Source organism: Tachypleus tridentatus, chromosome 6 (assembly GCF_004210375.1).
Source record: "Tachypleus tridentatus isolate NWPU-2018 chromosome 6, ASM421037v1, whole genome shotgun sequence".
Classification (NCBI taxonomy): Eukaryota; Metazoa; Arthropoda; class Merostomata; order Xiphosura; family Limulidae; genus Tachypleus; species Tachypleus tridentatus.
In genome coordinates, this window is record NC_134830.1 from 106041524 (window position 1) to 106107040 (window position 65517).

Consider the following 65517-nt stretch of genomic DNA (forward strand, 5'->3'; position numbering starts at 1 on the left):
AGTACCAGAGCAAAGTGAAGAGAATGTTTTTCACAGGCAAATGACCCAAAATCTGTTGGTAATGAACACATACACTCCAGCCCTGAATTAATGCATCTGTGAATAAATATAACACTGACTGAAAAGGAAGAAGTGTAATACCAGCCAACATATGGGTCCTGTTCAACCACCAATTGAGATCATTCAGTGAATAGATCCTGTACAAGTTTTCACTAGTCATAAAAGGCCCATTGAAGCAGGCGCATATAAACCTTGTCTAGGGATATGATAGGCGGCAGAAACAACCCCTTCCTCAGAAGCAATAGAACCTTGCCAGTGGTAAAAGAATATAAGGTTATCCAAATAACCAGTTCCATAAAATGTAGCCAAAAAGAAGGAAGCCCCAATGTGATCAACCATACCATTCCACTCACACAGCCTCAAGAAGCTGAAAAATGAAACTGGCCTACTCCTGTTTGGAATGGACAAAAAGCCAGATGCCCATAGAAGCCAGGCCAAAAGGCCAGGCACTAGCTAGCAATAGTAAAACCCACACAACCTGTGTTGAGCAGGTACACTAACCTGTTGAGTAAAGAAGTCAAGTACTGTCTCAACCAGATACTGGTGTGACCAGAGTAAGGAAATGGACAGAGGAAACAAGAGGTAAGACAAAGCCCTCCAAAAGAATACCAGTGTTCAACTGAAGGAAAAAGTGTTGCTCTAATGAGTGAAATTCGTCAAACGTGCTACCACCAGTTCTGAACACATCAAGCAGTCACCAGTCACTGCCTGCATACCGTATCTTGTTAGAAAAACAGCAAATTGTTGTCCAGCAGGAACCTCGAATAGGCTGTGAAGGGTAAAGATGTAATCCATCCAACCATACAGATAAAACTGAACCCACAACTGGTAGTCCAGAATTTTGGGCCTGCCCTAAAAGTCACAAGTATGGACCAACCCAACACCTGTGGTGGACTGAGCATACCAATGCTATACTATAATGGCATATGGAAATTCAGGTAAAAATATGCAAAATATGTAAAATTAAGACCCACCAGGAAGACGAGCATTAAGTTCAAACTTCCTGTCAGTCACCTGAAGTTGGCCTTTCCAGTCCTAGGTTCAGGTCAAAGTAAAAATTAAAATGTGTAAAAGAAATCATGCTAAAACAGTATAGTCCAATAAAAATCTTATATTAAGTTAAAAAGACCAATGGCTCTTAAAAATGTAAAAACATGAGTGAGGCAGCTAGTATCACCTATGACAATGGCTAATGTCAAGGGCAAACCGACCTTAAAGATATTTAAAATGACGTCGTCGTTCTTGGTTGTAATGATGACATGATAATGAAATATGTATGATTGTGACCTAAGTGCCACACAGACCACACATTGGTGCATCAGTACCAGATAAAAGGAAGTGGTGAGTTAAAAAACTGTGACCAATGCATAGCCTAACCAAAACAACTTCCTGACTTTGATCTTTACAGAAACAAGATGGCCAAAAAGCTAAAGGCTTGATTTGAAAAAGCTTATTATTTTGTTGCTCACTCCAGGTCGACTGCAAACCAGTGTAAGTCGGGTTTTGATAACTGGACCATAGTCCATGTATGGAACAGGTACAGTGGTGATAGAGCCAGAGCAGATGAACTTTGCCACTCTGTCAGCTAGCTCATTCTCACGAACACCAACATGACCTGCTATCCAAAAAATTAGACAGAAATAGAGAGAGAGATATGGGCCAGTTTATTTTGGATATTAATAACAATAGGATGGTAATTAACACGGAATGATGTCAGGGGCACTAGACAGCTAAGTGAATCAGGATAAATCGTACAATTGTATATTGCTTAGTTTCAATATGATTCAGGGCAAGAGAAAGGGCATACAATTCAGCAGTGAACACAGAAACTGTAGAGGTGATTCGAAAACCAAAGGGAAAACAAGAGGTAGAAACAATAAAGAAATGAAAGTAAAAATAAATATAGCAAAGGATAAAACATTACAAACCTGAGTTACAATCTCCGAGAAAACCTAACAGAATTCTCAAGGTGCAAGATGGAACAGCGAAATCCGAGATCATGTACCATATATTGCTCATCTCTCCACGAAGACAGGCCGAGAAATTCTCCAACGGGTCGCCCGCGCCTGTGACATAAAGTGCAGTAACAGGTGAATGATATGCACCCAATGAGACAATGGCGACTTCAAAATTCAGGTTAGATACCAAACTAGAGAAAACGCACAGCACACATTGGTAAATCAAATGCTCTCAAATAAAAATGAAGTTCAACTAAGATAATTAAGTTAAGCCATGTCTATGGCAAGTAGTGGTTTAAAGACAGACGTCTGCACCAGAGTACTGCCAAACGTTAAAGTGATAGTTCGATGGCATTGCATAGATTGCCCTCCTGTTGATGGAGATGTGACACATGATGACTTGCATGAGACATCTTAGAACTTTGAATTCCAACAGACGGATGATAATGGATTATGGCGTGCATTAAAAGAAGTTAGTAAATAAATGGCAGCAAAAATAAAAGCTAATTTTTCTAGAGAATGGAGAGTATCGTATTGGAATACGTATTAATAGTTTTTACTCAGTGATTTTTCTATCTTGTATAAGTGTTCTTCTTTCAATAACCACCTGTCAAATATGCACTAGTATTTTTACCTCACACACAGTCTTCTGTTATTACCTAATGCAACCGTTCTTTCAATAACCATATATCAAATATGCAAGTTTTGTCTCCCATACAGTGTGACAAAAAATTGTGCGTTGTGTATTTTGTTGAACTACTAATATTTAATAGTATGGATAAAAATATATTTGCCTACCCGCCTCTTGTTCTTTTTATTTCAAAAGTGGCACAAATCACGACGCTAAGAAGATGAATGAGCTAAAACCTGATTCACGTAGTACCAGTGGTTGTTTGTAGAACAATTTGCACGCTGTATAAAAAAATTGTCGGGATTTTGCAGTCAAAGATAAAAAACCTTCACTCTGTAATAGAATTACACCAGTTATTTAACATATATTTTTCTTCCCCCATTAAGGACCAGTTATTTGAAATTATCGTACCATACACAGAACTTTACTCCTAACAAAAGTCATTTAATACAAAAATAAACAAATGGAATTGATAAATAAAGGAAGTGCCATTAACTCACAGACTGTCGACTCCAAAATTTGTACGAGAAACAAAGAAAAACTCAGAGCCGAGGCTCCACAACATTGTAGAATAGTGCTGACTTCATTAAACAACCCAAGCAGTTAAGCAATAATCAAAGTGGAAAGTTAAAGGCCCAGTGTGTCCTTCTAGGTCTCATGACCAAAATTACAACTAGTGATGGACATGGTTGATTATTTAATCAAACATTTTATAGTTTCAGTCTTGTCCAAAACAGAACTAATGTACAAAATGTTTTTGTGTGATTGACACCTTGTTACTGTTGTAACGTCTTGCATATTATTGTGATTTTTAATATATTCATCGCCAGATAAAAAGAAGCAAAAGATTAATGTCAAATATTTTAAAACAAGACAGATTTTCTTCCATCTTCTATACTTCCCTGGTCATACCTAAAAAATATTGTCGTGGTTTTCCAATAATACTATTAATATCAATTCGTGCGCAGACTCGAAAACTGAATTCCCTCAGAGTACGTTCAAAGAACACCTAAACCCAAAACAAATAGCAATATGTATATAGCTGCCACATAAATCAGCTACATTTACAAACGTGCCATCGTTCACTTGTTTAACTTTGCTATAAATAGGGATCAAAAACAAGATAAGTCAATCTAACAAAGTTTTAATAACTGTGTGTACACTGACTGGAAAAAGAATAGGGTGTGGGAGCTGCGGCCCTTCTGCATTACATGTTACCGTGTACGCCTGCTTTCTTTATACACCTGTACCACCTGACAATTTGTTGTTGTTTCAAACGAAGCACAAAGCTATACAGTGGGTTATCTGTGCTCTGCTCACCACAGGTATCAAAACCCGTTTTTCAGCGTTGTAAGTCTGCAGACACACCACTATGCATTGAGGGGTAGGTCAATTAGCAAAACTATGAATGGTTTTTCCCACCACATGGTATACTTGCCACTACAGAACATTCAAACCCATTTTCAATGGCCTTTACTCACATTTTTAGTTTTACTCTTCAACTTTTCAAGAAAACCTGTTTAAAACCCTGCTGTACAAAGATTTAAAATATTGGAAATCAAAACCTTTTTGAAGCAGACATTAAAAAAATTTTAAAAAATGTTTCAAAGAATTTGTTTTACAATGTTATTAAATACAATTAGCCACAGACAAATTAAATACAGCATTTATTGTTGTGTTAGGACACTGGAAGAAGAAAATTACCAAATGGATATAACAAGATTGGTTAAAATGTATCTTTAAAATAGTCTAGATTATAAGAGCTCTTCAATTCTAAAAATGAACATTCAGTTAATGCTTTGTTAAAGGCAAAGTTCACAAGCCCAAGGTGCAACCAGATATACATTGAACCAACTTATAGAAGGTTCTGCATTCCAATAAAAGAACACTGCAATAGCAAAGCCTATAATACCAACACTATTACCAACTACTGTTTAAATTAATGTGATGTTATCCCTACCTCCAAATCTCTTCAGCATCATATTTTGCCATTAAGATAGGGAAAAAACCAACTCTTAACCAGAAATTTTGTTACTGAAATGTTACATGTTCATCAATTAAATAATCTAACTCTTGTACATAAATTTTAAGAAATATGTGATAATACGTGCTCACATTAGTTTTATCTCAAGAGAAAAATATCTTTATACAGGGTTATACTCAAATGAAAAATTCTCTAATCCCACAGAACAATATAAAAGTTATTTAATCGTGTTACTTCCAACTTAATGTTTAACAATGTAAATCAGTGCTTACAAGTTTTTATCCAATACCATGGCTAATCAGATCAGCTGGAATTCCACAAACATAATAGAATTATTTATAAATTGCATGAAAAATTGTAATAGTTTGAAACAGATTAAGTGATTAAATTTATGAAGTGCAATTGTTTTGATTCTTATGCAAATCATTTAAATATCAATATAAGGGTAAGGATTTTAAAAAAATATTTTAACACTGAATTATTATTATAATTTATTCTTATTTCTACCTTGATCTTAGCAAATGTTAAGATACTGATAACTTCAAGTAAGGCACCAAATAGTTTAATAAAAAATTATAAATTTCAATGCTAATTTGTAAATTTCATCTTATTTCATTCATTCCCTACTAGTGCAGTTCACATATGCAGTTTGTATATTATATTTTTGTTCTCTAATAACACTCTCCAGTAAAATACTAGCTAAAAAACTGAGTGTAAAAACTTAGAAAATTTTCTGACCCCCCCCCCAAAAAAAAAAAATTGTGTGCATAAATAGTTTAGAAAAAGGTATTATAAAACCAGTAAAATCCACACAGACCCAATCAGTAAATCTAGTTAAAATATTTGTTTTCAATCCAACATAAGGCTTTAATCTAATTCAGCATCCAAGCTTTCTGTCATTGTTTTTTGAAGTATATCTCAAGTTTAACCTCATTTTCAAAATAACCCTATACTCAATAACAAATGTAATTATTTGAATTTTTCCAAAAGATATGTTAGTGTTACAATTTTTAAGTTTTTTCAATAAAAACTATTTTCTTACAATGTTAATATGTATCTTCTTAGATACCAGATATCACAGATTCCAATGTGAAAACTTTTGAAGAATAATATAAAAATAGCTTAATAATCTGGTATTTATGATACAACAGTGCAGAAAAATACAAATATTTTAACTGTTCCCTGATGGTTTTAGTTTTTAAAAATTCAAAACTTCTATAAAACTAATTTTCCAACAATGTTATTTTTTCTTAAATTAGCAAATTTCATTCTTCATCATGTATAGAATATTTTTCTTCCAAAACTGATATTCTACATTCTTGTAAATGTTAAAAATCATTAGTGCTTCAGTTAGTGCTAAAGTGTATATATTCAAAGTATAAAAAGCTAACTTCCATATCTTACATCAATCAGCATTCACCTAATTATCTTAAAATAAGACACAAAAACATAACAAATTTTAATTTTTTTTATTTATCTTCATAGATACTACAAATTCAGTTGTCACTCACATCCACATTTTCTGTCTGAAGACCTAAATGAAAAAAATATACAATAAAAGTTACTTTACCCTGTATTAGAGTTTAAAAACTTTCAAGTGTTATTACCTCAAAGATTTGTTAACCTCAACTAATAAATGTAAAATGTATAGAAAAATAACTTAATAATGCCAAAGACCCTACATCACCAAGATAGTACAGTCTGAAAAAGTGCAACTGGACTAATCACAACTCTCCATGTATCAGGTCTAACAGAGAGCAGCTCATATTAGGTGCTTCTGCATACACACACACACACATAAATTAATAAACTTGTTAATTATATTAACAAAATCTGACAAAGCATGCGACACCATTCTTAACAGTTTTTTTGGTGTTTTTTACTGCAATAAGAATTTTGTTCCTTCCTAATATTTATTACACCTCTCTGACTTTCTGTAAGCAGGTCACCATACAACAAAACATTTTCATCAAGAAATAGAATTATAATTCCATTTAGACACTGTTAAATGAGTTATCAAAAGATAGTGATTTTTTTTTCTTTTCCCATTATTCTGCTACATTCACAACTAAGATATAAACACTTCAACATGACACTGTATTTTTTAATATGAAAAGCTAACAAGCCAGCCACCAGATGGCACAGTACATATTTAATTACCCTTATAAAAAATAGCAACTTACCAATACATGGTCTTTTTTTTTGTTCTTCAAGACTTAAACAATACATCTTCATAAAAAAACAACAACCTATATATCTAAGCCGAAGTTTTTTCAGCACAAGATCCACATAACATTTCACATTACTGATGCTTTACAACTATCATGCATTTGCTATGGCTTACCCTAACACTTTACTGTGGCCTCCATATATACTTACAGAAAACTAATTTTTGCTATAGAAAGTTGTGTATAATTGAATATTATTTTACCTTCACTACTATGTTAAGATTATTTCACCACCATGTAAGAATGTATCTCTTCCCCTCAAACGTCCCAAAATTTATCAGTTTCAAGTTTCAAATAATTACAGAAAATTAAAATGTGTCTCTTATATTGTGCATTGAAAAACAAACCTTACATAAGAGTTACTTATCCACAAAAGACAGTGAGAGTAAACAGAAGAGAATGCAACAGATATTATAGGTAATGAACCCTCAAATGTAAGGTAAGGATAAAAATAATTCAGTTTTTACTTACAAATTTAATACTTATTGAAAAAAGAAAAAACATTTCAGACTGTTACCTAAACACTGTATTGTCCACTCAATTTATCCCATAACATGACATCTTTTTAGAACTATTTTATTTGCTATTACAGTTGAGGGTTATATTATCTATATATGTACACACACAAAGAATTCATCTATCAAATTTGACTTCAACTTATAGTAATACCTTTAAATGTAGTAACAGCAACATGTGTTACAAGAGTATACAGTTTATGTGGGGAATCTTCATCCTCATTCCTTTTACGAGACAGACGTACACGAACACGATAAGGAACATTTCTGTATTTGAAATAAAAATATACACTTATTAAAATCTTCACAAACTTACATCATTAAAAATGTTTAATACCTCAAAATCCAGCCAAAACTTCTTAACATCTTTCTGAAACTATCAGCAGGCACAAAATGTAATTTCATTTAAATAATCACCTAAACTCCATAACATTTTAAACAATTCACTGATCATGATTTAAAAGAAAAAATCAAATTCTCAATGTCAGTTATTAAACCTTTATCACCTCCATCCACCATAATTTCAGGCATGCCAATGACATTTATGAAACAAAAAGGAAAAGGTATATAGCCTGGTGCCGGAGGTGCCACAGCGTGGCGCAGCCTCGCCTGACTAGGGGCGTCCGTGGGGCATGACTCCCCGGGAAATTTTAAAAAAATGGATGCTATTTGGTGTGATTTGGTGCAATCTGGGACATAATTTCTTTATGTTTTTTGACATTGCAATGTCGGAAAAGTACACAATATATATCATATAAAATAACAAAAGGAAATTAAAAGACTAAATCAAACTAATAAAAACTATAACTTTCATTTACAGTTTTTAGCGGATTGATTTATTCTTTTAATTTGCATTCATTTTTTAGAAGATATATCAAAATATCTAAAATTAACAAATAAAATAAAAAGTAAATAAATGAAATTTAAGATTGTTTATTTGCTATTTATTCAGTTTAATTTTTTTTTCTAAATCAAAATATATTAGTAATATGAGTTGATAAAGCCAAAATAACTCGGTAAATATTTCAAATACAAATCATTTCATTATTATCCTTTTTTGTCATCAATAACATCATCATCATCAACTACTGGTATGCTGCCAATTAAATGTTTTACAGTCATTGCCAATAACTAATTCTCTGCTGCATATATTCCATACAATTTTCAAATCACATAAAATTACTCTTTAGACTAATCATGACTACCTACAGTTCACATTGTTCATCTATGCAATCTTGTCATTATACTACTGGTACCTTAATGTCAGTGAATTTTCCATTCTTTCACAAATTGACAATACAAACTAAAACAGCATATGAAGGAAAGCTATGACATTGCTTAAAATTTCAACTACTGATATGGTTCAATATTAAACTACTGATATCAGTGATATGCCTCAGAAATTAAATTTTGTACAGTTACTGACATCAACAACTACTGCTCTGCTGCATGTATTCAATTAAAATTTCAAATTACTTAAAATTACTCTACATGACTACCTACAGTAAAACTTGTTCATCTATACAATCTTGTCAGTAAATTACTGGTACCTCAATATCAGTATATTTTTCATTCTTTCACAATACAAACTGAAACAGCAAATCAAGGAAAGCTTTGACATTGCTTCAAAATAAAATTAATGATATGCTTTAAAATAAACCACTGGCACTGTATGCTGCAGATAATAATAAAATGTTTTTCAGTGACTGATATCAACTTCTGCTCTGCTGCATAAATTACAGTCAAATCTTAAATCACTTAATTTCCTTTAATCAATCTTGGCTACTTTCCTCTTTTTCGAGACAAGGGTTTCCAGTGCTCTCTTCCGAGCTTTTTTTCTCTCCTTCTCTGAATGGGCAGCTCTCTGTGCCTCTGCGGCTTTCTGGACTTTTTCTTTAGCCAAGGTGGCTGGGCCAGATTTCACAGAACCATAGGCCTCAAGCCTTTCTGCCCTTTTCTTCTGATTCTCCCTCAGCTTTGAGGTATACTTTGAAGCTGCTGATCTAATGTCCTTACACATTCTCTTGTATACAGGATCAAAATAAACATCTTTCCTTTTAAACATTTCAATCACTGTTGTTTCTTTGGAGCGTAGAGAATATTTTATCGTCTGGTATGCACACGATACCAGACCACGAGACTTGCAACGAGACTGCCTCCAAGATGGCGGTCAGATTTTTTTTTTCTGCAATAAACATTGAAAAAATACAATTTCTCCTCAAAAACCACCTACCCGGCCCCCAAATCGCTCATATTTTCTCCTCAAATTTACACGAATCTCGTGGGTGATTGTTGGCCGTTTGAAAACCGAGGAAATCCGCGTTTCAGGGGAAAAATGGCACGCATGATAAATTACACATCCTAGGCATCATTTCCACCTATATACATAAGCCAAATGTATCATGTGCCTTTAAACTGCCTCACACTTGACTTCTTGTGGTCAAAGCATTACAACACTAATAGCAAAAAAGCCCTTTCATAAGACAATAAAGACAATTAACTTAAAATAATTTTATAACTCTGTTATTTCCTTTCATTGGAATACATCAGATTCCAATCATCCAATTAAACCTATTAAAAAGCAGCAAATTTCCATCAGCCACCTTTTCCAAATTATTCAACTTTACAAAAAAATTGCACACCTAAATAGCCTGCTCTATTTTCATATTGTACATTATCATATTTTATATTATAAGTACTTATTACAAAGTTAGCAACATCAATTGATGTCATCACTGTTTTCATTGATTCATTCTTGGAAGATTAACAATTATTATATTTAACAATGCAAATAACTGCAACGATTTTAGACATTCCAAAATCTGATATTTCCCCTATGACAATTAATTGTACTAATGGACTAACCATGTAACCCTAGACCTGAAAATGACAAACAGCCATATATAAAGTTTTGCTATATTTTAAAAACAATCACAAATCAAACAGAATAAACTGATTTCAAAAATTTAAGTACTTTTGTCTGAATTTGGGCATTTTCATAGATCTTATAGTTCTTAAATATGTATTGTTTTACATTCTAGGATTTCAAGCACTCGTGTAAATTCTTCTTTCTACATGAAAAGATTGTGTTTTCACAAAGATAGCTACAAACCTTTCACAAATTGTCCTCAAGAAAACAACTTAGAATTTCAAAGAAATGAAAATGGCAGTTCAATTTTTTTTTTTCAAAGGTTAAAATTAGAAAAACAAATTAGTAATTTCTTATCACTTTATTTCCACCATTTAAAATAATGGTAACAAACCATTAATATTTTTCAGACCTCACTACATCAAATCAAGACCTCTAAGTAAAAACATCTGTGATAAAAAGGAATTATTTATAGCTGCAACAATCAAAATTCTTTCAAGCAGGATTAGAGTAAATTAACCTGAGACTCTGCTTATATTTTTGTGTGTTTGCAATACCAACAGGGATGCCAACTATTTCAAATGACTGAGCGTAATGATTGTAGACGGAGCCTTTTATCATTTGCTGCTACTAGGCCTGACCAATGTCTCTAAGCTGTTTATTATTATATTATTATTTATTACTACTATAAATTGCTCATTTATAATTGTTTTGTGTATTTAATAAATAAATTTAAAAAATTCTTTTGAAATTCTTTTTCATATCCTGAATTCTTACTCATAAATGTCATTATCTGCATCGTTTTTGTCTTTGCATCAGCCTTTTGTTGGTGAGTTGCCAATTTTGTATGTCTGGAACGATCGTTTATCCCACCATGTGCCACAGAAAAATCAGTGACAAACTGTACAAAGCGCATGACTGTCACTGACTTTTGATGCAATGACCAGATATTTTGCACTATACTCTTTCCTAAATTTTTGATTCACAGTTTTTGTCCTTTTCGATTTGCCAGAAACAAGACAATCTGGTGAACGAGGCCTCTTTTTTTCCATCTTGTGAACGATCGCATTGGTGTTTCTATGCCGCTTAGAAAACAAGAAATCCCCATCTACACAAGTGCCGATTGGCTGACAAGCATTGATGACATAACTATGGATTTCCCCACGTACCCAGTATGGAGAAGCACCACACTCAAACCATTGGTAGACGTCAGAGATACAAATATTCTTTATTATTTCAAACACAAACATGATTATTGCAAGTAGCCATTTGGACTATGTCTTTTATTTATTATCAAAATTTATTTGTATCTCACTAGAAATTTTCTTTTCACCCCTTTCAAGCCCTGGTGGAACAATTTATCACTTCATTGTATAGGCCTATATAATATATAATAATGTGGGAGTTGCAACAAGTCGTAATATTTGTCTGTATGAGCGTATAGTCGTAATGTACACACCAAAATCGTAATGATTGGCATCTCAGTACCAAGCATGAGGCATACATATGCCTGATTCAATTTTATTACTCATAAGGATCTCTACTAGCCTACACTCAAATTGAGATTCTTTTAGGCAGGATTACAAAAATCTATAAATTATTTTTTTCAAAATGGACAATCAGTAAAATACCAGCAAGTCTATATAACTAATTGAGAATCAGACAACTTGGTGCAAAGATAATGAAGATCTCATACAGAATTTTTTAGATATAGCATTTATCAATTTTGATCCTAACAACTACTATTAAACAGTTCTTACAATGCATTATTTATCTCTAAAAATTTTAAATTACCCTACAAAAAAAAGACAATCAAAGTATTTTACCATTTTAAATATCCAAGATTTTAATAACATTGTAAGCATAAAAATGTTTTCAGTTGTTTTTGCCTCTAGTTAATACAGACTGAATTAACACCAGAAAGATGAATTTAAAAGTCTATTTCCACAGAAAATAATACTTATCTTTAATGGAATTTTACTGGAAAGTCTAGCATCAGAAGCTCTTTTTGATCTTCTTTTCAATATGTGAAACAATGATCAACTTTAATTCAGAACAAACAAATAACTGGAGGATTTTTTTCCACTTTACAGATACTAACATTTCTTTTAGCTCCTTACTGATTTTTTTTTTCAAGTTTGAGAACATTTTCTAATGCAAAATGTAATTACTGCAACAGCTTCTACACTATTTACATACACTAAATCAATGACATGTTAATTATTAGTGGAATTATATAATCTCACAACTAAAATATTAAGTTAACATAGTGCTTACCTGATTCCTTTTGACCAGATGAATTTATTAAGGCGAGTATCAACTCTGACATCTGGAGTGCCCATCTGTTTCTCTGCAAACTTTTTTATTTCTTTTATGGCTCGTGGTGCTCTTTTCTTGAACCCTCTAAAGAACAAGAATATATACAATTCAAACACAATAAACAACATATCATGCATGTATATTATACATTCTGATGAATTATTATGCACTTGATTGTACATCAAGGTTTGTATGTTTATGTAGCTTGTATAAACTGATAACAGAAATCAGAATTTTCAACATTTCATCATAAAGGTGGATATATGTTCAAAATAACATTTGATTACTGCTAGATTAGAACATTCCAAATGCACATTTCACCATAACTGACCACATACAATGAAGTTGAAATAAAATAGTATAAAGCTTAATAAAATTTAAGTGCAACAACATATCACAGTATAATAAATGAGAATAAACTGAGGAATAAAAAAATTCAAGAATGAAATAAGACATCACCACCATAAGGACAACGAAATAAAAATTTTCTGTACCCTCCAGAAATGATACAAACAACCTTTGAAAGAGACTACATAAAACCAAACAAGAAATTCAAAAATTTAAGCAAAGAATAAAGAGTTTGAAACTCCAAAAGTAATAGCTAATATATGTACCTTTTTTGGAAGCCATCCCAAAGGTTGCATATGTGGGAGAAGAAAACCATATCAGACTTGAAAACTTGAGAACTTATAATGTTTACATTTTAATATCAAGAGTCAAAATTAAGATGAACTTGTACATGAATACATTACATATTTTTCACTGAATTATTCCAATCAACAAAATCATAGTTTAAATGGCAATAATCAAAAGACTAGATCAAAAATTACTATTACAAGTAACCTATTAATACATTTCAAAAAAATTTTTTTAAACACACTGGTTTAAAAATGCAGTAGATTATGGATCGGATGGGTTAGGTTTTAGCAACTACAACAAAGCAGCTATTAGTATAAACAGACACAGAAAGATTGTTGAACAAAAATGTTTTTCTATTGCAATCTACAAGCTATGCAATTAAAAATACTTGAGAGCTTAGTATCAAAGCTGAAACACGTGGAACATTTTGTACAAAACTCACCAATAAAGTTCACAAAATAAAATACAAAAGCTTTAATCCTGCCAACAAATATCCTCATTTGGTAAATAATTCAACCAAATGTCAGTTCATTTTTTTTATACAAATTGCTCTACAAAAAATATTCACACGTTTTCAAAATTTGCACCATTGCACCAAAAGCAAAAGAATTTTAATCAGATATTTTCAAGTTCTTCTGTAAATGTAATTCTACAAAAATGCATATTCTGACTGAGGAAAAGTTAGGACACCCCCACATTTATTCCCACTTAAAATGGCTCAACTCACACGCAGGTGTATCACACCAGGTGCACATGATTAGAAGATCGTTACTCAGCATTTTGAATGAGGCTTGCCCTATTTAAACCTCAGACATTTAGTTTGGTGTGCTCCTGAGTGTTGAAGTGAGAGTGAGCACCATGTGAGAGCAAAAGAGCTGTCCGAGGCCTTCAGAAAGAAAACTGTTGCAGCTTATAAGTCTGGTAAGAGATTTAAAAAGATCCCAAAAGATTTTGAAATCAGCCATTCCACTGTCCGAAAAATAGTCAACAAGTGGAGAGCTTTTAAAACTGCCAACATGCCCAGGTCTGGTCGTCCAAGCAAGTTCACCCCGAGAACAGACTGAAAGATGCTAAAAGAGGTCTCCAAACACCCTAACATGTCATCACTGGCTACTGTTGATGTGAAAGTGCATGCCTCTACAATAAGAAAGAGACTGCACGAGTTTAACTTGCATGGGAGGTGTGCAAGGAGGAAACTTGCTCTCTAAAAGAAACTGAAGTTTGCCAGAGAGAATGTAGACAAAGACCAGAACTTCTGGAATAATGTTCTTTGGACAGATGAGTCCAAAACTGAATTGTTTGGACAGTAGCATAGAGGACATGTTTGGCATAAACCAAATACAGCATTCCAGGAAAAGAACCTTATACCAACTGTGAAGCATGGAGGTGGAAGTGTCATGGTTTGGGGCTGCTTTGCTGCAGCAGGACCTGGACAGCTCACAATCATAGAATCCACCATGAATTCTTCTGTGTATCAGAGGGTGCTTGAGGATCATGTGAGACCATCTGTATGAAAATTAAAGCTGAAGCAGAACTGGACCCTGCAACACGACAATGACCCAAAACATACCAGTAAATCCACCAAGGACTGGCTGAAAACTAAGAAATGAATAGTCCTGAAATAGCCGAGTCAAAGCCCAGATCTTAATCCCATTGAGATTGCGTGGGGCGACTTGAAACGGGCTGTACATGCAAGAAACCCCTCAAACATCTCACAGCTGAAAGAATTCTGCACTGAGGAGTGGGACAAACTTTCTTCAGACCAATGTCAGAAACTGGTAGATGGCTACAAGAAGCTTCTCACTGCAGTTATTTCAGCCAAAGGGTGAAACACTAGCTATTAGGTAGTAGGGTGTCCTAACTTTTTCCTGTTAGAATATGCATTTTTGTAGAATTACATTTACAGAAGATCTTGAAAAGTCTTTTCTTCAGTTTTAATTCTTTAATTATATTCCTATAATCTCTCAGTGCTGTTGAAATTGAGATTAAATATCTAAATATCCAAAAATGTTACACAAATACACAGGCTTTAATAGGGTGTCCTAACCTTTTCACATGACTGTATATCTTCATAAAATTTAGTAGACTTTTAGTATAGATTACAAGTATTTTGGATACAAAAAAATCTTTTTAAATGAAACATTTCGACTAAAGTCTTTTTTGAGAAAACAGGCTGTTTCATTACCAGTCAGTGTAAAGTGATTTCATGCAAAACTAAAAAGCTATTCTTCATCTTCAAAACCTCCAATATTATTTGCACAATCTCTAAAACCTCCTAAATACATTACATACACTTATTTTCATTAAAACCTTATATTTTATATTATATTCTGTACTCTTAACCACATGGGTTTTTTTCACTTTACCAACCTTGTAAACATCATAAAAAAATTACGAAATAAATATAAATTAAGCTGTTTTGTGCAAGAACTACGTTACAAAATGGAATTGCACGTTTAGTCTAACTAGCTTAAGTCTCATAACTCTATATAATATTTACATACATATTTCTTATTAAACTGACCTTCCAATCATATCTAGCTAACCTTATGTAATTTGTGGTGCATGTGCACTCATATCATATATCCAATAATATAAAACTGACCTTCAGTCTTTCCTGTCTTGGCTGTTTTATTGGACCAATATTTTGGAACATACATTTCAATTATTATAAAATAGAGAACAACGAATCAAGGAGTGAAGCAAACAATTATATCTTCAAGCTACAACCTCTGTACTCGGTTGTTGCACATGTAAGATATTACATAAACTTTTTTAAGGTTATATAGATATATATGACAGACACACACACACACATAGTTGAATAACCAAAAATCATAAATAACTACACTGATACAATTCCATTGTAACTTATTATCCTTGGTAACTAAGTAGTATTTAAATTTAAAAAATATATGAAACTTCAAGTAGAATAAAGACACAACCAACTTTATTGAAAACTTGGATAAAAAGGATGTAGCAGCCTTTTCACAGATCCAAATAGATGAGAAAAAAATTCTGGGGATATTCTAAACTGTTGTTTGGTTATTCAAAAGTCACATATTGAAGTGTATGTAAGTGACCATTTTCAAAAATGGAAAGAGATGAATGGGACCACTTTGTTTGATTTAGTACATAAGCCAAGTCCCAACAAAATAAAAAGATGAGTCTATTTTAGCTTGAAAATATACTACTAATATTATCAGTTTGAGTTCCTAATTTGTATGAAACTACACACTTGTATTTACAATACAATGGTCATTTAGCTTTATCAAAATAGTTACTTTTGCATTTAGATGGCAAAAATACCATCTACTTTTAAACAGAGCTGCATTCAACATACCATGTGACTCAAATTTATATTTAGATGTGTTATTTTAATATATATTTTTAAATTAGGAAATTAACTCATGTACAATATTAAAGTTTGCATTTTAATCTACAATCTGATTCCCAACTTATTGACAAATTCATAAAATAGTAGTTTAATAAAACTGAATGCAAGTCAAACATGATGACATGGTCTTTGACTTGTCATGAAAGGGTTAAACAATCAATTCACCCTCACACCCACAACTATACTGGTACAGATGCAATGACAATACAATTGTTGAATCCATATCTACAGAACACACATTTAGTTTTTCTCAACCACATTAACCCCATACACTCCAAAATCAAGTTCACCTTGTAAACACAAGAAAACTAACCAAACAGCATTTCTCAACCTCAAGATCACATGAAGTGACATACAATTCAAAATAGATATACAAAAAAAATCACCCATACTGAACTATACATTCCTTGGGACTCAGCACATGAAATAAATCAAAAACTCAACATATCATGAAACCAAATAAACACAGCCACAAAACTATCCTTACCCAATACAATTAACAATGAAATCAACAAAATAAAACAACTCTTCATCAGTATTAACAAATTTCCTTTAACAACCAAACAGTAATAAATTTCAAGAAACAACAAACTACAAAACCTTACACTGCTGTATACCATATATTCCCAATATCAGCACAAAAATACCCAACATTTGGAAAGAAACTTGTAACAAAACATAACAATCCAGTAAACACCAAATTTATTCAAAAACCAGGTACATTATTTATAAAATACAATGCAACAACTGCCATGAGATTTATATTGGAGAAACAAGCAGAAAAATGAAAACCAGATTTAATGAATACAAAAAAGTACCTTCACACATTTTTGAACACTGTAAATCAAATAAATGCAACCATAGAAAACACCCAGATACTAAGTAGGGAAACAAACGTAAAAGCAAAATCAAGGTAGCCATACTTATATAACTCAAACCAATGTAAAGGAACAACTTTATACCAATACTAATTAATAACCTAACATCTAACTGCAACACCCCCTACAATCCCATACTTGTTTATACTCTTAGTCCCTAAGACACACCTGGCAACAGTCAGTTGCAAATTCTCTTTGTTAACCTGAACACTACCTAAGAAAGTCAAAACACAGTTATTTTAATTAAAGTTTTAATACTCATACCAGCCATCTTGAGAATACAGGATAAACTAGCTTTTATCATAAAGTTCAGAAAATAATCCTCCATCTTCAAGAAGTTCCAAGAAGACCAAATTTCAGTATTGGGTATTTTAGCACAAGGTTGATGGTCATCCGCCTTATATACAATAGTATAATTTACTAAATTAACTTTGTAGAAGTGTCAGTAAATGAATTTTTTTTTTTTAAAGTGCCATGTGCACTATTTTTGTGAAGGTAATTATAAGTATGAATTTCAGTCTACATATAACCTTGTCTGTTTTTTTTTTTACAATGGTATATTTTTATGCAGTGATAAGTCAACAGTAACAAATACATTAAAATTACATGTAACTAACTTACATTCCATGTAGCCGTTTGTGAAGGTGGATGGTGTATTCTCGAGTAACAACTTCATTGAGAGCTGATTTGCCCTTTTTTTCTCCCTTCAACTTTGCCATCTGTAGAAATATTCAAGAAAATTTCCTATACTACAGTTTATCCACCAGAACTTTAACTTCAAATGTACCCACGTTACATACAGTAAACAAAGAAAATTGTGAACACAAGCTTAATGTTTATTATGGCTTTCAAATAGCATTTTTTTTTCTACTTTTCAGTAAAATTTTTATTTGAAAATTGTTATAACACAAATCAAATTCCAGAAGCTACAGCCCAAGATACTTATATAAAGAGTTACCAATATGCAACAATATAATAAACAAAAGCCTTTTCATAAGAACCTCCCAGTTGTTTTAATTCTGATTATTTTCATAAGACATTAAAACTATGTAGTTTATTTTTTAATGTCACTTTTAAAAGCTTTCAAAAAATGTAAACAACTAAGAAAGTTACTATTACTTTATAAACAACATAATTATTACTTAAGCATACCTATTCCTAAATGTTTTTCCCAAGAATATCAACCAATATATGCTACACTTTACCAACTAAGATAAATTTCTGCACAAAAATTCATTTCATAACCTACAAATAAAACTATTTTCATGGTCTTTACACTAGACTTTTAAAAGCTTATAAAATATTTCAATGAAACAAAGTTATTAAAACATTACTTCTCAACAGATGGCAAAATACCAATGGGTGACAAATTCTAAATGATGGAGGTTTGAAACATTTAAATCCAGTGTTTGTTAATCATTATGAAATAGTTACATGTCCAAGTGTGCATTCTTTAATCTAATGATTGTTGATTACAAACTGCTTTATAATACAGTTTCTTTTCAATGTAAACTGTGTAGGTACGGAAAGAAAGTAATCAGACAGAACCACTTATGAGTCACCTGCTTTACAGCTAACCCACAAAAATACAAAACCAATATGAAAACACTTTCTCTTATTTCATTTACTTACTTAACTGAGTGAGGTCTCTGCCCGGACAGGAAACTACAAGGCATCCACCAGCTAAGTTACTGTTTACACAGGACAAGCCATTTTATAACATATACACTATACATATAACTAACATCCAATTCAAAAAGTAACTGTGTTTAATATCAACTACCCTAGTCAGTAAGAGCAGCAAACTACAAATTCATTACACATTTGAAAACAAAAACTGTTTGTAAAACCAACACATCAATACACAGATGTACCAAAAATCTGTAACTTTTGTGCAAGAACTTAGAAACCCAAGTGAAATTTTTGACAAAAGTCACAGATTTTCCAGAATTTCCACTAGCACAAAATTTGTTTATGAAACTTCAGTACTTTCATAATTTGTGCAAATCCTGTACATACTAAACCACACATTTAACCTAAAGAAACCAGACTTTTATAACTTAATATCAACTTCCAATCAGAGCAGGCTATGCATCTGGAGCAAAACTACATATCTAACAATCAGCAACAAATTGAACAGATTTATTTCTTTGATCATAAAATTACTTTTTTTCACCTCTGTCGGTACCCTTACTGTTAATATTGTTAACACTAATTCCAATCATGTCTTGAAGTCCAGCCACCTTAGGTAATTTATATTTATCTTATGTACATACACTAAACAAACACCACAGAATCTCTAGAAAAATATAAAAACGTAATTATATCTGATATTACAAATGTATAACTAATATTTTTCATCAATTTAACTATAAAGAAACATAGTATATATTATTCAGCCTACACACATTAACTGCTGACTTGAATAATTAGATAATTACTATACTCATGCAATAAATATCATGGACAAGAGAAACGACATGAGTAACCAGGTTTTTCAAGTAAAATTTGGTAAAATAAATACCTTAATTATACAAAAGTAATTTATCCTAAACATCAATAAAAGTAGAAATGTATCCTACAAACAACTTAAAGGATATTAGAGAATTTAAAATTAGTTAATTTTTACATACATTTAATGATTAATTAAGATTTAATACCTTAGAATAGTATATGTGACGCTTTCAGCCACAACCAACCAGAAAAAGAAATAGGAGGATTCTGGGTAAAGCAACTGCTCATATATAAATATGAAACATAAAAATACTCAATAAAGTAGAAAGTAAATTGTATAAAATAATAATTTCATTGAAACGTAATTAAATTAGATATAAACATATAAAAAGGTAAAATATACTTATATAGAGAAACTATAAAGGTTTTGATTAACATGAATACAGAGCTTAAAATACAGAGTACACTAACTTATCAACAATTTCGACAATATTCAAATTTGTTACATTTAACGAAACTACCTAAAAGTTTGCCCCCAGTGGTACAGCAGCATGTTTGCGGACTCACACTGCTAAAAACCGGGTTTCGATACCTGTGGTGGGCAGCGCACAGACAGCCCATTGTGTAGCGTTGTGCTTCATTCTAAACAAACAATAATATTTGATGTTATATTGCTCCCCGCTTGTACAGAGGTAAGTCTACAGATTTACAACGTTAAAATTAGGTTCGACTCTCCTCGATGGGCTCAGCAGATAGCCCGATGTGGCTTTGCTATAAGTAAAACACACACACACACACACGCCAAACGATTAAAATAAATATAACATATAAACACAGATATATAACATTTTTGAAGTATATGTGTTAAATTTACAATTCAAAAGACAAAATTCAGGTGTTATTTAATAGGCGACGTTAAGTACTTACACCTAAAATATGTGATAAAACAAATGTCAAAGATTAAGGGAAATTATACTATTGTTTTAAGCTATATTTTAATTCAGAAGTTTGATAGACGATGAATGATGCTAAAAGCAACTAAAGGTTGATGAAAGTAGGCTATATAATGCCTAAAAAGTTTAAAAACGTCACGAATCTGGTAACTTTTGGCAGTATCAAGAGGCAATTGTATATTGTTTATAAATACGAGTAATCATAGAATAAGAAGTTAGTAAAGTATTCAATATGTCAAAAAAAACAAGTAATTGTTGGTCGAGTAAAATTATTCAGTAAGAATTAGTGCTTATGTAAGCTAAACAGTAAGTTTGTTAGATTTGTTATCAGTCGAGAAAATTTTTGTTAAAAATTATTGAATAAGGCCTACAGGTTGCATCAAAATGAATGTAGCCTGCAGCAATATTGTTAAAGAAATGAATTAACAGAATACGATAGAATTATAATTAACCTGAGGCCAGCTGATTAAAGCATTCGACTCGTAATCTGATGGTCACGGGTTCGAATCCCCGTCACACCAAACATGCTCGCCCTTTCAGCCGTGGGGGCGTTACAATATTACGGTCAAACCCTCAAACTTGAACTAACGTGGCAGGGGTTTAGTTTAGAGAGAAAGAAATCAGAAGAATTCTCTCTCCAACTGGGGTGTTCAGGAACGTTGTGATTCCTCTTCGTCCCCTTTCGTGGAAGGTTATTGAATATAGCACTTTTTTTATAATTTTTACACTCTTTTATTTTGGGGGTTGGGGTGAAGGAGTGAAGTTGGTCATACTTAATATTATCCATGAACGAGGCAAAGGTAGCACCGGAGAAAACGGCCAGATCCCGTCCCGAAAGGCAGATGTCATAGTAAATGTGAAAAACAATTAAACGACCCGATTCAGGGCATGGCAATAAAGTTGCCTTGGCTGGGATCTAAAGATCCAATGCCTAAGTTTTTGCTGTGGGGGGAAACGGAAGCGCCCCGAGAAAAACCCACTTTCACAGGACAGGCGCCGAATGTTTTACCTGTCCTGTGCCCGAAACCTGAAAAAGAAAATACATGAATTTTGCCCTTTAAGTATTTTGTTGTGTGATTTGTGATTCTTGAAATATGTTGTAAGGTGAAATATATTTTGTTGGTGCACTAGTTAATTTATAGAGTGAAGCCGTTAGTTTGTTTCTGTGTTCTGCTTTTAAATAGTATTTGTGTGATATTTCCGTTAGTCTATTTCTTAGTGTTGGTAAGTTGCTGATTTGATGTATATAATTTAATGGAGTGAATGATGGTAGACTGAACGCAGATGTTTTTTGACATATTATATGTGACTTGACATCCATACTCAATTAGTGGACGGATGTAAGCCTTGTATATTTGGATAATGGTTTTTAGTGAGCATTTCAAGTGTTTGGTGGTTAGAGTCATTAAGTGTGAAATCCGTTTTCTAATTGATGAGTGTACGTTGTTGACATGTTTTTTCCATGTTAGTTTTGTGTCGAAAGTGATGCCAAGGAATGTGATGTTTTTGCTCATGTTAATGGGCGTGTTTCCGAGTGATAATTTTACTTTTTCTAGATTTGTTCTTTGTTTTTTTTAGTTTCCTGTAGAAAGTGATTGCTTGTGTTTTGGTTGGATTTAAGACTACTCTCCACTTGTTACTCCAGGTCGAGACGTCGTTCAATGATTCTTGCACGCGAAACATGGCCATTACTGGGTTTCTGGAGGTGCTCCAGATAGCGATGTCGTCTGCGTATTGTGAATTATGCGCGTATGTTAAATTAGGGAAAGGTATGTCGCTGACGAAAATAATATATAGTAGTGAAGAAAGGACTGATCCTTGGGGCACTCCTGCAGTTATATTGAATGATTTTGGTATAGTTTTGTTGACTTTTACTTGTGCTGTTCTATCTGTTAGAAAATTTGATACCCATTTAACTATGGTGGGGTTTATCTTTCGGTGGTTTAGTTTTTATTTGATGGCATTGTGCGAAACGCTGTCAAATGCTTTTTTGACATCTAGGAATACACAAATGGTTATATGGTTGTTGTTAAAAGCTTTATACACTGATTCGGTGAGTCGTGTGAGGTGATCTGTTGTTTGCCTGTTTTTTCTGGAGGCATTTTGGGATTCTGGAAGGATATTATTTATTTCACAAAAGTGAAGGAGACGGTTGGAGATAATCCTCTCCATCAGTTTGCCAAGGCAGCTTAACAGACTGATGGGACGGAAATTATCTGGATTGGTCCTGTTAGTTTGTTTCTTTGGAATCGTGGTTATGATGGCTTTTTTCCAAGTGTCGGGGTAATATCCAGTTGTTAGTGAAATGTTCATGATGTTTGTGAGGTGTTGTAATAGGAGAGTAGAGCTTTTTTTCAGAATAATGTTTGGAATTTGGTCATGTCTGGGGGAAGTATTTTTCAAGTTTTTAATATTAATTTTTAGTTCAGTTATAGTTATTTTTCTATTAATTGAGCTTGAGTATGCTCCCAGTGTCTCGCCAGGGAACCATGGTGAGAATGAAGCTTGTTTGTATTTATGAAGTTGTTGACATGATGTTGATGTTGTGTGTCAAAGTCGACTGAATTTAGGTTGCTGAAGGAGGATTCGTAGTAGTCAGCTAATAGGTCGGCTTTCTCTACGTCCGTCCTTGCGCTTTTATTGTTGTGTGTGATATGTTGTAGCATGTGATTTGTGTTTTTGTCTGAAAAAATACTCTTGAATTTTTTCCAAAATTCTTTTGGATTGTTCTTGATTTTTTCTAAGTTTTTACAAAAGTTTTGCCAATTAATTTCTTTTGCTATTTTAATTTCTTGTTTAATTTTTGCATTTGTTCTGTTGATCTGTGTTTTGATAGATGGATCACGTGTAATATAGTGTGTTCGTTTTAATTGCCTTCGTTTGATTATCAGTGCGTGAATTTCCGGTGTTGAAATCCATACGGTCAAACCAATATAAAGAAATACCTTTATACCTATACTAATTAATAACCTAACATCCACCTGCATCGCCCCGTACAATCCGGTATCCGTTTATACTCTCGTCCCTGAAACATGTGTCCGTCAACGGTCACATTCAAACATTCTTTTCATGTTGTTCTCTTTGTATCAGTAAAAGTGTTAATAACCATACCAGCCGTTCTGAGATGTATTTTATTTCCACTATTCATTGGTAAAAGAGCAGCCCAAGAGTTGGCAGTGATGACTAACTTCCTTCCCTCTAGTTTTACACTGCTAAATTAGGGGCAGCTAGTGCAGATGGCCCTTGTGTAGCTTTGCACAAAATTCAACAACAGACAATGATTAACCTGAAGATGACTTAAGATGGTCAAAACGTTGTTCTCTGCTTTATTTTGGAAAAAAAAAAAAAGTATTAATACCCATAACGGCCATCCTGAGATACACGTTGTAACTCTGTAAATAGACCAACGTTTTCCTTTTATCCTTAAAAATTGTTATTTTATGCCAACTTGCTGTAATGGTGACATGAACACAAATAAATGCAAAGTTGAACCCTTAAGAATTTGCATTTTTTTTAAATTTTGTTTCTTATTTTGTTGTTTTAGCTTTTGATAAAATAAAGTGCATAATAGTTCTTTAAAGGTAAACCTTTACAGCTGCAATTGGAAACTAGTCCTTTTATGAGCATTTGTAAAATACATTTATTCAGGAAAATAAGTAAATCCTGATTGTTGTTTAAAATTCATAATATCAGTAAATTAATGTGTAGAATTATGCACAGACTTTCTTGTACATGAAGCTCCCCAGTGCCTGTGAACACAGAAATTAGTTTCAATCCCCATGGTAGGCAGAGCACAGATAGCCCTTTGTGTAACTTTGCATTTAACCACCAACAAACAAACTCCATGCTAAAATACCTTTATGTGCAAGTTATCATCCCTCTTACCAGAATCTTCATCAAGAAAATATTGTTGCCCAATGAAGGTGTTAGTAAGAGGGCTGATAGCTTGCAGATAAAAGTATATTAATGTAGAGAAAAGTTTGTATATAATTCTACAAAGTAAATCCTGATGTTATTTTTTATTTGTATTTTCAATACCACACATGCCAGTTTTTAATATTCTTCATGAAGTTAATTTTATTTCAGAACACTTCTCATAATGATCACTTACATTAGCTTTTTGCTTTTTACATAAGTGATTCTCAGACTAGCAGACATTTGATTTCAAAACACTTTTCTGCATCCTAATTCCCTTTACATTTTAACTCATCTTAACTTTTTTTTCATCTTACACATAGCTCACACTGAATTGACACGAGAGAACTGCTGAATATCTTACAATATATATCTCTCTCTCCAGTTCCACATAGAGTAAACAGTAGCCTATGTTTTGTTTTTGTTCTTTGTGTTCATAAAATATTTTGATTGTGTACTTTGGTACCATCTCTTTCTCTGTAATTAGGTTAATCAGAGTTAGGTAAAAACAGACAGACACTCCACAGTAATTTAATTAATAGATCTCCATGAAAATGAGTATAATTGAAAATATCAATATTATACTTGCTTTGAACAGTTTCATAATATGTGAATAGGAAACCCCTATGCTTTACCTTACTAGTTCCTATCCTTTCTGGTCAAAGCTCTCCTTATGCATGCTATGAAAAATTTTGTGCCCACTTCACTTGCATTATATATATAATTCATACATATAGGAGAATTCATATATATCTACATATGAATGTTTATACACACACAAATACATGTATAACTACAGAGACACTTACTAAAGTGCATATAGGCCATGCAGCATTGATCATATATTGTTGGTTGGACAGTGTGGAACAAATCTTTTACATATTTCCACCAAATTGCGTGAAATTCTGATTATTTTTACCAAGTTATATAGCAAGAATTGTTTAAAAATGTAATCCCTATATTAATATGCAAGATTTTTTTGTATTTTTGTGACCTTGACTCTCCATATCCTAATCACTTCTAGTTAGGATCATGGTACAAATATATACCTACTTTTATCAAAAATCATTAAGCATTTTTGAGAGATCTTGCTGACAAACACACAAACAAACACACATGTAGGAAACATAATCTCCATCCACCTTTGGAGGCAGAAGTAAATATTTATTGAATATAAACCATAATGTAGAAATTAAATATACCTATTCCATGAATACTACAGTTTTACTGAGAATCCTCTGTTTGAAAATTCTTCACAAGTGCTAAAATGGTTGGCATTATATTTGTAATATCACTGATTGAAATTCTTTAACCTCTCAGAGAACCAAGCTTGGCAAACCCCCTGCTATCTTTGGCACACCCTCCAAGGAGGGAAGATGCCCTCTATACTATCTACCAGTTTCACATGTTGAACTTCTAATGGCAACAGTAAGGCAATTATACCACTGAAAAAATAAAACGCTCATACATGTGCTTAATAGTGTACTATAAGATGATACTATGTGTCTGCTATCCCATTAATTAAATGTGAATTGTTTCAGAATTATTAGTTTGTACACAGAAACTCACTTAAGTAACACTTTAACTACTCTGTTTTGTGAGAACACATGGGTTTAACAACTAGCAACTAGCTTTTTTCTAGTGAAGATAACATGCGATTTTATCATATAGAAACTATATTTCCTGTTGAAGAGTTCAATAAGGGTCAGGACAGTCATGTCATAGAACCCAGCTCCAAGTAAACACAAATCTAGGATGTGAAGTGCATTTCAAGTGCAAGCCTGTCTTTACCATTGCATTTTGTTTTTATATATAAAGAAAAGTTTGCTCCTTTAAAATATATTTAGAATTAGGCAGAATTTTAATAGGATTAAATGATTGAAGACAGTGTGATGTTTTGATATATTGAAACCCATGTGACATTTAATTTATATATTTTTTATTAAACTTCGAATTTTTGTATTGGGAAGTTGAGCAATATTTTCACTTGAGTTAGTGTGAAATTAACTTGGGTTTAATTTCAGTAAGGAAAATTGTTTAGTACACTTGGGTATAGTGGTTGATAACAAGGAAACTTAATTTAACTTAAATTTACTGGACTACTTATTGGAAACAAACATTCAATGAATAGAACTAATTACTAATCATATATATGAGCATACCAAACTCTTGAAATTCCATTCATAAAAGATACATATAGTCCAGTGATTTTACAGTTGGAGAGCATTGTCACAAGACATGGAAAATAACATGCTATCATCTTTTATATTAAGACAATTAATGCTGCAGAAAGGAAATATTGTACAACCTGAAAAGAATTACTAAATATTGTTTGAGCCATGATAAATTTTATGCTGAATGAAAGTTTAAACATTGGACATATCAAACAGCACTGAAGAGGCTGATGAATTTCCAGTAGTTTGCCCTCCATCATGAAGAAAGACCCTGCTGCTCAAAAGGTTATCTATTCCCATCAGTGTTTACTGTCTAATCTGATGACAATATAGCTGTAATTTATGGCTATTACCTACAAATGTCACCTAGCTTCTGCCAATTCTGTGACTGAATTTCAACTTCCTCTGGAAGTGTTTAGCATCAAATGTGGTGGCTATGTTACCACATCAGTTTGATGATGATTTATCTCTCTTCATGGAGAGATTCCTCACTATTCCATTGATTAAAACATATTTCTTCCACAAGAAATTACCATTTCCCCTGCTGATGAAACAACTTATGTTACTGTAACACATCCACTAATGATACTTCCCTTTTCAACTCCTCTTTACTGTGGATGGCATTAACCAGAGATGATGTTCAGAATTTCTGGCTGGCAGATACCTAAAAAGTCAATTAGAGACCACCCCACTTTGTCTCAAACATCTTAGGCATGTACAATCCTAATGATCCTCATTCGTAAGAGCTCCACTAATACCAAAGTTCAACCTTGGGTGAGGAATTTCCTTGACACTTCTGGATATTCCAAATGGCATTTGTTCTGTGTCCTGATCTCAGAGCTCAGGTGATGGCCATTAAAACCCTTTATAACGTTAGAATAATTCTGAGACCCAGAATAAGACTTTCTCTAATCCTATTCACCCTTCCTTGGTGCCCATCTTTTCCTCTACTTTGTACACTCTTTATCTTGTAGAAAATGTTATTTCCATGAAATTGACAACTTGCTGCACTTACTGGAATGCCTAAAAATCTTAATATAAATCTATTAAGAAAAGCACAAATGTCCTCAACAGTAATAATCATAAACATCAAAATTTATCCTTCCTACTACTAAGTGGTATTTCCCAGAATGTACATTGCCAATAGATCAATATATAACACCCATTTAACAGTAGATACAACTAACATTTAACATTATGCTACAGAATATGTGTTAATTACTTTCTGAGCTATAACAGAGCTCATTTGCTAGAAAGAGACTGCATACAAAATGTGTAAAACAACAATCTTTATTGACAGAAATATAATCAAAGTACAACCACAACACAACAGCAAAAGTTACAGTAGATGGATGCATGGAAATAGCAAGAGAATGAATAAACCTTAATTGGTTCTCTCACAGTTCATAAGGTAAAATAATATTAGAATTAAAAATACCCTGCAATGTAAATAACACAAGATCAAAGAAAAATCTTAAGTAAAACAATTTACTGAAAACAAAGAGGGAGAGAATTATTGTATATTTTTTCATTGAGTTTTATCTAATTAAATGTGGAATTATCCCAAAATAATTTAACAGTAAAACCAAAAGAGTTAAATGGGATATAGACAAAAATAAGCACGAATACAAGTTACTTAGTGTTTTATTTAAATTTTATATTGAGTATCTTTGAGTTTAATTGTGATTGATTTTAGGAAGTGTTGGTTTATTTTATCTCGAAATATAATTTAATGTTAAGATATTTTCAGTTTAATTTAAAGTTTCTCTTTTTCACTGAATGTATTGTGTATTTCAATTTCTTATTTATATCTGTAACATATTTTCTTGGGTTTTGATTTTTGTAATTTTTAGGTTTATTCTTTGTTAATATTTCTTTCCTTCAGAGAAGTTCACAGAAAGCTTCTCAAGGGCTAACTGCAATAGCCATCTCTATTTTCATGCTGCTAGAGGAAAGGCAACTAGATCGACAGCACCAATAAAGAGTTTCTTCTCAATTACAACTGAAAGAACAGTGGGGTTTCACCATAATCTGTATATTGTACCCAATGCCCAAAAGTGTGGGGCATTTTTTATACAATACTGTGACACTTATAGTGGCTGGGACCTTAACCAATGGGCCATGCTCTTCCCTTATTTTAGCTGTATTGTATCTGGTCATATTGATCCATTATCTTATTAAAGTTTAAAATTACTTCTTTTATTGTGTTGGTGTAATTTCTGATGCCCCTGAGCTACGTTTGACTGATTTCTTCAGTATTAAGTGGATCTGGTTTAAAACAGTAGGATTAGCAAAATAATTACAAAGTGTGTCTGTATTTACCAATTTCAAGCAAGGAAATAAATAGATTGGATACAACATGTTATGCAAGTAAAAAATTTTTATCCACATCAAAAGACAAATAGTGTACATACTCACTTTATGGGCTCCTATCAATAAACTTGTGAATTTATCACTACATTTTCTTCCTATCACCTAATTCACTTTAGATGCAGTGTAGTCTGTTTCATTCTAGTTGTTAATTATTAAGAGACATCAAATTTACCTATAGCAACTAATGCTATCCATTTGCTCGTTCTACAGTTTTCATTCTTCGCTCATCTCAAGCAACAAAAATTTAAAATTTGAAAATGTGGTAATCTTGTCAGCTGATTGTTCAGTTTGGTTTTAAATTTCAAATTAGGAGTGGTTCCTTCTTTCTTAATGGCTGTTCTTCTGTCACCGAGTCTTATTATTTCAAAGTGTTCAGTTTTAGGCTTCTCGTTACAGTCTTACAACAAATGGTTTTAAATTCCATAGTTGCTTTGCACATACTCCTTAACTATGGTAGTTGGAGATCATTTCATTGACCCAATGCCTATAGCATAGACATGTGTATTGATACACCACCAGATATCTCCTAAAGGAAGGTTGGTTGGTTGATTTAGTGTTTTATGGCACAAAGCAGCTAGGCTATCTGTGCCAAACATCAGGTAAAAGTAAATGTAGTAAAATTCATAAAAGGAAAAGAAGGTAAAATAAAACAGCATTTAAAAAACATAAATAGCATAAAACCAATGGTGACATCTAGTACACAATGTTAAGAGAGAAACCAGAGTAAAAGAAGTTGTAAAAAACTTTCCGTAGCATAATGGTAATTATCATAACCTGCCAGGGAGACTAACAGGTAAGTACAAGAACCACCATAAGCCACCTAAAGTTGGCCTTTCCAGTCCTGGTTCCAGGTTATGTGTCATTACGGCCATTATTAAAATGTAAAGTAATAAAAGTTTTAAAAGACATGTAGCAAAATTGTAATAATAACTTGCCAAGCATCCGGTAAAAAGGTAAAAGTAAAGTAAATGTAGTAAAGTTCATAAAGGGAAATGAAGGTAAAACAAAACAACAATTAAAAACATAAATGGCATAAAACCAATGTTGACATCCAGTCTACAATGTTAAGAGAGAAACTACAGAAAGAGAAGTTATAAAGGGCTTTCTGTAGCATAATGGTAATTATCATAACCCACCAGGAAGACTAACAGGTAAGTACAAGAACCACTGTCCGTCATCTGAAGTTGGCCTTTCCAGTCCTGGTTCCAGGTTATGTTCATTACAGCCATTATCAAAGGGTAAAGTAATAAAAGTGTTAAAAGACATGCATCAGGATTTAATAATAACTTGCCAGGACAACTGACGGGTAGTTCAAACAGCAGCGTTAGTCACCTGAAGTTGGCCTTTCCAGTCCTGGTGTCGAGTTATTTAATGTCACGGCCATTTTTTAATTTCAAATCGAACTAGAGAGATTGTGACTCTTAAAAGAGAACCATAATAAAAAAAGGTTTAATGACGAAATATAAAACACTTAAATGACATTAAAAAACTAAAAACTTTATGAAGGTGGACAGTGTTACCGACACCAATAACACTGTCTAATGTTATGGGCAAACCTTGGGACAGAACATGTTTAAAATAGTGCCGTTGTTGAGAGTTGTAACGATGGCAAGAAAGTAAAATGTGGCTTACAATGATCTGAGTGTTACACAAACTACACATTGGTGCATCAGTTCCACATAAAAGAAAACAATGAGTTAAAAACTGTGACCAATGCATAGTCTAGTCAGAACAACTTCCTCCTTCCAATCCTTACAGAAGCAAGATGGCGAAAGTCCAATATAGGATTTTATTTGGAAAAGCTTGTTTTCACATTGCTCACTCCAAGTCGACTGCCAGTTGGCACAGAGCCGAGCCATGAATATAGGACCATAGTACATATATGAAATACGCACAGTGGTGATAGTGCCAGAGCAGATAGATTTAGCTGCCGTGTCTACAAGCTCATTCCCGCAAATACCAACGTGGCCTGGAATACAGAAAAACTGGATAAAAGTTGATGTTAATGAGAAATGGGCCAGTCGATTTTGAATATCAGCGAGAACAGGGTGTGACCCAACGTGAAGTGATTCCAGGGCCAGTAGAGCCAGTATAAATAGTGCAGTTGAAGTACTGCTTAGCTTCAATATGATCCAAGGCAAGTGAAATGGCATACATTTCAGCAGTGAACACAGAAGCTGTAGAGAGGATTCTGCACGCAACCACCGAACCGCAACAAACCATGGCAAAACCTACATAGTTACCTGATTAGGAACCATATGTATAAATTGGAATGGAAAGATTGTTTGAAAGATGTTCAGTAAATAAAAGACAGTACTTCCAATTGGGTACTTCCTGCTTTTCTCAGATGACTTAAAGAAAGGTCACATTTGGGGGACTGTAATAAGCCACGGTAGGATGGGCTGACCAGTGGATTCTGCAATGTTATCCAAGGACAGACCCAATTCATCCAATTGCACCTGGACGAGAAGGCCAAATGGAGTAATGGCAGATCGTCTGTTCTGAAAAAGTATGGCCCAACGAGGAAGGAAAACACAACCCCAGACAGGATGCTTTGGTAAGGAACAAAGTTTCAAAGAATATAATAAAGACAGTTCCAAACAGCAAAGGTGCAAAGAAGGTTCATGAGGTTCTACGTATAAGCTTTGAACTGGGAAGGTGCAGAAAGCCCCAGTCGAAGTCCTTGATGATGAATGGGGTCCAGCATCTTTAAGGCCGAGGGTCTGACAGAGTCATAGACCATTGATCCATAGTCAAGTTTCGATCAAATAAGAGCACGATATATCTTAAACATAGAACATCGATTTGCTCACCAACTAGTGGTAGAGAGGACATGGAGGATTTTCAGTGCTCTTGTGCATTTGACCCATAGCTGATTTAAGTGTGGTATAAACGTCAGCTGATGGTCAAAGATAAACCCCAAGAATTTGGTCTCAGGGACCACAGGCAGCGAAACTTCACCAATACGGAGCTCAAGATCAAAGTGAATACCCCATTGGTGGCAAAAGTGCATGCAAATGGTTTTAGAGAGAGAGAAATTAAAGTCGTTCTCCGTGGTCCACTTCAGTACACGATTGAGGGCAGTTTGTAGTTACCACTCAATATATCTCACGTTCGATGACTACACGAGATGTGAAAGTCGTCAACATAGAGCCTTTTTACAACGGTGAGAGGGATGTTCAGTGATGGTATTAATTTTTATACTGAAAAGTGTGACACTCAAAACACAGCCCTGTCGGATCCCAAGTTCCTGTAGAAAAGAACTGGAAAGTGTCGAACCCACATGAACTTGGAATCTCCTGTCTATTAAAAATTTTTTAATAAACATGGGTAAATGGCCACGTAACCCATATATATGGAGGTCTAGCAAAATGCCAAAGAATACTGATACAAGATGTTGTCGTTTGAGAAAAGCTTCTCCGATTGGCGCTTCAAGTCGAATTAGGTGGTCCATGGTGAAGTGCTGTCGTTGGAACCCACATTGGATGGGGAAGAGGAGGTTGTTTGATTTGAGGAACCAGACAAGACAAGCATTAACCATCCTCTCTAAGGTCTTACAGAGACAGCTCATCAAACCAATTTGACAGTAGTTTGAAGGAATCTTGGGATCTTTTCCAGGTTTAGAGAAAGTAAGATCATAGCCTGGCACCAGGCATTAGGAAAAACTTCTCCTGCCAGATACAGTTAAAAAACAATTAGAAGAATATCAAGAGAAGCAGGAGATAGATGGCACAGCATGTCATAGTGTACATCATCTGGTCCAACAGATGTACTGCCAGACAAATGAAGGGCCATTTTCAGTTCCAACAGTGTAAATGGACGATTATAGTCAAAGAGACAGTCAGTTCGAAAGGAAAGAGGTGAACACTCTGCACGAGTCTTGATGGCCAAGAAGGTGGAGGAACAAGCAGAAGTGCTAGAAACCCGGCAAAAGGTTTCACCTGGAGTATCGGCGATGCTCCGGACATCAGTTACCTCTTGGCCATCAGAAAGTAAGATCAAGAGGGGGGACAGAATTGTAGTGCCCACTGACCTTTCAAACCCTGTCCCACATGACCTTGGAACTGGTGGTAGAAGATATGCTAGTTGTAAACTTAATCCAAAATTCCTTCAGGCTTTGACGTCTTACCCATCTAGCATGTGCATGGATCCACTGGAAAGCAATGCAGTTTCAAAATGTGGGATATCTACGGAAAGTATCCCAGGTCCGTTTTTGAGCCTTCCGTGCCATGTGGCAGGCAGGAATCCACCACGGACAAGAATATAGTGGAAAACGTGTCAAGGTTTTAGGAATACACTGAGCAGCTGCTTGTATAATACAGTCAGTTACTGCTGCCACACAGTCGTCTATTGATGGCTGACAGACAATGGCAGGATCAAGTTCTGCAAGAGCAGTGAAAGTGGATCAGTCTGCCTGATCCAGCTTCCACCAGTTCTATTGTATCAAGGTGGCTATTTTTAATGACGGGTAGGCAAAGTGGCTGGAGAACCCTTCTGTTTACGATCACATCTTTTTTCCTTACTGTCCTTATTAGGGGATGGTCTATCGACCTCCATGGATCCTGCCCCGAGTCGATTGGGCAGGTCTTTGTTTGTTGGAAGGGGATTCCAGTGACTGAGGATGCGAACGAATAATTGTTTTGCATCTTGGGGTGGGAGAAAAAGATGTATCTGAAAAAATGCCTGTATTTGGAACCAAAGGATGTGGATCTTGGAGTTTGTTAAAATGTATGGGAGGAACAGAGATGGGTGTAGAAGTTGATTCATCAACTTTTTTAACCATGGAGGTCAAAAGGCTTTTCATTTGTTTTGAGAATGATTCTCTTGGAGGCACAAAGAGATCTGTCTGCACTTCCACTGTAGTTGGGGAACGAAGTGCAGCAGCATATGTCTGAGATGAAGTGGTGGACGGCAATTTCCAAGCTTCAGGATAACTAATGTTATGAGTCATTTTCAAACGCTGCAGCTCTTTTTCTCCAACCATTTAGGGCGAGAAGGAAAGTAGGAAGGGTGAGAACCATTGCAGTTGACACAATGTAGGTCCATGTCACACTCACAGGCATCATGGTCCTTGCCACCACAATGAGCACGTGTCAGGGAACCATGGCATGACGTCTTTGAATGACAAACCTGACATTGGAAACATTGAAGAGGGTTTGGAATGTATGGTCGTACTCTGCAATTTAGATAACCTGCCTTGATGGTGGCAGGTGTACGTGGTGATGTAAATGTCAAAACAAAGATATTTGTCAGCAGTGTAACTTCATTTTTGGGATTGGAGATGCACCTCACTGCAGAAACTCCTTGAGTGGAGAAACCAGCAAGAATCTCTGACTCGGGAACGTTCTTCAAATCCCTCTCAACAATAACTCCTCGTGAAGAATTCAAGGTAACATGAGGAGTTCACTGTGTTGGGATGTGGATGTTTCAACAAATATGTCTCCAGATCGAAGCTTCTTTACTGACTTTGCAGAGCCAGCAAGTCCCTCCAGTCCTTTCTGAATAAAAAAGGGGGGATATTTGCCCTAAAGGTTTTTCTGAAAGAAAATGTAGGATGAGAAAATGAGGTACAACTGGTGGTACAGGCGTTGAAGATTGCTGATCAGTCTTCAAGATGTGGACATTTACCTGTTGACTGTTTTTTCACTATTTTATTTAAATTTTTATTAGGAGGATCCATAGGAATAAAAGAAAATTTCGGTGCCCACTGACCCCATTCACCATGAAGCCCTATGAGGGGACCCACTACAACGTCAAGCAAGGACACTACAGCAATGCCAGAGTTTCGTGAGCACTATACCCAAACACCAACATCAGACTCAATGTCCACAACACCCGTTGAGAACTTCCAACACTGGTACTTGGTTGACTCTAGCCCAAGTGGACCAGCCGACTGACCCAAGGGGGGCCACCCAAAAGATGCCCGTCTACAGGATTTCAAGGCCAAAGTGGTGTGTTAGGGTTGGTCCCCTCAACCATCAGGATCCTCTCCTCCCATTCACGGGTCGCCACACACAGCAAACACGTGGGTGGATGTTTAGATCCCAAAGGAGGTAACCTGAAAGAACAGAACTTTCCCTGGGAGAACCCCCACCACGTACAGCAATCCACACCGAGGGGCCTGAAGGAAGGATCTGTCTTTAAGAAAGAAAAACGTACATATTCAAAATAATAGACTCGGTGACAGCTGAATGGACACAAAAGCAAAAGAAAATATTTCTATATCTGAAACTTAACCTGAGCTGAATAACGAGTTAACAACACCACTGCATCTCAAACTGTGATAAACTTATCATGCTGATGCCAAGACATATAGAGTGAAAACTTTATCAAATGATCAAGTGTCAATATATATCTCATATACATCTTAACAGTGCTATCCACATTGACATAGAAGAGATTGTAACCTATACATATCATTTGCTCTACCAGTAAAAGACAGAGATGTAAATATTTTTCTACAATGTGAAACATTACAACAAAATAAGTATTACTGCTAATGAATAACAAAGGCAATTTGAATGAGTCAACTTAAGTTTTTTGGGCCATATGTAATCTGAAAACTGCATAGACTCAGAATAAATGAAAGCTTTCTTGAAAATTTTTATATCAATATAAAATGCTTGGTACACTGCACATCATACTCTATATTTGATTTTCTTATAATAACTTTGGTTTTTTTATACTTTAAAACTGGATTTTTTTGTTTTTAATATTTGAGAACATTATTGCTTATCATTTCATGCCTTCTTTCTTACTATGAACTTAATTTATTTACTACAGTTTGCTATTTTCTTGTTTAAGTATTTGCTTTTGACAGAAAGGATATTTTAAATTGCATTACTTTGATGCAACTGTATATTTTATAATGCTAACAAAAACACATTATGTCAGATATGTCTGGTATTATATTGAATATTTTATTATTCTGCTTATTTATTGTATATATGTGGTTCTGTTAAAGGTATATGGTGTATTGTCCAGAGATAAGATTGGGATTCAGTTGAGTCACAAATTAAGTTTTTATAGTTAAATTTAAGGATAAAGATGGCCAGAAAGGTAGAAAAACTGTGGCTGGTAGACATCATAGCTAACCTTTCCATACCTTAGAATATGAACACTGCTTTAATCATAAATTTTTATAATTTAAGAAGGGGCTTCTATATTTAATTATAGCTTACAAATCAGTGGCAGTGCCAGGGGGCTTGAACCCTCCAAATGAGCCAAGCCCACCTCAGCCCCCTAATATTGTTACCTACATATATTCATAAAACATGGATAACACAATCGTCATTGTTGCTTAACAATTAACATCAAAGAGACAGATCTGTAGAACTCAAAATCTTCATTAAGACGAAAGTATGTGTCGTGTCCCATAGCAACGTACTGAATGCACTGAAACATATGCGCTGTATTGCCGCTCCCTGTGTTATGCCATTCTATCTTGAGCTTTGATGAAGATTAGACAACCACGTTGATTTCAAGTTACAACAGATCATCGGGGATTTTACTTGATAAACCAAAGGTTTCACAGGTATTTACCCATTAATTTCATTTATCTTTTATTGAATAGTAAAACATAGCATGCATGTATAAGTGTATTGTGTATCGGTCAAAACTATGAAGCATTTAGCCGGTGTTGTGTCCTCTGTTAGATCATTTTGCATTGTGTATCAGCCATCCAAAACTGTACTGATGATTGTGGCATACACTTAAAATTGTGACTTACAATCCAATTAATGTTATACTTATGATTAGATAATAACCTTACATGTTAACTGACAAAATATTTCTAAACAATTCTAGAATGAATTTTGAAATTGTCATTAGGCTATTTAGAAGTGTCTAATTTAATGTAATGTAGTAGTTACATTATTATAACAAAACTATCACAATCACAGTTTGGCACACCTTTCTGAAATGTACCTTGGTATTTACATTATTATAATTTATAATAATTGATGGCATTTTGGGAAGCCCCTCCACAGTTTAATAAATGGTTTTAAGTAATAGTTGACCAATTCATACTTATTAATTCACTTTTAAAATTTGAACAGTTGAAGGAAAAGTGTGGATTTAAAATACAATGCACAATTGTTTAAAACTGCAACTAACTGGTTAACCTCAATATTTAATGAAGTGCAGACAGATACAAGATGAATTCTTCAAGCTGAGCTTGAGATAATATTTTGAAATATGTAGAAAAGAAGCAAAGTATTGATCCAATGAAGCCTCAATGCCAACAAAAAATCTAAACAGTAAAACACACATGGATAAACATATAAGTGGAAGAATTCTATCATTGAACCAAATATATTGCTTTAGACTAATTTATTTAAAAAAGAACCAAATGACAATTGCTAAAAACAGATTGAAATCCTAAAGCAGTTCATGTAAATTATTTAACTACATAAATGAATGAACAAAAACCTCAGTACTTTTTCAGATAGTTACTTATAATACTATTCATGAAGAAAACAAACATTTCTACATATCTCTAAATGATAAAGCAAAAAGCAGTTAGTCATTTTACAAAATGGAAAATACAATACTACTGTAACAAAAATAATATTTAATAAAGTAGGTTTATGATAAAATGAATAGAAAAATTATTCCAAAATCCTTAATAATTAAGTCCAAAAAGGTAGTAAAATATTTTATTTTTCTTTAGTTGAATACATGTAACCAAACACAGAATTTGTTTAAAAGATTACATAAAAATGTTATCTACTTGTTTAATATATACTAAAAGGCTTGAAAGCAACTAAATAATCATTAATTTAGTTATTCTCATGACAGAATACAAATAATCCGTGATGATGAAAAAACCCACTTGTAGAGTAAAATATACATGTATAAACAGCTGGTAGGGATTGAGAAACCTTTTATGTAGAGGAGCAAACAACATTTCGACCTTCTTCAGTCATCGTCAGGGTCACAAAGGTTTGATCTTATATCCCTCTTTACAGAAGTCCCAACCGCTGAAGCCTGCAAAATAGCCTTAGAACTCTATATCCGAGACCCTAACCCATCAATAGACATTCTCAGCAACCAATTGGCAACTCTCAAAAATTCACCATGAAGAAGATAAACTTCATGTTCAACAACCACAACTATATACAAACAAATGGCCTACGCATGAACAACCCAGTATCACCAGTTCTAGCCAATATTTTTATGACACAAGTTGAAACACAAGCAATTAACACTGCATTACATCCACCACTATACTGGTACAGATATGTAGATGACATGATTATGGGATTCACATCTACAGAACACACACTTAATTTTTTCAATCACATGAATGCTATACATCCCAACATTAACTTCACATGTGAAGAAGAAGAAAGCAATCAAATCTCATTTCTTAACCTCAAAATTATAAGAACCGATACACAACTTAAAACAGAAATCCACCGAAAACTCACCCATACTGGACTATACATTCCTTGGGACTCAGCATATGAAACAAAACAAAAACTCAACATACTAAGAAACCAAATAAACACAGCCATAAAACAATGCTCACCAGATAAAATTAACGATGAATTAGACAAAATAAAACAATACTTCATCAACATCAATAAGTTTCCTCCACAAACCGTAGAAAACATTATACCTAGACAAAAAGCAAAATCAACTAACAAAAGTAAATATATCCCATGAATTAAAAAATCACAAAACCATATATTCCCAACATCAGCAGCAAAATAACCAACATTTGGCAAAAACTATAACAAAATGACATTCCAGTTAATACCAAATTTATTCAAAAACCAGGCACAAAACTAAGGTCTATACTATGTAAAAACTACACTGACAAAACACCACACCAACATCATTTATAAAATACAATCCGATAACTGCTCTGACTTCTATATTGGAGAAACAAATAGAAAAATGGAAATCAGATTCAAAGAACACAAAAAGTCACCTTCACATGTTTTCGAACACTACAAATCAAATAAACACAACATAACCATAGAAAACACCCAAATACTAAATAAAGACACAACCTTAAACAAACACAAAATTAAAAAGCCTTACTTATACAACTCATGCCCAAAATAAACCAATACAAAGGAACATCTTTTAATATATACATCTCAGCATGCCCTCTACATTCCTACACTCAGTTACACAACTGCCTTCAAACATGTGGTCAGTAACCCTTTTTTTCTTTATGAACCTGACGATGACAGAAAATCGAAATGTTGTTTGCTCCTTTACATAAAAGTTTCCTCAATCCCTACCAGCCATTTTTACATATATAGAACACAAACAAATTTGTTAATGAGGAGCAGATTTAGAGCTCACTATTTGATTAAAATATCAAGCTGGAAGAAAACACTTTTAGTGAAGTTATTAACTAATTTAACCATCATAATTGATACAAAACTGAATTACTTTATGAAACGAACTAAACATATAGCAAGAGATTGTTACAATAAATAATCATTAATCCTTTTTGCATTATATTAAAACTCAGATTTATCATTCTAAAGTAATTATTCACAAATGTTTAAAAGGTTTTATATTTGAAAGAAATTAGCTGGAACGATATATATATTTGCCTCTGTAAAATATGATGTAATTTAATAAAATTCAGCAAATATAAGCGCAGCTTCTTTCTTTTTTTTTGAGTTAAATTGCAAAATTTAAATTCAATAATTTAAATTTTATACTATCAGGTTAAATTTTTCCAATATATTTGTCCTCAACCAATATAACAGCTAGAGTTGGAGGATGAATTAAATAAGGTTTTAGGTTTAACTACACAAATTTTAAATCACCTTATTAATACCCAGAACTTTGCTCAATTTTAAGGCATGAAAAACTTTAAGAGAAACCACTTGTAATATTATAAAAAGCCCTTTCATTTGATAAAGACAGTTCAAACTGTTGTAACAATACTTTTATTCTTGCAAAATTAAATTTCTAAAGCTTGAGGAAATTATTTATATAAATAACTTATTCATCCCTAAAATACAGTAAAATGAATATGGATTTTTAATCTATGTATTTTATCAAGTTATGTTACCCCAATTTTAAATAAGGACTACATTTCCTATTTATCAATGTAACTTTTGAAATTAATAATACCTGATCCAGGCCAAATATTATTCTAATGTCAAATAAAATGTCAGAAACTGTGTTGTTGTTTTTTAAGTTAGCATTTCCATAAGATCAATCAAAAACTTTATAGGATCATTGCCACACCATTCCTTTTTTTTTTTCTTTTTCAAATACATCCTGCAATAGAATTATAATGATGAAATTTTAACCTTGTAAATTTTTGTATAAAAACTATAGCCTGAATAGCAAGATAATATTTAAGTAAAATAATAACCTGGTAACACTATTACAAAATATATACATAAGCACTTTACAAAACTAGTCTTCTTCCACATTCAGTAATAGACAAACTGTTTAGTACTGTCTATACAAAAAGCTGACATACATTTTCATCATTGTAATCTTGAAATACACATTGTTTATATTCTTCCTCATCTTGTGGATTGGCAAAATATGAAAATACTGCTTTAAAAATATACTTTTACAAACACAGATCATAAACTCATCAGAAAAAAAACAGCTGATGTCTTTGGAATCAATGGCTTTCCTATGCATACAAAGAAAAAAGTCAAGGTTTTTGACATAAAGAGAATTATTTAATAGGAAAGGTAAGACACTCATTGTCACCTTTATGTAAAAATTATCATAATTAAGAAAAAGTATTCAATATATTTACCCATCTTTTTATTTCAAAACAAACATTTTATTGCAATCTTCACAACTAAACATACATCAAGAATGATGGTGTCTGCTATCAAGTGTACATAAAATGTATTTATGATTAAAATTTAACACTTGTTATTTATCTTAATTGATTACAATTTAAACAGAATGATGCATTAAATAATAATAAAACTGACATTCTTTCCTTCAAATTCTATTGTGTAAAATCATGGGTTTATCTATAAACTTCCATATGCAAAATGAAGTTAATCATTTAATGTTAAAGTACCTCTTCCTTCAACAATGTGCACATAATTTAAATGTACATAAAGTACTCTCAATTTTTAATTAATCATGCTTGCTCAAAAAACTATTTTTAGATATACATACAAATGTTCAAAAACTTTAAACTTCAAAAATGAATTTCATCATACAATCTATAAACAGTTACATTTATTTACTTATCAAATTTATACTAATATATAACAGATTATATCTTAGTTAACTATTTCAAACAATTTCAAGCTATTTATGACTTCATCATTTAGATTTTTGTTTCTAATTCTTAATTCCTTGAAAAATACAATTTAATATACATCTATATATAGAATACTTAGCTGGATTATGGAAATGTACTATGACTTCTCTATTGTATTTTAAACTAAACGCATTATTACAGAGTAACCGTGATAAAACTACACATCTATAAAGGTTGAAAAGTTGAACTTAAATCTTTAGAAAGTTTATACATAAATGAAACAATCATGATTTCATGATATAAAAATTCTGAAAAGTCCATGTAACACATAAAGAGAAACATAGTAAAGAAGTTTTGACAAATATATCATCTCTTATGACTTAATAAACCACAAGCTCCCAGGATCAGCAAAAAGCAAATTCTTTCAAAAAGAATATCTTACTATAGAGATTACTTATGATCTGATTATAAATTATAACTGAAACAAATACAATACCATAAACATAATGGCTCATTATTAAAGCAATAAACCATGTTGTACAAATGTGAAGTAAATGGCAACTTCAAAACAAATTTGATAATTTCTTTGATGTCAACTTCCTTCTACAGACAACCTTAAGAGCATTTTGGTATAATCAAATTGTCACTTTTTGTTGTTGTTTTTATGTTGCAATTCAAAGTATTTTTATAATTTTTACTTTTTTGTGCTTCTAAGCTAATTTATAACTTTAGTAGTTCATTAATCCTGTTTTCTTTTCTTTTTGCTTGATTTGAATATTTCAGTACCATTTTTCCTAATCAACATTAATGATACTAAAGTTTGTTCAAGTTTCATAATTGCTTTTTAATGTTTTAATAGTAAATTGGCTGTTGAAGTTTGTGAATGATTCCCGAGTCAAAACGCAAAGATATAGAATCAAAGTAGTGAAGAAAACGTCCTGATCTTTTACGGCATTTCGCTTGTCTGCAAGTCTCTGAGATAGAGATGGATCTCAGAAAAGGCAGATAATCCAGATGAACTGCACAATGATTAAGTCTCTGACTTAAGGGTAAAGCATTTCTTATTGCATCAAAACAAAATTTACTTTCTTGGTACAACTGGTGATTTTCAAGAGTCTGACATTGCATATTTTCTTTACAGTGCAAAGTTACGTATGACAAATCCACATTTCCAGAAGCATTCTGTAAAACTTCCCTGAGCTGTTGTGATGTTTTTCTAAAACTCAGTACTTCAAATGATGAAAAAATATCAACATTTATCTCTTCACACATGGTGAAACTTTTATCACTTAATAAAGGCAAGCCACACATCCATGACTGACGCCTTTCTTCTGGGCCAGCACATTCTAATCCTCTCAATCTTCCCTGTCTCAACATTATGTCGCATGTACTCAGGTCTTTCAGTAGGTTTGAAATTTGTTCATTTACCTTATGAGTAATTACCCAGGTACTATTCTTCAAAACTGTATCCTCACAATCAATTTTAGAATCATCAACTGTGCTGCTCAAGCCATTCCCCAAAAACTCCTTTTCTTGACCCAGTCCCTCTTCATTTAACCAGCTAATGTCCAATGGGTTAATTTGCTGAGATATTTCTTCAACACAATTCTGAAACTCACTCACTTTCTCCAGAGATGGTTCAAATACCATAGGTAATGATAAAAGTTCATACAAATTGTCAGAAATAACTCTATTTCCAGAAATGTGATTTTCATATATCAGCTTTCCAGCTTGCCATAAAGTACTTTGATTTAAGATAGAAAGCAGGGTTTCATACATCCTGAAGTTCATATTATTAGGTAGGCTTAGCAAGAAATAAGATCTTTTGTTACCAATCACAAGATTCTCTTCAAATCCTGTTGTTCTTTCTAAACATGCATTTTTCTTCTCTGTCATATTTTCTACAGTAGTTTCTTTTTCTGACTGTAAAACTAATGCTCTCTTACTTGCACATTCTAGTAAATCATTAACTTTAGATTCCAATAATTCACCATGGTTATTTGTATTTGCTGGACATTTCTCAGAAGTATCCATTTCTTTTAGTATTATGTTGTGGTTTAAATTTAATTCCTGTACAAATACTTTATTGTTCACTGATAACAGAGTTTTACATAAATTAGACATTCCTACTTTATTAGGAGCCAAAAACTGAAGCTGTAATAAACATCTACGAATATCACAATTCATATACTTAACCAAAGCCCTTGTATATGATGGTTTGACATTTATGCCTTCTTGCACACAAACATTGAACAGATGATCTGAAACTTCATATAAATTAGGTGGATTTAATGAAATAACCTTATGCATATGATTGATATTTGTTTTGATGCTTTCAATATTCCTAGTAGCTGTGAGAATTACTGGCTTTTTAGCTGCAGTAATAAATGTGTTCACTGCACTCCAAAATCCATCATCATTTTCAAACACAACATCCACATCATCAAACAGTATCAATGACATACTTGATATACTTAATCCTTTTTCTGTATCATTCAAAACTGGTTCTATTAATATATCTTTCACTGTTGAATCTCTGTATGTATAAGTGTTTGAGTATTTAATTTTTCCATTAAACCCAAATCCTTCCAATGTGTTCCTCTTTTTCTGTGAGCCTAAGTGTATCTTTCTGGTTGTATTACTTCCTAATTTATCACTAAATGCTTTTCTTGATGTTTTCTTACTTGCACATCCCTTAGTAATTCTTGAATCCAGTACAGAATGTTTTGCAATTGAAGAGTCGGTTCTGAAAAGAGATGCAATTGATTTTTCTTTTGATAAAATTGAAATTGGTTCTTTAGCACTTGCTTCATTTTTCTGTTCTGACAAAGACTTTGGTGAATTTGTCTTATCAACACCAAAAAAACAATTTTTTTCATTCTTACATGATGAACTTTCAATATGATGAGACTGAGTTGCTTCTTGAAGTTGGGACATAATTTCTTTTCCTGTTCTCTTTGAAGAAGCATTTAATTCAAAAACTCTGAATCCCAACTCTCTTGCTACTGCATAAACAAAACTTGTTTTTCCTATGCCTGATGCACCAGTAATTAATGTGCAATTGGGCAGGTTGTCATCATCATCATCATCTGAAAATTCATCAGAATCACTTTTACAACTAATATTAGAATCCTTACTTTTGTATTTTGCATCATTTAAACATTTTGTTTTCCAAGCAGCCAACCATACCTTCATTTTTTCCACTTCATTCTTATTACCAACAAACATTTCAAAAGATGTTGGCTTATATTTTTCAGTAAACATATCTCCATTAATGGAATTATTTTCATTATCATTTGTGGTAACTTTATCATCATCCTCTATATTACACGACCCAGGTTTTTCCGTAGCACCACTACTCAACTTATTTTCTTTGTTTATTCTTTTTTGATATTCCTTCTTCTTTTCTCTGTGTATCAATTTGTCATTAGCATTAGTTTCTTTTAAAGGCATACTTATTACATCACAAACATTATGAATCTTTTTTGGCATTTCTGATAATTCACTAGTATTAATAGAAAAACTTAAGTTCAATTTATTACTCTTCATTTTAGTCCTAGACCTAAGAGATCCTTTACATGCTAAACCACCACTCCCTTTTTCATCTTCTCCATCATCATCACATGGAGTTCCAATGTTTCTTAGATCTTTTTCATCTGCCAAGATTAACCTTTTTTTCTTTCTATATTTTGTATCTTTCTCATTGTCTGCATTTTCATCTAAAGGTTTATCAAACACTGTAATTTCATCTTCATGAGCAGTTGGTTTTCTTTTGTAACTGCATTTTGAAAAGTTGTTTTTCAGTTTACTATTTTTAGTAGCAATCTGTAATTTACTCTTAGGTTTTGGAGGAAATATCACAAACTGCTCATCATCTTGTTTATTCACCCTGTTGCTCTTGAGATTTTTGTATCCTATAGGCAAACTTAAACATCTTTTTTTGGAGACATTACTGGTTTCACCTTTAGGCTTTACAACTGAACTTTCATCTAACACGCGGTCAATTACAACTTTTTTCATGAAAATTGGAGCAAGTTTAACAGGTAAGGTTTTTGTACATTTGGTGTCATAAAGTGTAGTTCTTGGTGAACTCTCACGAGAAGCAGTACAAATCTGACCATGATGAAGCTGATTTACATGTATTTGATTTTCTTCTGTTCTGTTATCTTTTTTTTTAAGAAAAATTGGTGCAAGTTTAAAATCTTTTATTTTACTACCCCTCGCTTCCACAGTGGTAGTACTTTCAGCTAAGCTACTACTAGGCTTGCTAATACAATATTCTTTTTCACAAGCTTGACAAGAACTTTGAACTGCTGAATCTAATAGTAGAACTTCTTTATTTTTAACACACTGATTTTTATTTTTGCAGCCATCTATCAGAACACAATATTCAAACATATTTGTGCAAACTGGATTGGTTGTTCTACTGTCTCCTTCACATTTTGTTTTTAACCTTGTTTTAACAGCCAAAATTTTCTTCACACCTTGTGCTAATTTCTCATTTGGCTGTAGACTGTGTAATTTCATCATATGATGCGACTTTCACAGGATTTAACTGAGCATTGCAAAGTGTTATCAACTTCAAGTCAAACTGTCTTAAGAAAACTCCAGAACTTGAGATGGTTTCATAAAAAAGGATTTCTTAGAATCTCGAGCTAAAAAGAAAAAAGTACCAGTACTTAAAGTTGTAAATGAAAAGGATATTCAAAAGAAATGATACTCGTAATTATCTACCAATATTAATACTCCCAGTACTATTACTTACAATAACTCATAGAATAGGCTTTAATATTACTTTTAATTCACAAGAATGAGCTTCAACATTATATTGATTAATAAACTTACAACGAACAAAATATTTTACTTGTTCAACATTAAACAGTAGTTAGTTCTAAATTTAAGTTTACACTTTAAAAGTTGGTAGAGACAATTACTGAATTAGACACACGAGATCCGAAAATGAACTTTGAAACAATATCCTGTCGGTTAAAAATAAATATTCTCAAAATATTATTATTTACCAAAGTTTCCCTTCACTTAAATTAACCATTAATTAGTCATACTCTCTTAATTACACATTTTTTACACGCTTCAAATTAATACTTTTGTTACGCTTACATAACAAAAACGTAAACTAATACACACTGACTACCGCCAAATCCAATACGACCTCTCCTGCAAAGAAACGGCAACAAATACAAACAATTTCTTAAATTATTATTCTAAGTACCGTAAAAGGTACAGCAACAATAATAATAAACTCGACTACAATGGCAGTTGTATTTTTTGACAGTTATGGAGGGCCGATATTTATATAAAATTCTCTTTCACGTAAACAAAATAATCTATATACATAAAAAAGTTCTTCGGCGTTTAACTCATTAAAGTGTTACCCATTAGAACGCTTGACTCGCAATATTAGGGTAGTAAGAATACCCGTACTTTGCTGATATCCAAATGTTCAGTGTGTTCAGGACAACTAGAATTTAGTGTCTTGTTGGTTAAATATGACATTGTATTTATGGAGATAAGATAGTCAATTGGAAACCTTTCTGGAGATTGCATCCTTTTGATGGCCAAACATAAAAATAATATTGTATAGTATTTCTATTATTGCCCTTACAGTATCACATTTTACACATGAGTTATCTGACTTGTGGGTCTTCTTCTCCTCCATTGCTATAATGCTGAGGGGCTTAAGGTGAATGAGATTGTCTTAACATCATAAGTAGGACTACCCACTTTCCAGACTAGAAAAGGGACATATTTCAGCAACTGCCAGGTCTCCATTGGCCAAAACCACAGGAGCAGTCCAACACAATGCAAATAATGGAACTCTCTACTAAGTCATCAAACGTGATAACAAAGCCTCCTTGTGTTAAAGAAGCACTAGCAGGAAATGGCTTCCAAGGCTTGGCTTCTTTATAACGGGAAGAAAGTTCAGCTGCATCAGAAGGTAATGCTTCAAACTTACTGTGAGCCAAACCGGTCAACACAGAAAAAGTCCAAAAGTCCTTGCTAAGGCCTAGAAAAACCTTGAAGCCACAATGGAAGTCATCTTCGAGAATGTGTTGGAAGGGCTGATATGGAGGGGAGTGAAACCTCAGCGTATTCTATCGTGGTTTTTATATTTCACAAATGTTGTTTTTTCTTTGCGGTAATTTCATTATATATTTTGTATATTTCTTTTCATTTCAGTGTTATTTAATACCTCAAAATTATTTCACATTATGTGAGTTTCTTTTGTATTAATCTCTATTTTTATATACATGTATGTGTATCTACATATATCTGCTTAACGAAAAAGTAGGTTTAAAATTCTTACAAAGTTTGACAAGGGGGATTTCACCTAGAATATCTCATACTGCAAAAGCAAAAGGAAATAGTAGTCTTTCTTTCTCATTGTTTCTATGCAGTGAGTGTGGGGCTTAGAACGCTAAATATTGAGTTTCAATATATATAGTTGGTCGAACAAAAACATCCTATTGTGTAGCTTTGTACTCAACAACAATATATTTTAAAGGATTGTTCAGTAGTTTCGCTGTTATATTTCTTAAGTTTTTCATGTCTAACAAATCTAAACTTTCTAAATGCTTTCATATTATCTCATAAAATGGGTTATTTTTCTTGTATCATGGATTTTTTTATGTAATAGAGTTTTATTTTTATTTATTTGAAGATTACATGTTTGTAGAAATTGTAACGCATTTTATTGCATTTAATATATTATATTTGCACCTATCAGTGATGTCGAGAAAACCCACTTGTAGAGAAATATATATGCAAAAACGGCTCGTTTGGGTTGAGAAAATATTTTACATAGAAGAGCGAACAACGTTTCGACCTTCTCCAAAACGAGCCGTTTTTGCATATATATTATATTTGCACCTGTTTTAACAAGGGTTTTAATTCAACAAAGTATATTTTTTATATTATACGTTTCTTTATTTTCTTAGAACTGAAAGTCTACTTCTTGTAAAGAGTTAAAAAGTCAAATTTTGTTCAGTTATTTTTGAGATTATATATAAATGTAGGTATACATAGGTGGGCTGAGCAGATAGCCCTTTGTGGCTTTGCTATATGAAAAACACACACACACGTATACATAGGGTTACCAGATAACCAGAGGGAAAACTGAGATTGTCTTTCCCATTCATAGTGGCATTATAACACTCCTCAAGACTTTTAATCGTGTTTTTTATGCATCAAAAATATTTACTACAGAGTTTATTACAAAAAAAACTATAATCTGTATGCTAATTCATTCAGTATTTGTAAAAATAATTAAATATAATAAAATTATTTCATGATAGATTATAAATTATTTGTTTTATTCAAATAAATATGTAATAAGAACTGTCTTACGTAACTTTCATCTTTAATTTTCAATAACACTTTTTGCAATTGCTAAGGCTCTCCGCTAGTAGAGCGGTAAGTCTATGGATTTACAACGTTAAAAGCAGCAGTTCGACTCTTCTTAGTGGGCTCAGCAGACAGCTCGCTGTGGCTTTGCTATAAAAACACAAACATACACAAGGAATTGCTAAATAATCTGATATTTATTTCATCGACTTTTAAATTATAGAAACACAAAAGCCTGTAAAACCTCATATAGTTTAAAAACAAACAAATATAACAAATGCGCCTACGTTATTTTGAACCCACTCAAAAGAAGAAAAAAAAGTCATATCTTTTTTTTTATTTTTCTTGATTGGACTGGTTTACAAATCTCAATTCCTGTGGTTGTCCAATTGCATGTTATGTTAGGAAAACGTAGCAGAGAGAGAGGAAACACTTTCCTGTACGCGTGTGGTTTATTTTTGTCGAGTGATTTTCCAAGTAAATTTTAAAAGAAATTTTGTATAACGATAAATTATACATATAAAACTTACATTGAAGACAAAGAAATTGAAAAATTTAACTATTTCGCTGTTCATAATTAGACACACACACAAAAAAGACTACAAACTGAGACAGACCCGGATGTACCTACAGAAACGGTAACTATAACTCTTCGTGGTATATTAAACTAACCCTTCCCAAAGAAAGTATATTTTCGTTTGCTTGTAATTATGCGAACATTGTAACTATACAGACACATCGCTGTGTCAGTGGGAGAAAATTGGTTTCATTTGTTTTGAATTTCGCGAAAATCTACAAGATGGCTATCTGCACAAGCCACTCCTAATTTGGCAGTGTAAGACTAGAGGGAAGGCAGCTAGTCATCACCATCCACCGCCAACTCTTAGGCTACTCTTTTACCAACGAATAGGAGGATTGATCCTTACATTATAACGCCTCTATGGCTGAAAAAGCAAGCATGTTTGATGTGACGGGGATTCGAACCTGCGACCTTCAAATTACAAGTAGAGTGCTTTAACCACTTGGCAATGGAAGAAGAGACAACGAGGGAAGTTAATTGATATTAAAGTTATTTTGTTTTCCGCACATTTGCGTTTTATATTAAAGTGTACTTTAATACAAATCTTAAAGAATTATTTAATCTATTTTGGTCATTAAATATTTTTGTGTTATATGCTTTTGTGCGTTAAATAGTAAAATATAAAATAAGTGATTTTTTACAATTTACTTGATTTGTGTTTCAAACAAAGTGTTAATTTTTCTCAGGTTTATCTATCACACAGTGAATATTAACTTACTATCGGAGCAAGCTATCCACTTAGAGCGAAACTAAATCATTTCAGATTTCAACATGAGGATAACAGCCAAAAGAGTAAAAAGTAGCAGTTAGATATTATTGTAACGCTTTTCTTTGGTTAGGAAGGGCATCTTTTAAATTATTTAGTAGAAATAATTTAATGTCCATTCAGTGGCGGCGCCAAGGGGGGCTTGGGGTGGCTTGAGGCCCCCCAAATGAGCCAAGCCCCCCAGCCCCCAATATTGTTACCTACATATATTCATAAAATATGCAAAACACAATCGTCGTTGTTGCTTAACAATGAACATCAAAGAGACATAGATCTGTAGAGCTCAACATCTTCATTAAAATGGAAGTTTGTGTCATGTGTCCCATAGCAACGTACTGAATGCACTGAAACTCATGCGCTGTATTGCCGCTCCCTGTGTAATGCCATTCTATCTTGAGCTTTGACGAAGATTAGACAACCACATTGATTTCAAGTTACAACACGCCCGCCGCCTACCGACGGGGGAACCCATTTTCGCGGCCTGTTTCGCGCGTGCGCGGTCCAACAGCAGCTTGCTCCAACGAGTCGTAGGTCTAGGCGCAGCCGTTGCAACAGATCATCGGGGATTTTACTTGATAAACCAAAGGTTTCACAGGTATTTACCCATTAATTTCATTTATCTTTTATTGAATAGTAAAACATAGCATGCATGTATAAGTGTATTGTGTATCGGTCAAAACTATGAAGCATTTAGCCGGTGTTGTGTCCTCTGTTAGATCATTTTGCATTGTGTATCAGCCATCCAAAATTTGCTGCCAATCACCAAAACAGGCGCATTGTTTTGAAGTAATATTGACTATAAACACAACATGACGAAAGAGAGTTAGCCTGATAGTGACCTTACTTTTCCTCAGAGTGTATTAACTTCACATGGGATAATTCGTTTCTGCTATGTAAATTATGTCTTTATGTTATATTTCTTTTGAATTCTAGCTTTACTCTTAATTTATATTAAATGTTCAATCTAAGCTAATCTTGATTTTCTTTATTATTATGTATTACCTTGGGTGGAATTTAGGTGAGCTTCATCTTTTACAAATACGCATATTTTCATAAACAAATTATGTATAATTTGTAATAATGAATTATTAATCAGAGTATGAATTTCCAATGAAAACTGCATTAAAACGCAGTTTAAAATAGCACACCTTTCTGAAATATACCTTGGTATTTACATTATCATAATTTACCATCTATACTTCATATTGATGACATTTTGGGAAGCCCCTCCACAGTTTACCTCAGCCGTCCCAACGAAAATATCCTGGCGCCGCCACTGTGTCCATTCCACGTAGTAACAACAAATTTACTTCCTCATTTACTCTTTATAAGCTTAAACACTGTCATAACTTGTGTAATTACAAATGGCTCTAATTACATTACACTAATGTTAAAAATAAACTTACAATCAGCAGTACCACTTCCAACGTTGAAATGAAAACACAACACACTGACTGATTCGTTTTACCATAGAGAAATGATTCTACTTTTTAAACTTTACAATTTTATCAACAATTTCGTATTTATAATTTTCACCCAAACTTACTAGCAAATCTTGTCGTCTAATATTTCAGAATTGTTTTGAGGTCAGTTTTACTGCTCGTTCGATCTTATCAACGTTATCATTACAAACTGCGGCTCTCTGTCGCAAACAAACAAATGACAACATGAACAAATGCAATCAGAGCGATTTCATACCTTCCCACAGCACCTTTTTAAAATTACATACGTTTATAATGGATAACGTCAAATCTCACCTTCGAAAATTAAAAAAAATCCTTCTCAGATTCAGAATCATTCCAGATCACTTTTTATAATATGGCAAGAGTCTTAGTGTTGACGTGTTCATGAACTTTGGTACAAGTTCGATCACACTATATAGAGTTATTAACCCCAAATCCAGAAAATACCCTATCTTCCCATTACAGAAAATGCTTCCCAGTGGTACAGAATTTGGATCTGGACCAATTCTGGAGATGACCGCCCTGTAATGACTTCCCAGATTGTATAAAATTTTCGTGGGCATAGTTCTATTAATTTTCAAGATGCACGAGCGGAAACACAGATGGACACACGGAGAGTTTGTTTTGGATTTCTCGAAAAGCTACATGAGGTTTTTCTGCGTTATCCATACCTAATTTCAGAGTGAAAGACTAAAGGGAAGGCAGCTAGTTATCATAACCCACCGCCAACTTTTGGGTTATTGTTTTACGAACGAATAGTGGGGTTGACCGTTACATTATATATAACGTGCCTCAGATTGCGAATCAACCGCACTAACCATCTGACCATGCCAGACCGTATCTAGAGGGACACTCAGTAGAGGGCATACTTCCACTGTACAGCGTAGATCATATTCGGTTCTCAAAAAATTGGAAGGTACGTCCGTTTGTCCACCGTCATCAATAGATATGGACCTTGTTTTTGCCGGATAATGAGAAGTAATATTCTACATGAGTCCACCAAGTTTCATGAAAATTCGATTATTTTTGACAAAGTGTGAGAAACTGGTCAACAAATAGGTTGTTTGTTTGTTTGTTTTTCGCATCCTTGAATCTTCAAAACTAATCACTTCTGAGTTGGAAGTACCAACTTTCGTCCAAATCCATAAAACCGTTTTCGAAAAATCTTGATGACGGGGATAAAAACATGGTGGCGGAGATCAAAATACCTTATAACAGTATCTTCAATGTGTAGCCGTTGGAAAGACTGATATACAATGACATCAAGAATTAGTAGCGTACCACACCTGTTAAATGAGATTGCCTTTTATGAAAATACTTTGATTTTGTTTCTTTATCATTTATATTATATTTCAAATATAAGGAGATGCTGTCTATTTCTTTATTAATTCCATTATTTTGTGTGTTCTTTGTTATAGACTTTTAGAAAATATGTTGAAAAATCTATTAAAATTGCAGATCGTTTGTCTTCAGTATCTTGAAAACCTCATCTTTTGTCACAAGAACTAGCCCAAATTATCTTTAAATAAATATCAGAAGTAAATTGTTTATATAAAATCACTGAATAAAATAATTTCTATGCAAAGGTGAGTTAAGTTAGATAGTACGTAAATAAACAGTATATTTTAAAACATAATTTTGATTTTAATAAGGTAACAGCTTGCAAAAGTTAAATGGGAAACTTCGAAATGCATTCATAGTCGAGCTTGTCATTTTAAACCTTTTTTATGTAATACTACGAATTTTGCGTATTAGAGTATGTGCAAGTGCAGTATCATTAAAAGAGTAAATCAAACTGTAACACTATGGTAATTAAATTGGTCAAATAACGTATTTTGAACGTCTTCATAATGTAAACTACTTCATACTTGTTTTTTATTCCTTTGATAAGAGTAATTTCTCAAATAAATACATTAAGATATCATATTTAGCTGTTTAACCAAAATTTAAATTATATCTATTAACTTTTTTCAGAACACAAGTTTAGTTTTACAAAAGTGTTTTACTTATTTCAAGAGAGCTCTGAAACTTTAGATATTGGTTTTACGTACCTTATTATGCAACTGTTTTTCTTTTGTTTACTATTAAGCATAAAGCTACGCATTGAGCAGTCTATAATGTGACCAACAACGGGTTTGGGTTTGAATACCCGATTTTTGGCGTTATTAGCCTTCAACCCTACCGATGAACTACTGGGGGCATATTTTTTTAATCATTCATTTAATTCTAATTTAATATGGTATAGTTGTGATACTGTACTTAAAATTACCAGTTTTGATCTAACGAATGTAGGCTATTTTATTAAGTATAACGCCAAATAATAAGCTATAAATAATATCTTCCATGGTAAATCAAAAAACAGATTTTAGCGTTATAATTTCTTGTTGCTATTTAGTGGGGGACAAATAATATAAAAAAAAACTTTTCTTTTATTATAAAATACTATTGTAATAATGTACACCACCATACCATTTAAGAAAATTTGAATCTTATACTCTTCTATGTGCAGTAAAACCTGTCTGAGCCGAAAACTGCATAAGGCGGAAACATGTACAAGCCAGAAATATCAAAATTTTGTAGCACACAAAAACGCAAACTAACGTGGCAGGGGTTTAGTTGAGAGAGAGAGAAATCGTAAGAATTCTCTCTCCAACTGGGGTGTTCAGGAACGTTGTGGTTCCTCTTCGTCCCCTTACGTGGTTATTTAATTTAGTTGTTTTTTTTTAAATAATTTTTGGACTCTTTTTTTGGGTAAAGGAGTGAAGTTGGTCATACTTAATATTATCCCTGACCGAGGCAAAGGCAGCACCGAAGAAGACAGCCAGGTCCCGTCCCGAAAGGCAGATGTCAAAGTAAATATGAACACGAACACAAACGACCCGATTCAGGGCCTTGCAATAAATTTGCCTGGGCTGGGATCTATAAATCCAATGTCTAAGTTTTTGCTGTGGGGGGGAACGGGAGCGCCCCGAGAAAAACCCACTTTCACAGGACAGGCGCTCAAGACCTGAAAAGGAAAATACATAGTGTTAACGTGAGTTTTTGTCTTTTAAGTACTTTGTTGTGTGATTTGTGATTCTTGAAATATGTTGTAAGGTGAAATATATTTTGTTGGTGCACTAATTAAATTGTGGAGTGATGCCGTTAGTTTGTTTCTATTTTCTGCTTTTAAATAGTATTTGTGTGATATTTCCGTTAGTCTATTTCTTAGTGTTGGTAAGTTGCTGATTTGATGTATATAATTTACTGGAGTGAATGACGGTAGACTGAATGCAGATCTTAGTATTTTGTTTTGTTGAACTTGGATTTTCTGGAGTGTGTTATTTGACATATTGTATGTGACTTGACATCCATACTCTATTAGTGGACGGATGTAAGCCTTGTATATTTGGATAATGGTGTTTGGTGAGGATTTCGAGTGTCTGCTGGTTAGAGTCATTAAGTGTGAAATCCGTTTTCTAATTGATGAGTGTATATTGTTAACATGTTATTTCCATGTTAATTTTGTGTCGAAAGTGATGCCAAGGAATGTGATGTTTTTGCTCATGTTAATGGTCGTATTTCCGAGTGATAGTTTTATTTTTTCTAGATTTTTTTCTTTGTTTTTTAATTTCCTGTAGAAGGTGATTGCTTGTGTTTTGGTTGGATTTAAAACTACTCTCCACTTGTTACTCCAGGTCGTGACGTTGTTCAGTGATTCTTGTACGCGAAACATGGCCATCACTGGGTTTCTGGAGGTGCTCCAGATAGCGATGTCGTCTGCGTATTGTGAATTATGCGTGTATGTTAAATTGGGGAAAGGTATGTCACTAACGAAAATAATATATAGAAGTGGAGAAAGGACTGATCCTTGGGGAACTCCTGCAGTTATATTGAATGATTTTGGTATAGTTTTGTTGACTTTTACTTGTGCTGTTCTATCTGTTAGAAAATTTGATACCCATTTAACTATGGCGGGGTTTATCTTTCGGTGGTTTAGTTTGTATTTGATGGCATTGTGCCAAACGCTGTCAGATGCTTTTTTGACATCTAGGAATACACAAATGGTTACTTGGTTGTTGTTAAAAGCTTTATATACTGATTCGGTGAGTCGTGTGAGGTGATCTGTTGTTTGCCTGTTTTTTCTGGAGGCATTTTGGGATTCTGGAAGGATATTATTTATTTCACAAAAGTGGAGAAGACGGTTGGAGATAATCCTCTCCATCAGTTTGCCAAGGCAGCTTAACAGACTGATGGGACGGAAATTATCTGGATTGGTTCTGTTGGTTTGTTTCTTTGGAATCGTGGTTATGATGGCTTTTTTCCAAGTGTCGGGGTAATATCCAGTTGTTAGTGAAATGTTCATGATGTTTGTGAGGTGTTGTAATAGGAGAGTAGAGCTTTTTTTCAGAATAATGTTTGGAATTTGGTCATGTCTGGGGGAAGTATTTTTCAAGTTTTTAATATTAATTTTTAGTTCAGTTATAGTTATTTTTCTATTAATTGAGCTTGAGTATGCTCCCAGTGTCTCGCCAGGGAACCGTGGTGAGAATGAAGCTTGTTTGTATTTATGAAGTTGTTGACATGATGTTGATGTCGTGTGTCAAAGTCGACTGAATTTAGGTTGCTGAAGGAGGATTCGTAGTAGTCAGCTAATAGGTCGGCTTTCTCTACGTCCGTCCTTGCGCTTTTATTGTTGTGTGTGATATGTTGTAGTATGTGATTTGTGTTTTTGTCTGAAGAAATACTCTTGAATTTTTTCCAAAATTCTTTTGGATTGTTCTTGATTTTTTCTAAGTTTTTACAGAAGTTTTGCCAATTAATTTCTTTTGCTATTTTAATTTCTTGTTTAATTTTTGCATTTGTTCTGTTGATCTGTGTTTTGATAGATGGATCACGTGTAATTTAGTGTGTTCGTCTTAATTGCCTGCGTTTGATTATCTGTGCATGAATTTCCGGTGTTAAAGTCCATTGATTATGTGATTGCTTTCTCCTTGTTTTAGGGATTGTGTTTTTTATGGCTTTATGTATGGAATTTGTAGCATTATCTTAAGATTTCTGTTATAAAAGGCCCTCTATATGGCGGAGCCTGCGTAAAGCGGACGGAAAACTGTCTTTTACCTACCCCATCTATCAAGTAGGATTAGAACCTGAGTAAGGCGGAAAAATGTTTAATGATTAAATATTAATTTCTTATTTAATTAATAATTTGTTTAAATATTAATAAATCCTCGAACATTTTGTTACAGTAAGTATTGATTAAGTATATTCTGTTCTTTTTTCTGCTGTTATTATTTTGGAGGTTGCTATACGAAAGAACGATTAACTGTACTTTTAGTTGCATTTGCTGATGGAAAACTAGAGAAACCATGGGTGATAAGTGAAAGTAAAAAATCCACGCTGTTTCAAAAATTTGAGGAAGAATCAACTTCCTGTGGAATGGAATGTGAATAATAAAGCGTGGATGACAAGTGCTATATTGGAGGAATTTTTGAACAAATTAAACAAAAGAATGGAACAAGAAAATAGGAATATTCCACTTTTCCTACATAATGCAACTTGTCACCCAAAAGTTCAACTCTCAAATGTTCATTTAGTCTTTCTACCTCCATATACATCAGTTCTACAGCCACTAGATAATGGAATTGTACTTTTGTTTTGTTTTGGAATTTCGCACAAAACTACTCGAGGGCTATCTGTGCTAGCCGTCCCTAATTTAGCACAAGACTAGAGGGAAGGCAGCTAGTCATCACCACCCACCTCCAACTCTTGGGCTACTCTTTTACCAACGAATAGTGGGATTGACCGCCACATTATACGCCCCCACGGCTGGGAGGGCGAGCATGTTTAGCGCGCCGCGGGCGCGAACCCGCGACCCTCGGATTACGAGTCGCACGCTTTACGCGCTTGCCCATGCCAGGCCCTGGAATCATACAGTATACAAAATTGAAATACAGAAAATTGATGTTTCAGCATATTATTGCAAACATGGACGACTGTAAGAGAGCATCTGAAACGACCATGAAAGTTGACGTGTTAGATGCAATTGCATTTTTAAGTCATTTAATCAAATGCGTAAAAGACAAATGTGTAATAAAGTGCTTTAGAACCTGTGGATTTATTTTCGATAATGGCGGAGATTGTCGATAAGTTGTTTGTTATGACGATTCTTGTGAAATCCAAACTCTGATTGAGAAGATTGATGCGGGTGATTCTGTGAACGCGGAAAGTTTTGTGAACGTTGACAATAATGTTTTAACAGAAATTGCTTTAAAATCTATAATAGAATCGCAAGATGGTAACAGTGGGAGAGATTTAGAAGATGAACAAAACGGAAAAGATAGTGAGGAAATAGAAACTCCCACTTCATCGCAAATGCTGAGTTGTATTAATGTTATCAAATTTCATGCAGAAATGAACTTCACGAAAAGGCCGTAGAATTGGCATTCTCTTTTAACCGCACGAGAAAGCCTATTAAAATTCGAAAGTTAAAATTGGACACTTTCTTCAAATAAATTTAAGATTTTGTGTACTTATGTAATTTTGAATGTCTATTTTTGTTCTTATTCTAATAAATGTAGCGTAAACAGTACAACTTTATTTACAAATGTCTTACTTCCATTGAGTCAAGCAAGTATAACGTTCCGTTAAAAAATTATATATAATTAAGGAAATGCATGTTCACTGTCTAAGCCGGAAATTTTACTCGGTCCCGTACGATTCTGCCCAAGACAGGTTTTACTGTACATACAGCTACTTTCTACCGTATCTCAACTTTCGGGTTCTTGAGTTGCAAAAGATACAGTAAAAAAATGACTGATTTTAAAGAAACAAAGCTTTATATTTATCATTTAATATTTTAACGTACGTGTAATATTCGTAAACGCAGAGACCTACAAAATACATGCGAATAAGATACCAATAAAGGGGTTTTATTTTTAGCTCTTAGAATCTTTCAGAATATTTAGTGTTTAATATGTATTTACACAACCATATCCGAACAAGACAAATTCTTAAAAAAGGTTGGAAATAGTATTTTTTATTGAGAGAAGTTGTTTTGAATTAAGCACAAAGCTACACAATGGGTAATCCTTGCTCTGCCCACCACGGGTATCGAAATCTGGTTTTTAGCGTTGTACGTCCGTAGCCATGCCGCTGAGGGGAAATTGAGAGAAGGGGACGCTTGAAACAGTTCCTTTCACCCTTGATTATTTACCGAAATTGTTGCTTGCATCGCGTTTTTTCTTGTGGGTTCTTTTAAAGTATTAGATAATTATTTACTGTCCAATCCACTTAATTAAAATAAACTACTTTATTTTGTTATTTATAGACTTTTCTACAAACTAAACTGTTTAGATCTGCAATGCCATCTACGTAAAATGCAACTTACTTGAAGCTGTACACATTAGTGCTGTTATCCTCTTATTTTTCTCAACTAAATGTTCTTTATTTCCGTTCCGAACTAACTTGGTTTTTCATTGAACATTGTATTTATAACCTACCCTTATTTCGTCAAAAAGTACATAGGTTTCTCTAAGTAAAACATAAATTACACCAACTTAAATGTATAACGACTATTTGTATTATTATTACTAGAACTCTCACTCTTAACAACGGGCAAAACAATTCGAATATTAAGTTCATAAGCTATTAAGGAGCACTAAGGTGTTAGATGATGCAATACCTATTACGTGTGACTAATCATATTTGATAATATTTTGAGATAATCCTGTACGACTTTGTTTGTTATGAATTTCGCGCAAAGCTACACAGGGTTATATACAGGCTAGTTGTTTTTAGCAGCGATAGACAAGAGGGAAGGCAGTTCGTCAACACCACACCCTCCAAACTCTTGGGCTACTATTTTACCAACGAATAGTGGGATTGATCATGACATTTATAATACCACTACGGCTTAAAGAGCGAGTATGTTTCGTGATGGAGATTCGATCCCACGACCCTTAGAGTGCGAGTCGAACGCACTAACTACCAGGGTATCTCATACCCCGTTGACAGTAACATCTAAATAATTAATAACCAATTAGACAGTGCAATATCGGACGAAATCAGATATTTGTTTCAAAGTGCATAATAAATGTAAAACAAATTTCGTTATAACTCTTTTGTTTTTTATTTTTAGCAACATCTAATTTTTCAATATCTGATGTTCAGTAAAGCAGGAAACACAGGCGAACTACTCACACATCTAGCCGAAGTAAATCAATAGCGGTATACTGTAGTCAACTTCGATCTTTTGTTTCAAGGTGTCCAATACTTCAATAAGTAATGGATAGTTGAAACCTATTGTTTCCCAAATATTATTCCAGATGTTTATTATCACAAAAATATAAGGGAGCATCACAGATTATTTCAAATATATGAAAAATTATAAATAATCACTTATAAGAACATTTTTACCGGTTGTTAGAGAATCTGACAGAAATTACTAACCGAGAAACAAACAACTAGGCTTTTTCCTGTCAAACAATACCGATATTATCACATCGACGGATATCTGTACAAGACATAGTAATTTTATTTCATTCACTTTGAAAGACTCATTAAAGTAAGTTGCACCTGTTTTTCACAACTTTATAGAATTAAAATACACGACGAGGAAAATATTTCACGAATCTTAGTAACTAAAAGTAATTTCTTTTACATTATCAACATTATGTATTTTTGGGTGGCCATATTCAGCTTTATATAATCTATGTTTATACTTCTAGCTTTATTGCTATAATCAGAATGTCAATAAATATGCTGTCTACTGTACAAAACTATCCAATGAATCATTATGGCCTATTGCAAAACGAAATACATCAGACAGAACATTATTCAAAGCAACTTGCCTTGTTTGAAGGAAATTGACACCTAAAATATTCTAATTTCCAAACTTTTGAGCCTAAGGGCCTTTATTAACTTCAGATAGAGATAATTAAAATGTTACAGTATGAAATATTCAGAAAACCACGAATCACTCTAAACACATTTTTAGGTTCAACAGGTATTTTAAACAGTCAATGTACATGTAACTATTAACATTTAACTTCCCTTACTAGCACTTTATCAAACTGCAAACAACATTTTCAGAAAAGGAATAAATTTTCAAACTTCAGGCAATTTTTTTTTTAACTTAAAATTACCAAATTTTAGTGGTAAGACAGATCTATAAGAAAATATTTGCTACTATAATATTCAACAACCTACAGCTAAGTGGAAGATGTTGATATTATTATTGTTATTAATAAAAACAAATTTTATATAAGACAAGCACCTCAGGTAATTCACTTATACTTTATGTATTTCTTCTGCTCCTTGCTGTAATATCATTAAAACTCCCTACTAATTTAAAGCTTTACATTGAAACTTGCAACCAACAGGGTTAATTATATTTTACTGTCAACTAAAGAAATTTTAACTACATCTTGTATTATGTGAAATGTACATGAAAGTCATAATATTACCTCATTGCTACTCAACATAATGCTACAGCTCGCATTGATTAGTAAATGATTATAGTGCTAGTCAACGTTTTTGACTGGCTTATGCAAATTACTATTATTTTTCTACTGTTATATAACTTACACTTGGATATTTTCATATAACATTGTCAAAGAAAAGAAAAAGGGAAAAGAAATACCAAGTTGTCAATACTTCACACTTACCTTTGGGTAGTCAATATTATTTAAAGTGTACCCCATTAATTATATTTTTGCACACTTGATTTTTATTTGGCAATACTATTGACATCAATTTTTATGTTTTTTTAATACTAATTGAGTGTTTCTTCCAACCTAATATGGAATCTTTACTGAAAAAGTGAAGCTTACGTCAGCAAATTAATCACAGCCTTTAACATATATGATGTTTCTGTTATTCTGCATAGTCATTTACAATTACTAACAATACAAACAGCACATGAACCAATTAAACTGAATTTAAACTTTTATTTTATAACACTTCTTAAGAGCCAAACTGGATCTAAAGGTATGAATTTCTTAGGTTCTCCATTTTAGCTTTTCACAAGTTATTACCATATGCAACAGTTCACTGATTAAAGGTTTTGAATAAAATCCTTACAATAATATGAATACGGTTATCTTTCTATGACTTGTGTTGTAACACACCCAGACTTGGATACACTTCATCCTTCAATATACAAGTGCAACATATAACTAGTGCTGTATTACTGAACAAGATGTATATAAAGTAAACTTTGGGAAATATGTTTTTAATTAGCACATTCTTTTTCCTGCTTCCTCTTAACTGAAAAAATTCACAGAATTTACAATCTCTTTTCACATATTTCTAAAACTGAACTTAAGTTTTATTACTTAAAGAAATTAAAGATTGTCCTTTTATGATTTTTTTAATATCATCAAAATTCACCTGGTAGGATGTTAAGCAACTACAAATTTTTATTGTATGTTTGAAATTAATCATATTTCTTAAACCACTATACAAACAGTTATTTGATTTCTTGGATAACTACCAATTTTGTTCCTTAATTATTCTATACTTTAAAAGGAAATTGAAGACATTCATGAGCAAAGTATCAATGAGGTTAATAAAAAAGTTATGAGAATCATCAAATTCAATTCCATTTTATCCTCCCAGAAATTACAATTTACTAATGAAAAAAAAAATTATACAATCAATTCAAGCAAATTAAGCATTGCTTTAATTACAGTAAAAATGTATAGCACTATGATAAGGTGCATTTTAAATAGTTATATAATTCATATTTACTGAATGTACCATTTCATACTAGTTTTCTTAATTGTAACTACACATACACACAATCTACAGAAATGTATGAAACACCAGTTAAATAAAAATTTATTACTGATACATATTAACATGAATATTTAATTTTATAAAGAATTCTGAAGAAGCCTTGCAACTTACTGTCCATTCTGCAAAATCCTTTTCCATGTACTTACTAAAATACATTTTTCCAAATAAACTTTTTGCAAGTGTTTTAAAATCCAAAACTGTTAAAAATTTCAAATATTCTTTGCACTAGTATGTTACAATGCCATTAAATATGATTAAATTACATTTTTTTGTTCTACAGTACAAAAATTTTTTAAACAAATTTCTAAAATTACATTCTTAAACAATGTGCAATTTCTTTATAATTAAAAGAAAGGCTCTAGTCTATTTTGTAACTCACAGAAAAATTGGCATGTCACACTACTCAAGATTTCATATAATTTTGTTTCATAAAATGAGAACAGATGTACTTTTTACGGTAATGTATTAATTTAACACAATTAAAGCCCTGACGGTTCAAATTTCTAGATGGATATCATATAGTGGTGCATGTGCAAGTTGGGCATATGAGGCATCTGTCTTGAGGATCTACCTCAAAAAGTATACTTGTGTTTATGTATCACATCTGATGACACTCAGTCTCAATGCATAAAAGCCACATGTAAGGAAACAAAATGAACACTTCTAGAATCCAGAGGTCAGTCTGATATCCAGTTGCAACTTTTGAAAGATTTACTCAAATATGACTGGCAATTATGAAGACCCCTAAAAAATTAAAAACAACTGAAGGCCCCAAAACTCTCCCCCCCCCATGCAATATTACACAAAACAATCAGAAATATGGCTTTATTTCATGTGTTTTAATTTTTTTAGTATTCTTTTACTCATATAACAGTAGTATGGTTTTAGCTGTATGCACATGGCCACTATATACTATTGATTAGACAGTCCCATTAATTGACTGGTGGAGCATTCTTAAATCTTTGGAACTTGGAAACAAAAGTTGGCAGCAGGTGTTGCTAACCAGTTGCCTTTCATCTTGCTATCAGTTCAAAATTGGTAACAGCTAGTTTTACTAGCTTTGCCAAAAAACAGAGAAAACAAGTTTTGTGGCAATGAAAATCAAGCTCAAGGCCCTCAAATATCTCCATCTTCCATGAGGTACTACAGTTAAACAGGGTTGAGATGAAGAAAAAACATTTAAGGCCAATATGAAGCATATCACAGGCAGCCCATTATGAAACTTTGCACTTAACAAAAACATAACATGTTTATTACTTCAACAATTCAATTAATCAAAAATAGTAACTTTAGAAATCCTAACTCTGATCAGTCAAGTATTTTCGTAACAATCAATTTAATCATAATTTACTGTTTCAATAATCAAAAACCCTAATAATCTAAAACATCAGTTTTGATAGATTTAATCATAATTTTCAATAAGTTTGTTATATTAATCAATGTAATCACTGCATATTGGTAATTTATTAATCTATTAAGTCACTTAAGTTTACTGTAAATTGATTTATACGTGTTCATATATATATATATATATATATATATATATACACACACACGTCCGACTTCCACTTAATGTCAATAATTTAACACTTTTGTGATAACCAGATGTGAAACTAGAACAAGGTGTGTAAAAGTGACTTATCTCTATTTTCTATAATTTGCAAACATCTATGATAAACACAATTTGACATTTCCTAAATTAATTTCATCTTGATTAAAAAAAAAAGGACAATTTACAATGATGAAACTGTTTGCATTAAGTACCAAAAATAACCATTTTTTTTGACTGAAGAGCCCCCATATCGTCATTTAACATAGAACAAAAACCACAAATAAGAAAAAAAACAAACGTTTAAGGGTATGTCTTTACTATTTGCTTCAGAGTGAAGTGTGGTATCAATGACTGAACAAATTTATTTTTAATTACGGAAATGGAATGATATTTGCATGACTGAAAATAACTGTATTTACAGATATCAGCAATAAATAATAATATTATTATGATCCAAATTAAAGAACAAAGAGCTTTGTGGAAGAACATGAAATAGAAAATTGTAAATACGTGCAATTAAATAAGATATAACCTTGTATGGGTAAATACAAGCTGATAACTAAGACAATGTAGCTATAACAGTGAATTAAAATGAAACATAACATGTATCCTAAGATCTTCATTTCATTTCAAGATTTTATAATGATATTTTATCCTTTTTTTTCTCTCTCATGTTTTGGAGTTAAAAAATGACAACCTATTTTATTAAATTGTAAAAAGTTATTCAAAGGCAGAAAAGCAAATTTAAACAATAACCAGTTAATTCACATTCATCCTAACACCTGTTTTTTTTGCATAAAGATAAAATTATACCAAAGATGTACATAACTGGAAGTTCATCAGTGATTTAATTGTTTAAATAAACCTGCAGAAAACTGGCACCAAGAAGAAAATTATCTGCTGTATTAACAATGCAAAGCTCATATTAGTGTTTTTAATATACTAGAAAATTGTAGAATTTTTTTTGTGTTAAAAAACAAAATTTTGGGCCATATTTCCTGAAACAAATTCTATATTAAATCTGTATTCCACATTAATTTATTTTAAATGAATTTCTAAATTTTTTTTTTGTAAGTTTACAATAATGATCAAAATGATACTGATATTTCTGTCAAAGTTACTGTATGATGTACATTTGAACTGCTGTCTGTTCATAAGTATTCAAAATACCTATTCTGAATAGGTAGGAGACTTCAGTTAACATTAGAAGATATTATACTCAATATTGGTCATAATCCATGCAAAGAATTTTTAAAAAAATTGCCAATGGAATAGAAATAACAGCAAGGCTTAAACACAATTTATGTTGATAGAACATTGACTTAATATGTTCAAAGATTTGTTTGCTTTATAACAGTGCTAAATGCAAATTGTGTTGAACAATATCACGAGTTGTATTAGAATTTGAGGAAGATACAGTATTTTAGTATAACTGCTTAATTTAGATA

General features: G+C 32.9%; 2 protein-coding genes across 6 annotated transcripts; both read right to left on the minus strand.

The window, feature by feature from the left end:
- Nucleotides 1–6087: 6087 nt before the first annotated feature.
- Nucleotides 6088–20227, minus strand: RpL31 (ribosomal protein L31). 2 transcript variants are annotated; one of them, XM_076506779.1, is made up of 6 exons: nt 20139–20214; nt 19111–19169; nt 18100–18197; nt 12523–12648; nt 7531–7643; nt 6088–6167 (listed from the first exon to the last, which is right to left on the minus strand). In XM_076506779.1, exons 3-6 carry the CDS (start codon nt 18195–18197, stop codon nt 6130–6132), a joined length of 375 nt encoding a protein of 124 aa, XP_076362894.1. In that variant the 5' UTR covers nt 19111–19169; nt 20139–20214; the 3' UTR covers nt 6088–6129. The 2 variants fall into 2 exon arrangements, with proteins under 2 accessions (XP_076362894.1, XP_076362893.1); XM_076506778.1 differs by lacking the exon at nt 19111–19169 and having other exon boundaries at nt 20139–20227.
- A 20880-nt stretch (nt 20228–41107) lies between these two features.
- Nucleotides 41108–46854, minus strand: LOC143253243 (uncharacterized). Of its 4 annotated transcripts, none has more exons than XM_076506780.1 (2): nt 46713–46854; nt 41108–46222 (listed from the first exon to the last, which is right to left on the minus strand). In XM_076506780.1, exon 2 carries the CDS (start codon nt 46095–46097, stop codon nt 42420–42422), a length of 3678 nt encoding a protein of 1225 aa, XP_076362895.1. In that variant the 5' UTR covers nt 46098–46222; nt 46713–46854; the 3' UTR covers nt 41108–42419. The 4 variants fall into 4 exon arrangements, with proteins under 4 accessions (XP_076362895.1, XP_076362898.1, XP_076362897.1 ...); XM_076506783.1 differs by having other exon boundaries at nt 46589–46729; XM_076506782.1 differs by lacking the exon at nt 46713–46854 and adding an exon at nt 46686–46708.
- Between the last annotated feature and the right edge of the window lie 18663 nt (nt 46855–65517).

What these genes read in the sequence shown, in the direction of transcription:
- RpL31 (XM_076506778.1), bottom strand. Translation starts at nt 18,197, where the DNA reads ATGGCAAAGTTGAAGGGAGAAAAAAAGGGCAAATCAGCTCTCAATGAA. An exon ending in CACAAACGGCTACATGGAAT is followed by an intron (nt 12,649 to 18,099) that starts GTAAGTTAGTTA and finishes CTTGTTCTTTAG; the next exon opens with AGGGTTCAAGAAAAGAGCAC. An exon ending in TGCTGTTACTACATTTAAAG is followed by an intron (nt 6,168 to 7,530) that starts GTATTACTATAA and finishes TTTTTCATTTAG; the next exon opens with GTCTTCAGACAGAAAATGTG.
- LOC143253243 (XM_076506780.1), bottom strand. Translation starts at nt 46,097, where the DNA reads ATGATGAAATTACACAGTCTACAGCCAAATGAGAAATTAGCACAAGGT.